This window comes from Styela clava, chromosome 8 (genome assembly GCF_964204865.1).
Source record: "Styela clava chromosome 8, kaStyClav1.hap1.2, whole genome shotgun sequence".
Classification (NCBI taxonomy): Eukaryota; Metazoa; Chordata; class Ascidiacea; order Stolidobranchia; family Styelidae; genus Styela; species Styela clava.
In genome coordinates, this window is record NC_135257.1 from 3,703,938 (window position 1) to 3,776,026 (window position 72,089).

Consider the following 72,089-nt stretch of genomic DNA (forward strand, 5'->3'; position numbering starts at 1 on the left):
ACGGCGATAAAAGCAGATAAAATCAGAAAGTGGTGGTTGGAGTCGAGCAACAGTCTTCGGGCGAATTAAGACCCAGACTCCACACGCCAATGCATATGCAATAACTCGACAAGAAATATAAAGAAAATATGAAACAAAAAAATAGAACAACTCCTGTCTCGCCACAATAGTTATTCCTTTGCTAGAGTGGAATATATAACAAATGTCGGTATGACCTCCGCGGTATTGTACCGGCGGTAGACAGGCATGCATCCGTGTATAGACTGTCGGTGTCTTCCAGGCATTGGTAATTTACTATTTGTTTACAAAATCAGTACCGGTATACGATCTTATTGGACACGTCAGAGTACATAACGATCATTTTAATATTATGTTGTTGTTCTTGTTGACATTCTTCTTTTTCGTTACCATAAAATCGCTTTTCTATTCGAATACTGGACCTATTGCTTTGAAATTTTCAGAGGTCAAAGATTGATTTTTTTCGCCAGAAGGCTAATAGGCTATGGACCTTTCCCCGACCTTTGACCCCCGAAAAATTCATCCTATACTTTACCATTGCAAAATTTTCAGGGCTATTCTAAGAGTTCTTTTGCGAGTTGGCGCTTGTAAAATGGGGTATGTGTTTCAAACCATCATTATGATTCATCGCATACAACAATCTGTTTTTTAAAAATACCGTTGAAGAGTTTTAGCCTAGTCTATCACAGCTATTTCTACACTAATTTTTATTACTGCAATTAAATTAAAACTCCTAGGAAGACAGGGTGACCATTGACATATCTGATTTACATTTAAGTTTCCAAAACACAACTGAAAACTAACGAATAGAGTTCAAAAATGCGAAAACGAGGTAATGTTTACGACCACACTTGAAAATCTGTCTGAGTGAGAAAAGTGTCTGAGCGGATGCGAAAAGGGAGCATTGTTACGTCACTTTTTGCAATTTGCTGATTGGCCAGTGTCACGAAGTAAACAAGGAAGTCGATGCGCGGGGAAAGGTCCATTACTTTCACTTGTTTCAAAAATTCTTGTGGACTTCAAGAGATTCGTTTTTTAGATGTCAGAATAAAAAAAAGCGACACCTTGTGACGTGTTCATATATTTGAGCATAGCTCTCTTGTTTTATTGGGGTTTTTAATCATTTCAGCAGTTAATTTGCCAACATTAGTAAAACATATTTTTCTGCATTTTTTATTTTATGGACGTTTCCCCGACCCTTGACCCCTGGAAGCTTCTTCCTATACTTTATCATTTCAAGAAAATGAATGCTGATTTAGAGACTGTTTCGGGGAGTTCGTTCTTACAAACTGGCTCACATGTTCAAAACTATCATTTTTATGCAAAACAATGAACCTCGTGCCGCTTAAAGCTATGCTAGCTAATTTAGTTGCTAGTGTATCGTAGAATATCACGGTATCAACTTTTGATTATTGTAACTAAACCGAAGGTCCTCTGAAAACACAATGACAACTAAATTATTTGAATTACAACTATTCTTGGAAACACAACTAGAAACTGTTGAATAACACGCAAAACTACCAAAAAGGGCAATATTTACAACCACGCTTGAATATTTGTCTGAGCGAAAGAAGTGTCTGACCGGCAGCATAAATTCTAATTGTTACGTCTTTGTTAACTTATTGCTGATTTGTACTTGTTACGGAAATAAATAAGGAAATGGATTCTCGGGGAAACATCCATTGTCGCGCCTCGCTGCTGTTTCCCTACGCTTGACTGTCGAAGCTCGGTCGCGGCCTCTGCTTCTGTCGTTACTCGATATTCCAGTACACTGTACAGTATTCTGAAGCGTGTAGCGTAACGTGTTCACTAATCCTGTAATCATAGACCATAAGGCGTTTTTTATTTGTGCTTTCTGAACTGTGCATCAGTGCGATCTGCGATGGAGACCAAACTTACTTTCAAAGAGCTTGGACTGAGTGAATGGATTTTAAATCATTTGAAAAGTTTGGGATTTAACAAGCCAACACCAGTGCAGAGAAATTGCATAACACCAATATTGTCAGGTGATTTAAATTTATTAACACACACTTTCACATACAGACATGTCATCATGCAGTCATTTGTATTTATCTGACTAGAAAGACAATTCATAAGGTGATTTATCCACTTTGTGATCAGGACAAATGGGCAATTATTTACTTCAACAACCCAATTCATACAGGACATACATACAGGCATAAGGAGATGTGTAAATTTGATCACACACTTTGGCAACACTTGCCACCTACTGCTTTAGGAACTTGCTTGTATTGCATTTTTCTCTTTGCCTATGTGGCATATTTATGTATGAAGATGTCATGATATGGATAAGATTGGAATAGCATTATAATCAAGCTTTCTTGGTAGTTTATCATGTATTAATGGAAGAATTTCTTTGCAAAAATAAATAAACATCATATTTGCTTATTTATGATATCCTATACAGCATACATGTTTATTTTAGTTTCCTCAACTTTTCTCCTTGCAGGTGAAGGATGTATGGGTTGTTCAAAAACGGGGACAGGAAAAACTGCAGCATTTGCCCTTCCAATTCTACAAAAGTTATCTGAAGATCCATATGGAATATATTGTCTTGTGCTTACGCCAACCAGAGAACTGGCTTACCAAATATCAGAACAGTTTGCATTATTAGGAAAACCAATTAATGTCAGAACAACAGTCGTTGTTGGAGGAATGGGTGAGATTATCTCAAGTTTTTAAATGAGCACACCAAAACAAACAAAGAGATTAATGCAAACTTTATAAAAAAATGAATCAAACCAGTAGACTGATCATATAGTGAACAGTGATTTTTTGATAAGATGGATGAGTTACAATCTTAAATCACCCAGTTTGCTGACGGAAAGGTGATTTATTTGCTTTAAAAGCAACCTCATCTAACAAGTTCAGTCTATGATATAATGTCTCTAACTGAACTAAATTAACTTCTCAGCAGCAAGTGTAACTTAGTTCTTCTGACAAAAAGGATACCAGCAAGTTGTAAATCATTTGTTATACATCACAATTGGGCCAGGTTACTAACTAGTTCACCCACTTTAAATCACTGCTCTAGACAAGACAGGTCATTGCCTTTCAATTCGAGGGACTTTTTTTGTCATTGGCCGAATGGCCAAATTGTTGATGCAATTGTCAGTTATGGAATGGAAGAGGGGAGACCTCAAGTTAACAGCTTAGATTTATTTACATGATTACTTCCATAATGACAACAAGAATATAAAATTCGCCTGGATAAGCCAGTATTATTGTATAAAAATCGATCGAAACCATTGCGCATATTCATTCCAATCTTGTTGTACATGGTTTATTGGAAAATTTCTCAAACTCGACAGTAATTTTTGCATCTCTGTAAGATCCAGGCAAAACAAAAATTTTAGTTCATAGGTCCAAAATCCTCATTGTGCCTGGTAGATTTGATTTGAAATAAACAATCTTCTGAAACCTGATCGTCATTCAGCATTTTCCTTTGTCTTGGTGTGAATTTATATTCATTCTCGAAATAATTTAATGTCCCTTTTTCAGATTCTCTTGAACAAGCCGCAGAGTTGAAAAGGAAACCTCATATTGTGATTGCAACACCGGGAAGGCTTGCTGACCATATTAGAAATTCTGAAAATGGAGTAAATTTTAGGAAAATAAAGTAAATATTGTTTTTATATCGTTTAATCAACATGGACAATATTCATTCAACTCAATTATCTACGGTAAGACAATTAAGAGATGGGTCTGAGATATGAAATATTGTTAAAACATCCTTATCGTATTTCAAACTCCAGTATGCATTCAAGTCTGATTTAACATCTATTGTCTCAGTGGGCAGTGGCTCAGTTTGATTGAAAAATCTCCAGGGTTATTGAGCCATAATAGATGTCAAACACGATTTAGGGTGTGGCTTATGATTCCCATAATCAAAAAATATTTTGCTAGATCATACAATGAAACTATAACATCTAAGACAAAATTTATCAATAATGTAAAAACATAAATAAAAAATTCTTGAAATTTTTTTTTATTGTTTTAGATTTTTAGTTCTTGATGAAGCTGATCGGTTATTGGATAGACTAGATGGAGATTTTGGAGATGATTTGGATGTCATTTTCAATATTCTTCCAAAGAAAAGGTTTGTGATGTCAAAGCTTTGAAATATTCAATGTTTCTATTTTCAAATTTTATAACTATTTATCCACACTGAAATCGAAGATATACTTTTTGTTTTGCCATTAAAGTTTAGATTTGAACATTCACAAAATGTGTTTTTTCTTGCATGCAGGCAGACATTACTATTCAGTGCTACATTAACAGATACCCTAAAAGAAGTTCAAGATCTCAACGCAAAGAAACCATTTGTTTGGAGTGAACCGAAAACGTAAGGTTTTTGCCTTGGAAGCAGGGATGGCCAATTCGAATAAAGTATTCGAATGTATTCGAATATCTCGTCATTCGAATATCGGAATTAGCGTTCATAAGAATATCGGATATTTGTGTGACGTCACACATTTTCGACGGCGCCCTCAAAACGTTTCCGTTGAATGAAAACATTCTCGATAGAAACTTGCGCGTGATTGTTTTCATCACTCATCAGCGTAACGTGTTATTTTGAGGCCGTAAACGCCTTTACGTTTGTGTTATTTTCTTTAAAACGAAAATTTTCCACAAATTTGTTCCACGTAACGAAGACAATTATTTTATTTTGTACGCGCACGGAATTGTGAATCTGGTAAATACGTTCATCGGCGGCGAGTTTCTAAAGACAACGCAACTTTTTGATTGAAAAGCGGCAATTTAAAATACTAATAATAAAACCGTAAACAATATAAGTTTTATTGAGGCCCGCGAAAATTTGAAAAACGCTTTTCTAGGCAGTGAAAATCGCAGAATTTCGTGTGCCTCTGGCACACATCATGTTTGGTCGGCGTTTAGAAACATATCGTCACGAATTGAGGGCGGGATTTGCCTGATTATCCATTACTTTAAATTGCCGTCGAATATTTTCAAAGTATGTTTAATCAATTTTATTTTGATGAAATAAATTTCACTCCGAGATGTTACAGAAGATTTACGGATTTTTCGAACGGTTTTATCTAAAAATAATCAGAGTGGCAGCATTTCGATTGAGCGGAGACACTGTTAACAAGTACATCTAAATATTTGCCGAATTCGCAAAACATTACACGGATCAAAACATTATTTAATCGGGCAGTTTACCACACGTTTTTATTTTTATGACCGCGGATTGCAATGGTTTATAAGAGTGGTGAGGATTTTATTTTGTCGACGCAACCGCAGGTTAAATTGAAGACAATTAAATTAATAATGAAGCAAGACATTTTAAATATGCCCGTATCGGTCACGAATTCATCACTTTGCACAACAGAAAAATATATTGTTATATTATTTGTTGTAAAAGTCGACTCTCTTAACAGGTGGCATAATCGAGACGATGAATACCTATTTTCAATTTACTGCTAAACTTTATATTTATATTCATTGTATGAAATGAATTATACTCTACTACACTCAACAGGATTTTATATCATTATTTGAGATTTTTCTAACGGCGATAACGAGTTGGCAAGATTGCAAAAATACGTATTAAAATTAAATACATCAGGCAGTTTATCTCGTACTTTTAGGTCACAGATCGCCGTGGACCGAATAGTAATGTTTTTTTTTTGACGTAAGAAGAAGCAACCGCGAGTTACGTTGGACACATTAAATTAATATATAAAGATATTTTAGAAACTCGTAGTTGTCATGGATTGAATATTTTACGTAATAGGATGATCATTATACGCCGAAAAGACGGCTCTTTTAACGATCGCGGAATCGCGGTGGGTGTTACCAAAGTCACTTTGGGTGTTACAGGCGGCAATGGGAGTTTCCGATTTCGAAAATCCTGGCTGCGCGGCTGGCAGTGGTGGTCATTTATCCTCTACTAATTTATTTCTAATTTCAAACACAACAATATGTTACACATAATAACAATATGGTTCACATAAATTAATATACAAATATACTGGTAGGTAGTAGAATACTCTATGCTTAAATATTAGAATTTTTAAAGGCATAATGGATTTTCGATTATTGTTGCTTGTTTCAGTTGCCTGTATTGCCAATAAATTTTATTACTCTCAGAAAATATACACAATTATCTGAATACAAGTAGTATTTTTGTCAACAGACTTGACTATTATCATAATATCATGGTACCAATGATAGAAAGCGTCAGACAAAGTTCCTTGGCTATCTTTTCATATGGTCATTTGTACAAAGTGAATAATTTTAATAAACTGACTGTGTCACAAGTTGCTATTATTTTTTATTGATAGCTATAAACTATCAATTATCTTGTGTACATATATTGTTGGTTTGTGGCTTTATTCTGATATTTTTATTGAAGCTTATTTCCTAATTTACTGGGTTTTAATAAACTAAACAAAAATGTGTTATTTTTGATTTTAGAATGTATTCGGAATTCCAGATTCGAAAACATTATTTTAGAATGTATTCGGAATAGTTTAGTATTCGGAAATGGCCATCCCTGCGTTGGAAGTATCTTATCCATGATACTCTTTAAACTTTCTTATTTATTCTGCACTTTAACAGCATTGCGGGCTTGGGGCTAAGTATAAAAATTGACGTCCTTTTGTCCCCTAAGAAATATGGCACAATATTAAATTAATCGGTCTTTTGTTTTATTCTATCTCAAAGATCTTAAATTGTCTTAATAAACATGATTTCACTAAATGTCAGTTTTGCCAATACAAAATTGATTTAAATTTTCAACGAACAGTTCAACTAACTTTCTTGGATAACTTCATTTACATGTGTTGTTTGATTAATTGCAATTTGAAGCTATGAGATTCAGATTCAGATTCAGATTTTATTTTCGTCATGCAAAACCAATATACGATATGAAAAAATAAAAAAAGACATATAACAAATTACGAAGACAGATATCGGCTTGCTGCAATAGACGAGGGATCGCGAAAGACTCAAAGAGTCATCCAGTCAGCGACACCTTGTAGCTGCATTGAAGCAGCAAATATAGCAACCGAACAACTCAATATTAAATAGTCACTAAATTCGACACAATCATATATATAAAAGGGACAACAAAAAGAATGCCACAATGACCACGAAAAGTTACCTAAATATTCACTTAATTAGCCTCAATCACAAAAAGGAACAACAAAGTTTGAAAAATAAAATACAGGATGTCATAATAACTATGGAGTATTAGATATTTACCTAATTAAACTCGATCATACAGAGTAAGAACAAAATAAAATCGAAATAAACACCGAGATACTACAATGATCACATCGTATTATATGACTTAACAGCGACATCTGTAAGAAGGATATGCCTCAATGACAACAAAGAATTGCGAAATAATGCTGACTAAGCATACATAGTAAACCAATATGGCGTGCCCAGCAACGGGCTTCTGGCTGCGAGAATCAATACCGTATTTAACGGATTTTTATGTTGAAAGCGATTGTTAGTGGCTATTAGAGTAGTGCAGAATAATTATGGGTTCTGCAGTATTCGTGGCATATAGGTTGGGCGGAAAATATTAAAACAAGAACAGTACACAGCGAGCACACAACTTGACGAACATGGATGGGAAAAGCAGCACCACAGGGATAGGTACGGTACATACCGGTATACAAATATAATATTTCTAGACTAATTGCAACTGGGCTTATAAGCATCTAGGTATAGGCTCTTCAGTGCATGTTTATACAAGTTATAGGTACTGGTCCTAATGCTATTGGGGAGATTATTCCACAATTTAACACCAACAAACTTGATTGAGTTTTGGGTGAGTTTGGTGCTAAAACGATTTACATAATAAGAACTGCTAATAGAGGACCGTGTTCCATATGAGTGAACATTGCTTTGTTTTGAAAAATAGTTTGTGAACGCAGGAGGGAGTTTTTTGCAGTGGTGTTGGTGCATCAATTTCAAAACTTCTATTTTGTAAATGTCTGCCAATTTAATAATTTGAAGGTTATAATAAATAGGACTGAGTCGTGAAAAATAACTAGCGGCAGATATTGCACGGATTGCTCGGTTCTGCATAATTTCAATGCGATGTAATAATGTTTTAACAGCTGAACCCCAAGCAATTATGCCGTATTGGATATGGCTCTGGAATAAGGAGTAGTACACCATCCTTAGTGTTGTTGGTGATGTAAATCGTCTAAGCTTGTAAAGTATTCCAACCGATTTAGATAATTTAACGGATAATTTGGATAAGTGAACATCCCAATTCATTTTACTATCTAAATATATGCCAAGATATTTATAAGAATGGACATTTTCAAGTTCTTTGTCATCAATTTGTATTACTGTTTCATTTTTAGATTTGCACTGGTGTGGAGATATTAACATAGTTTTTGATTTGCCAGTGATTTGCCAGTTGATTTGAGTGATTACAGAAATACTTTTTAGAATAAATGATTGAAATTTTCGTAATCTGAGTTTGCTGTAGTTTTTGTATATGCTGTTCTTATTCTTATATGCTACAGTTTTGTTGATTTTATTCAACACTATTTTTCAATAATCAGTAAGTAAAAGTGACTTGCTATTTGCTAATATGCTATATTCAATATTGTTAAGTTGAATCCAACAAGTCAAATTGATCTTCGTTTCGATTAGAAGCAAACAAACATACTTCTACTTTTAAACAAAGATGTTTCTCTTTAAAATATTTTTGCTATTCTAGAATCTCCAAGTTGTCTATCGTGATTCGTGAACATGATTCAAATGGCTAAAAAAAATTTTTTTCAATATAATTTATATTTAATTCAGTGTTTCAACTGTTGATGAACTTGACCAGAGATACGTACTTATACCAGAGCATGTCAAGGATGGATACCTTGTGTTTATATGTAACAGTATTCTTGAAAGCTCTCCGAATCATTCTATAATGATCTTCACAAAAACATGCAAGTAAGCATTGAGTAACGATGCAGAATGTTCAAATTATAATCGGTATATAATTTTTCGGGACTTTTTTGTAATTGTCTATTAACTTTGAGTGGCCAATAAAACAACTACTAAACTTTGTATTCTGCTTAGTGACTTTAGATTTATGACCTTGCACCTTTTTTATGAGTAAACATTTTTGTAAAGAATGTACCACTTATTGCATCCCATGACAAAAGTTAGGTTTTGTTGGAATGTTTTCTTTCCTGCCTACCCATAATCAGCTTATGGCCTGACATAAGTGTCTAGTAATACTTGAGTGACTTTGTGTGTTGTGTTTTCTTTTAGATTAAATCAAGAATTTATCAACATTTCATACTTTATAGGAACTGCCAAATAATTGCAATGTTATTACGAAGTGCTGGGTTTGATTGTACATCTTTACATTCTTTAATGAGTCAAAGAAGTCGCCTCGATTCTTTATCAAAGTTTAAATCCAGTGGGACACGTTTATTAATTGCTACTGATGTTGCTGCGAGAGGTTTAGACATTCCTTTAGTCCAGGTAATATTATGATGTTATTGTGCCTTGGTGCTGTTGCTTGTCTAAATATTAATATATTCTTTGCTGTTGTCAAGATAAGGGAAATCTGTTTTTCAGACTGTTATAAATCATAACATACCAGGAGCACCAAAAACTTACATTCATAGGGTAGGTAGAACGGCTAGAGCAGGAAGAAGCGGAATGTCAATATCTCTTGTCACCCAATTTGATATTCATAGAGTACAAGCTATCGAAGAAGTTATCAGTAAGTTTAAAGTATTCATTGCAAGAGCCATTCTAATTGTACTAGTTGTTTAAATTTTCATTTGTTGAAATGTTGTCTATTCTAATTGGTTTGTGCATATTGCTAAACAAATTTTAACCCTTTGAACTACTGTTTAAATATTGCCAGTATACTATCAAGTATTTAACTTGATTACGATTAGTTGATCTTGAGTTGGCATAATGTTTTTATGGAATGTTGGAACACATTTCACCTTTTTTTTGCCAGACACAAAATTAAAAGATTATGAAGTTGAGGAAAATGCTGTGCTGAAAATTTTGACAAAAGTTAATGTAATGAGGCGCGAAATTGAAATTGTAAGTTTGTTATTATGACTTTTCAGCAGAAATTTTTTCTACCATATGTTATCCATTTTGGGTTTTGTTTAGAAATTAGAAGAAAATGATTTTGGAGAAAGAAGAAAGTTGAATAAACGAAAAGCAATAATGAGAGAAGGAAGGGTAGGTTACTTATATTGCCAAGTGAAGTTTGGAAATCTCAGCCTTATGCTCTGAATAAAATGCTATATTTTGAATCAAAAATTTGAGTCCGACTATGACCCCGGGTTTACGAAAGCTTTGATTCCGGCTCTCAACTTCGGTTATTTTGACTCCTGCTCTAGCATTAAACTACGATTCATGCTTTGAACTACAATTTGAAAGCAAAAACTTTTTCTATGTAGGTCTTTTTCATTGGTGTGTTGACAATACTTAATCAACTAAACAGGATGCTTATTGAATATCTATCGGCGGTTTTGACTTCAATTATCGCAATTCAGTCTGAAATTCCAACTGAGACAAACAAGAAGTTTATAAATATGACCACTCTGTTCAGACTCCAATATCAGCAAAAACCTGTCAAACTCAACATTCCAACGTCACAGATTCCTCCAGATTTGTGTTTCGGTGCTATTATCATGTCTAATCAGTAAGGGGGGCAAAATTGGCGATAACCGTTATTGTTTTGTTTGAACCAGGACCCAGACGAAGAGAAGAAACAAGAAAAACGTTTGAAGTTTGAAAGAAGAAAACGTGAAAGGAAGTTACGAATGAAGCAAGGACCCAATAAAATGTCTTCTACATAGGATATATATTGACTTTCAGAAATAAAACTTGCGTTTGTTGAATTCTCTGAGAAGATCGCATATTTTTAGAGTATTGAACAGGGGCATGAACATTTCTTGGGACATTGTGTTATTTTAGGGCTCTGTATAAAGTACTCACTTGGTCGGTGAAAAATTGTTGACCAGATAAGTGGAGCGTGTAGGGATTGATTCATTGGAGTACATGGTAACATCAAATAAGCTTGACTGCACGAAGGTTTTTGAGTGATAAACGAGGCTATTTGTTCACGATGGAACCTGGTTGTAATTCATTTAGTATTATGAACTAATTCAAATAAACTACGTCTCTGGTAGTAAAATATCCAACATCATCGACTCCCCCTGGCGCCGGAGTGACACTGCTGCTTTTTCATCCAATTAAATGGATATCCGATTGTACAGGAGTTGACAAGACCCATAATTTGGTACGTAACTTATTCAATGTTTCATGCCGTGCGTGTTGTCAAACGTCATGCTGCAGAATATTTTTCGTAGCCAATGAAATACAGACCAGAATTATATACAGTGTATACAATCCCTCCAAAGTTGCAGAAATGCCTGTTGAGTTGACAGCAATATTGTACGACAGTCTAACGGTCATAAAAACAAGAGCTATCCTTTTGAATTCCAAGTTTAATTAGGGTCCTATTTCAGTAGAAATTCGAACGAAAAACAACCGAACGAAATACCGTCTGCATCGACGTACTGGTGGAACCATGTAAATCAGAAGCGGAAACCAAGTACCGAAAGGGACTTGAGTTACTATATATAGTCTTAATGAAAAACACATTGCTCTCATTAGGGCGTGAAGCTCGTCGATTTGTTTATTTTAAATTATTTGTGCTTAATTTTGATATTTAAATTTCCGATAACGAACATTCATTTTTATGTAAAAGTTTCGAAGTCCTATTTCAACTTTAAAAAACTCCCATGGTTCCGAGGATAAACAAGTTTGGGACAATTCATTCCTGTGAAAAATGATTATAATTGGTTTAAAAGCTGCTTATCAGGAAGGAAACAAGTAGTAATATATAATGACGTAGCATCTAGCACATATTGTAATTTGACTGTAGGCACTTTACAAGGTTCAGTTTTGGCTCCATTATGTTAAGCATTATTAACGACTTTCCAAATTCTCCTCATCACTCTGATATCATACTTTTTGCTGATGACTCAACGCCATATCTTCGAGGCAAAGACTTGCCTGAACTTTTGACCAAAGCAAATACTGACTTGGAAAATATTCAAGCTTTGTTGTCTGCTAACAAACTCACTATTAATTTAGAAAAAACTAAATATATGGTATTTAGCGCGCCAAAGCAAAAGTGTCCAACACCGCAACAAAATCTGGAATTGAATGGATTAAATATATATAGTAAGGATTAACCAGACGCGCGTTTTGGGTGTAATAATTGATGATAAATTGTGTTGGGAACAGCACACAAACCTGATTCTATCTAAAATAAGGTCATCTCTAGGTGCTATTACGAAAATAGCCAACAATTTAAATACATCTTGTTTAATATCCCTATACCACTCACTAATAGAAAGCGCTTAAACTTATGTTCATCGCCAAACGTCCATTATCAAAAAAATTCAGAGTGTATGCGACCGTTTTATTAGAAATGTTATTAATAGAGGAAATCGAGAAAAAGTTGATGACTTATTTAAAGAGTATATATAAGCTGCTACGTGTTGAAAGTTTGGCTAAATTTTAGAGCTCGACCGATATCACTTTTTGGCACCGATACCGATAACGATATATCGGCCAACTAGTGACCGATAACCGATATCGACATACCGATATCTACAACCTGAACCCGCAGTAAATACAAATAGAAAGAAAAATTCAGTTTCAGTCAATCAAAAGTTTATGTTGAAAAATAAAGCAGTCCTATACACATCCTACACAGTGCTTGCACCATTGATAAAAGTTTCACAGCAAATAATAAGAACACACATTAATGCACAAAACAGAAGGCAATGTTTGAAAAAACCAAGCACAAAAGAAAAAAGGCATTCAGTAAAAAGCTTATAGAAGTCCATTTTTATCCATACAGTAGTAGGTGGGAGTAGGCTTGCACGTAATTTACGGAATTACGCAATTATTTCGAGTTACGGAAGGGAAGTTATAAATTACGTAAAGTCGTAATTATTGGTCAAGCGCTTTCGCGTTTGAAACGTGCTCCTTCAAAGCAGTCAATTCCGTCGATTGTAAAAAATGAAAGTTTTTTAACAAGTAGAAGAAGTTAGAGTACCGGTATTCGCAGCCGTTTTTCTCTCTCTTGTTACGCAGGTGGGGAAGGCATGACGCGTTGCCACCCCGTTTGAGCGTTTGGTTTCACGGTCAAAACGATATTATTATGAGCGTTATCACCGTAACGCAATTAGCACCGACAGACTTTTTTGTCTGCACGATTTGGTATCTTTTTTATTCGGCGCTGATAATGACAAATAAGAATGTGTGATAGTTGATTGTAATTCCGGAAGGCCTGTTTTTCTTTCTCTCGGTGAAACAGACATGAAACGAATTTTACCGCCGCTATGGACGCTCAAAAGGAGAGAAGGCTACTTTAGAATTTATTAGCATTAATTTACAACGAGTTACGGGTAAGAATTTACCGCCGGCTAACTTATTAATATTTGATATAAAATGAAGCTTGGTAATCGGAATATCGTCAATAATTCAGCATCAATAATTATTATAAAATGCTAACTAGGTAGCAAAGTCGGATAATGTAAAAAACGGAGCAATAACAAGTCTTCGTCGCGAGGCAAGCGCAGGTATAATCAAATGAGAGAATACGCTTGTCGTTGATTAATAACTTGGAAACCCGAAATTTTTATTCAATACGAAAGTCGATTTAAAAAAAGGCAACTATCGTTTCATATATATCCGTATACCAGTGTCGGTAAATACGGTAATGATAAAATTGATCGCATAAAATTGGGACGGTTAATTTGCGAAGGTGATAAAGGAAAATCAAAGCCAACACAATAAAACAAGATAAAAATCAGAATAAATTTAATTTGAATTCACTCCGTGGTATTTGTCTTTACCATCTGTCGCCGGCGTATGGTACTGTCGGTAATATGAAAACCAAACTTCGATGTCCCATTCGGAAAAGAAGTGGATTCAAATGGTTTTTATGATAGGTTTAAATGTGTGAAAAAATATCGCAATTACGGGGTCATTACGTAATCAATTTTGCCGTAATTACGGAATTGATTTTTGTCGATTACGTGCAAGCCTAGTGGGGAAGCAAGGTATTCGAAGGCGAGGATTTTGCGCCGCACGAAGAGATAAAAGAGAGAGAGAGAAATATAGAAGAGAACTCTCTGTTCTTTAAAAGGCAAAATGCTAGAAGCGAAAAGAAGGAAACGCTCGGCCGCAGATATTTCCCGGGGAAAAATACTCATTTTTTAGAACGTGGAAAAGCGACTAACGTTGATATATATCGGCCAGATATATCGGCCGGTTGGGCCGATATGATATATCGGCAAACACGCAATATCGGCCCGATATATCGGTTGGCCGATATATCGGTCGAGCTCTACTAAATTTGAACTATGCAGCATGATGTTCTCTAGCTACAACGGGCAACTTCCAGCCAGCCTGAACAGATTGTTCCGAACAAACCCAAATTCAAATAGCAGAAATAAACAAAAAAATTTCATTCCATTTGTTGCTAAAAGTATCTCACAAAAATCCATTGCAGTATGTGGACCAAAAGCTTGATATTCCCTACCTAATGGCTTAAAAATATCAAAATCAAACTCAGAATTTCGTTCCAAACTTATGCAACATTTCGTCACGCTAATAACCGAACTGCGTAAGTCATTTTTGGCGATTTTGAGTTTTTTTTTATAAAATAGGTATTTATGTAATGCTGCGCACCTGTCTGTTAACTCAGATTTTATTTTAGGAATTCCGAAACCCATAAAAATGGAGATTTAGTATGACATGCACATTTGTGCAATTGTTTCGTCATAAGGAATTATCCTTGTTACCGCAGTATTATTGTGACGTCACAAAGGCAAAATAACCTCGGCGAAGTATTTTCGAGTTTTTGCATCTCGGATTCTAGCTTAGCGCGTATTAATTTGAATTTTTACTACAGTATAGGAAGACGTACACTTGTGATATTCACTGTCCGAGTCAAATTTACCTTGGTTGGCTTTTATATTGGGTGCATTGCTGTTTTATTCTTTATATTTAATCTTAGTCCTATTTCGGTGGGTGTGCAGAACGTGTTATATTGAGGAAATATATATTTTTAAACATAAAAAATGATGTAATTGAAACTGATTAGCTATTTTGGGTATTAGACATTGTAGATACTGAGAATTACATTCGTTTTTGGAATGTTTAGTTTTCAGGACTGGTGCATATAGTGAAGTTGCAAAATTGCGTATATCACCAAGTCATAGACACATTTCTGCCTAAGTCACAGTGCGCCATTATGACGTCACTTAACTGCGTCATACAAATTAACTCAAATCTGGCTACGATCAAAAAATTGAACCATGGCAAATTATTGACTCTCAATTGCATAACAAAATCATTAGGGAGTTTTTTACGTTTTTCTCAAAACTGCTAAAAATGACTTACGCAATTCGGTTATTAGCGTGACGATTTGTTATCATCATATTAACCAAAATCTTTGTTTTGAACATATTACTGTTTCGGAGTTCATTTTTTCCAGGGAATTCGGTTACTAAGATGGGCTATTAGAGACTATTTGGATTGAAAGCACCAACAGGAAACTCCGGAGGATGTCAAATCACCACTCAGTAGATGGTGACTTCAAACTCCGCAGGCTACCTCAGCAGGATGCAATATGAAACAATGGACTGAATTAATATTTTAACTCACCCTTCTAATCTATTATCGTGCTTAATTAGACAAAGACAATAAAAACAGCAAATTAGATTAAAGATAGTAAATTACAATTGCATCAATCAATTTGAATCCAGCCACCAATAGAAACAGTTCTCTTTGTCAAAGTACCATGCTGGGCCCTTTCTTTCTCATATAGGTCATAGCACAGAATCAAATATATACTTCCCTTCCCTCCCCCCATGAAACTATATTACTCTATTGTGATCCTAATACATTTAGGGCAATTCATGACATGGAAACAATGCTTCTTTTTATAAAATATTGGCCTTAATTAAATAGTACTTTTATACATTTATTTTCTTCTGGCAAAAATGCAATCATGACAGGTTTTGTTGGAATGCTTTTCATTAAGTTTATTTTTCCTTTAATTCTTACCACATTTGGCTTCAATTTTATAAATAAAACAAGAATACCTAAGAATTTGACACACGAACTGAAGTATTTCACCAAAATCTGTATGGTTCACATTTTTGCTGAAATAGATATATTCTATCAGAGACTCTACTAGCACCCTTGAGTGACGCATACCATATTTAAACTGGGTTCGATCGAACCCCTGGGGTTCGGTGGAGCTGTTCCAGGGGTTCGACGAAGGTGCTCTGAAACAGTTGCATATTATGAGACTTTTTTATCACCCTGCATACTAATTATGCAAAAATAACTATAGTTCATGATGACTAATTACTTGACTTGAACAATTGAATGGAACAATTAATTGGTGTTACCCTTATTCATATTCTACCGTACTAATAAAATTTAACTCAATTTTACGGATAAATCGAAGATAGGCAGTAATTGTACATGAATGAATGCAAAATCATAGCGTGTTTGAATTTCAATAGTTTATCGCAGAGCTTTACCCGAAATTATTATGATCCATTCAGGACAACCTCGATATGGCGCCGAATTAATCCTATCTCTATTTCTGTAAAATAAAACAATTGGCAAACGATTTTATTCGCATTTCAGCGCAGTTTAAAGTTTGAGAAAAAATTGCTTGAACTACCAACGTTTATGGGGTATATTATCATCTTTCGGATTTTCAAAGTTATTTTTTATCAGTTTTCGCCTGTTCACCCGCACAACTTATACAACAAAAAACATCTGCTCATTCTGCCGCCAACGCCATTGTGACAAAACAATGGTTATTCCCACAAGGTTATTGATATCTAAGGTTTCATCACAATGTTCATATTCTATAACCTTGCAAGAATTAGCTTCCGCTTTATGACGTTACGGTTTGGCTTCTAATTTCAACCGTTCAGTACAATGGGGTTCGGCGGGAGCTTGCAGAATAGCGCAGGGGTTCGGCAGGCTCACAAAGATTAAGAACCACTGCCATATAGGCACAAGAACCGCAAATTTATCTCTCATACTTCGCCCATTCATACTATATGGTCTCACCACTCAAAGGCGCTGTATTTGCGCCTAAATTTCGATTTCATTGTTATGTATATGTTTATTTGGTGTTGTGTTGTCTCTATTTATATATATTGTCTTGTCTTATGACCTCCCCTGTATAAACATACTCCACCCTTACCCTTACCACATACCTTTGTATACTCCACCCTTACCACTTTCAACACACCAAACGACCCATTGCCCCACCTTGCACAACTGGGTATATAAGGGACCATATTATACATATATATTTAATCTAATGTTTTTTGTTTTATATTTGTCAAAAAGGGTGCATGCCGCATATTTGTGTTTTAGGCCAGTACGGTCTTGTGCATGCATCCCGTCTTAAATAATAATAATTGTTCATTTATTTATTCATCACTATTACGAGACGAATAAACATACATACATGATTTTTTGCTGCCGCCGCCACTATCTAGGCTACATAACTTGCGTGTCGTGATGTCCTATCTCGGGAGTGTTAAACTCGCGGCCCCAGGGAACTTCCAATGCGGCCCTCAAACGCTTAACAATAATTGTAATATTTTGTTAAGGTTTTTATCTAAATGCAATACATTTTTCAAACGCTTCGAAGTGAAATTGAATATTCACACAGAAAACGACAATTTACAGAAAGTAGTTTTGAGAAATTACAAATATTTTAGTTCTCATTTTGACCCAATCATGAATACACCCCAAGCTAGCAAAAGAATACTTGAAAAACACTTCAAAGATTAATAAGAAACGCGAATTACATGAAAAAGGTCGCATTTTTAGGAAAAATAGGACTTGCAATATTTCTGTATTTCTCAAAATCCTAAAAGCACACTGTTTGTTTTGTTACATTTTCATCAGTACAATGAAAATATACAATATAAGTAGACATTATCAGAATAAGCACAGCTGTCAATATGACAGATTTGAAGATCAACTTCGAACCATGAAACTGTCGCCGATAAAAACTGCTTCTGCTGACTTTGAATAATTTTCTTTAGCAATTGATGAAACGAGTGATATATCAGGCACTACACAGTTTCTTACACGCGGTCTTTATCCGAGCTTGTGATGTTAAGTTACAAATAAGGGAGAAATTCTCGAAATTAATCAAACATTCTTAACGATCCAAATAATAATAACAAACATTAAGTTTATTCTGTATTGTTTTCAAATTTTAGGTCTATATATTAAGATTAAGTCATTTTAGTGTATGTATTATTCTTTTCTTATCAAACGTTTGTTCAAAAATGTTTTGATAGCTGTATATAATAATTTGATGAATTATAATGATTTTTTGTAATAAATGCAGTGAATTGCAATAATAGTGAAATGCAAGAAATTAATATGTAAATGGTGTTTGAACTTTGAGAAAATAACAAAACTTTATTCGGCTGTTCAATTGCATCACAATATATGTCACAAACTAAACCTATTTAAAAAATATGCTTTAGTGGTAGTCCCGAAGTAGGTGAACCAAGACGGCGGACACCGGAACGTAGTATGTGTACTAGGTTAGGGTTAGACCAGGGGTCGGGAACCCATGGCTCGCGAGCCATATATGGCTCTTTTGGTGACGGCATATGGCTCCCAGAAAAATCTATTATTCTAAGATTAAGCTTACTATTGTTACTAGACTTCAAACTATTTTATGGCCAAATTTGGCAAAAAATTCCCAATAAGTTTGACAACGCGGGCCCAGCGCATGTCTATGTTATGTAAGATAATTACCAGACAGGCATTGTGACAAAACATGGGGATTCTGGAACATATATTGTGACATCACAAAGCGATAGAGTTTTAAAATACTACGGAGATGCCTAAACGAAAAAGGGTTATGAGTATCGTAGATTTCAACTTGGGCTGCATGTGAGCAACCGTTCAAGGCCCGCAGCGACAACATGCAGCATCAGAAGTCACATTAAATGTATATTGACATGGAATGTGTTGACTTTTGAGTAAACGTTTTAGGCCTGATTAGGTGAAGAAATGTTTATGGCTCGCACGGAAATGCAATTGAAAATATGTATATTTTAGGGCTCTCTTGACCAAAAAGGTTCCCGACCCCTGGGTTAGACGTTAGGTTAGAGTCCAGGGGCAATTACATTCACGAGTGGGACTGTTTTCAGACAATAGACTTGCTTACTGAGCCGGAGGCCCAATAAGAAACCATGAATAAAAACAATTTATTCCTAAAAAACGCATGCGTCCAAAAGCTTGTTCAAATCAGACCCGAAGCTGCTTGTGCTGTTCCTTGCTTAAACCGTTCGTAGGTTCGCATACGCTAGAGATCTGTTTTTTACTCATACTTCGGAACATTAATTCGGATAGGTGTATTTGGAGTATATCTGGTTCGTTTTGCACATTATATTGCAAATAATGCGTGATGATTTAGGTCAGCGGTCCCCAAACTTTTTGAACGTGCGGCGCCAAATTATCAGTAAAAATCTCACGCGCAATCACACGAAAAAAATGCTGCTTTCAAATAAAACTCAATTTTATGATCGATAATGTGTACTTTGCCTTTGAATGAATGAAGACAGAAGTCAATTTTTCTTTCTCGTTTCTGCCTGGCCACCCCTGGACCATTAGACCATACTTTTATTCCAATTTTCCTTTTTTTAGTTCTATTACGAGTTCGGGGCCTAGCCAAGTGACTCCCGTGGTATGTGTACCTGAACTTATAGCCTAACCTTAACCTGGTACACATACTACGTTCCAGTGTCCGCGATCTTGGTTCACATACTTCGGTTGTACCGCTTTAGGTGTACATTATCAATATACGTATATCAAAAACTGTTTACGGCCCTTGACAAAATTCCCAAAAAGCAATGTGGCCCTCGAAAGCTCATGAGTTTGACACCCTGTCCTATCTATCCTAGTGACGGTATTATAGGCTACCCAATATATCAATTGATGACAGATGAATGTATTTACGACAGGTGAAATGTTCCGGTTATTTTAGGTGGTCACTGCCTGCGATCAATTTCCTATTCCAAACATTTTGTGGATTTCCCGGCAGTGTTCAATTCTGAAATTAAATGTGCGTAAATATATATTTGTATTGGGAGAATGGTTGCTTGCTTTTAATTAACTCTCGGGCAAATAAAATGCCTTTCATTTTTTGAAATAGATTTATTTGATAATTCATGTAAAAAGACTAATTAACGCGGCTTTTTCGTATCATGAAATTGGAGATTAAAATCCGTGATCCAAATTGCCGATTAAAATTTTCCTAATGTTTTTTGAATGTTTTTACCATTGTGTTACAATTTCGCTATAGCCTATCGTCTAAATAATCATACCAATGAAACACATGACGCAAAGAGTCATACAGTCGGTTATAGTTTTTAATAAAGTACTCTCAAGTATTTATTTTACATATCCGAAAGATAAAAACAACAATTCTCAAATATATGGGTACGAAAGTCGCTCATCCCTACCGGTATGGAAAGCACTGAGTGCAAGCACCGAATTTGCTTGAAATATTGCCGTATAAACATTACAGAGGCGGTCGAGAAATAAAATATGTCACAGCTAAATTTTTGGTGGAATATCGAACCCCAATGGCCTCAGAGGAAAATAAAAACCCTCTATCGCCTCTTTCCATCTTTTTTCCTTAAAATTGAAATTGGTGAGTTCACACAAGTTGAAACTCAACAACAAGAAGTTAAAATTTAAACAACAACAACATAAATCTAATAAAACGACAGTTCCTGTCGGAAAACTTTTTCTAAAACAGACTTTCAACGACATGCTTGGATAATCTATAGAAACTTGCTGTAGCGCACAACGGCGCATTGCCATAGAAACGTCGCCTATCTTTCAATTTTTGTCCGTTCACTTTCCAGATTTGCATAACAAGCACAAAGTATAAAATTTGTTAGTATAGTTTTGCGTAATTCCTAAGATACGAGGTATATAATAAAGTAGTACCGTTGCCTCAAATAGACCAAGTGTGCCGGTAACTCAGTAATTTAAATTTGAAATTCGTTTTTAATTTGTTTTGCGGTTTTAGACAGTTTTTTAAATGACAAGGTTTTTAAATTTGTTTCAAGATGCCGAAACCTCCAAAGTCTGTCAGGGTAAGATTAAATTATTGGTTACTGACTTTGATGTAGTGATTAAGTTATTGTATACTGTAGTATTCTATTCTGTACCGGTAAAGGTATTCACATGCTATTCGATTTCTGGTACCCAAGTAGTGGATCTATTTATTACACAATTTTTCCATAAAGGGACCTGGATCAACACTTGGAACAAAAGCCAGTAAAGGAGGAAAAGGAACAAGAACTCAAAGACTAAGGGTGGAATTTGTGTTATTTTTTTTGATTTAGATAATTCTGTTGTAGATAATTCTACACTATCTAATAAAATGACTACATTTTAGATCAATTTGCTAGATGGCAATTATCTGCTATTCATCCTGTGCTTTTTGAAGATTTGTTGTGATAAAAATTGACATTTTTTAAAACTTTTTTTATAAAACAGGAAGATGATGATCTGACTGAATTGGGCGATTTAGGTGATGAATATGTTCAAGGTCGAACACTCGTTAAACCAGATGACCAATTGGAATTGTCAGAAGCAGAATTAAAAGAAGAATTCACAAGAATTTTGACTGCAAATAATCCTCATGCTCCCCAAAATATTGTTCGATTTAATTTCAAGGTATGAATGTCATTCAACATGGAATTCAGAAAGTATAAACACAAAAATGTTATTGATTGTTAAACTTGATGTTGTTGGTGTCACAGATTACACATCTCGGGTTCAAATCCCATGCACTCCACTCCTCACTCAGGGTGCAATAAATTGGGTAGGCAATGTGGAACAAAAAAGTAGGTCCTTCAAAATCAGTGGCTGCTTGTATAGGGCCTTGTTCAGAGCGAAAGGCATGAATAAGCGTTGTTTAAAAAATTTATAAAATTTCGGTTTTAATGAAGTTATGCTACGTCACTCAAACAGTGATACAGTTTGATCAAACTAGTTGATGTTTGGTAAAGTTGAACATTTTTGTGTAGTCAACATAATTAATTTTGAAGCTTTTTCAATTATTCTTTCAGCTTCAATGGATTTCTCAGCTATACAAATTTTCAACTTTGAAACAATGGAGTGCCTGTGTTTTTAATTTATCTAAATATTATATATTTTTTTCTACAGGAACGAACGTTTAAACAAACATCCAGTGTAGAACAGATTGCAATTCATTTTGCATTAGATGGGAACATGCTTCATAAAGACAGTGACGAAGCAAGAAGACAAAGAGCAAAGGCAGGGGTTGGAGAAAGTACAAGGTGAATATTTTTTTGGAATTTTTTTATACAATGCTTATTCACTGTGGGTGAACGTGCAAAATGCCAAGAATACCGCTGAAACCCCAACTATATGGTTGGATGAAGCTTCGTTGTTCATTTATTTTATTGTTATAGAAGCTTTTGTCGATTTCCAGACTCTCTTAAATCGGGGGCAAACAAAGTTTGCTTCAAGTTTGTTAATTACCAATCTTGCACATTTTAGTTTCTACACCCAGTTCGCACACACTTGTTGTTTATTTTTCTTTCAAATACTTGCATCCTGAAAATTATGCCTTTCCTTGAAATAGCTATTGCTTTGAAAACTCAAATAACTATTTTCTTCTGATTTCGATATTTTTACAATATTTCATTCTTTTATTTATTCATAAAAATATATTCCTCCTTCGTGTTGAAATTTTTAAACTGATTGAAATATAGGCAATGCTTTGTCTGTATTTGTGAATTTCAGCAGTTAATCCACAATTTAATTCTGCAGCGAGGCTGCGTTGAGTGAGGTAGGAGAAGAAGCAGAAGTTGCAGCTGAAGGAGAAGAAGGAGAGAAAGAAGAAGCAGCAGAACAACAACCTCCTGCTAAGAAAGAAAGTTTAAGAAACCAATTCAACTTCAGTGAAAGAGCTTCACAGACATTTAATAATCCTTATAGAGTGAGTATAAATATCATTTGTGCTATCGATTGAGTTTCTACAAGACCAACTACTTTTCCGTTTTCTATGCTTTTGCGTCGGTGGATCCGTATGCATATAATGCAAGGATGCTGTTTGAATTTTCAATTGGTAAGTGATGAAACTTTCTTCGAACTTTCAGTTTATTTATCATAATTATTTAAAAAATTATATTAATTATTATAAGTACCGGTATATACCATCTAATTCTCATCAATTAGACTTGATATTTTCAATACAAAATACAAAACTTTATTTTGTTTTACAGAATTTTGAATTGAAATTCAGTAAATTGTATGCAAAATAATCCTATATTATCTACAGAAGAACATATCTAACATTATCTCAATATTTATCATTGCATTCTACTTGTTAAATGATCTCTGACCAAACGTTCTATATATTTAGGTTTGAGTTCAAATACAATCTACATGCTCAAACATGGTGCAAATATTGGCAATTATTTCCCATAATTATGATTCAAATATTTTAGGAACGAGCAACTGCTACTGAACCACCACCAAGAGCAAACTTTTCAGCAACAGCAAATCAATGGGAAATTTATGATGCTTATCTGGAAGATATACAGAAACAGGTGCTACATTGGAGACATTAGGAGAGAATTATATTCCGTCAACTTAGAAATTATGTTGAAAATTTCAATGGCCGTATCATATGTTAGCAAGTGACGTGCATAAATAACGACATATTTATTGGATATTACATTTATTGTTTAATCAATCTTTATGAGTGTTCTTAGAAAACCTACAGTTAAATTATGTCTTTATTTGATAAATTATCATTTGGGAATAAGTTATTTCTTTATGAATCTCAAAGGAAAAGAGCAAAGAAAAAGCCAAACAACTTCCTACATACAAGAAAGATGATGAGAAAACGAAGAAGAAACTGACTGTCATTGAAACATCCAGTGATGATATTTCAAGAGTATCGAGAGCATCAAAGATAATCGGTAATCATTTGGGATTCATTGGGTTTGCATAGATTCGCACAAACCCAAAAAACCCGGGTCTCGGAAAATGGGATGACGTGTTAATCAGTGAACCTGTTGTTGTTTTATTGGATGATCGCATGGGTATAGCATCCACTGCAGCTGACGACCAGCATTATATTTGGCATTTCAAAAGTTATGTATTAGATTTATTTGAAACCTGTCATGTTAATGTGGCCCACGTATCGAAACACATTTTTAAATGTGAGATACAGTTATAGTTCAGCATGGTTTACTGACATGAGGTAATCTGTTGGTACTGAGTTGATATAAAAGAGAATGCGCTCTTAAAATTTTGAATACCATCTGATAGGATTTTATATAAATATAACTGAAGAGTATTAGAGTATGAAAACTCTTCTTTCAAATTAATATAACAGTAGGAATGCTAATGTTTTGTAATATCTTATGTTTTTGTTCATTCAGAGAGAATGGTGAATCAGAATACATTTGATGACATTGCACAAGATTACAGTTATTTTGAAGATGCATCAGATGAATACAGAGATCAAGAGGGGACATTGCTTCCTCTTTGGAAGTTTTCATTTGACAAAGCAAAACGACTGGCAGTAACTTCATTATGTTGGTTAGAAAGCAGTAATATATATTTGTCTATCCAGGATATTCTGTAACTAGGAAATAGTTGATTACAAAAACGCAAGATAACAAAATTGATATTTGTGAATAATCAATCTGAAAGTCCATATTAATATCAATAGATGTCTATTTTTATTTATTAAAGCACTTTTTTTTTTAAACAGGGACCCAAAATACAACGACTTGTTTGCTGTTGGACACGGATCATATGATTTCACCAAACAAGGAAGAGGAATGTTGCTATTTTATTCATTGAAAAACCCATCATATCCAGAATATGTTTACTCTACAGAAAGTGGTGTAATGTGTCTTGACATTCATCCTGATTATCCGTAAGTATGCGATAGAAAATTTCTTATTTAATAAATACTTCAAATAATAAGCTTTTTCAATTTTTCCATGATGGTCTACTTGTAAAGCCAATCCAGAATAATACTTTTTATAGTAAAACATAACGTGAAACATGAATTCTCTGTTCTATTAAATATTCCGAATTTTGTTTTTTTGAAAAATATATCAAATCACATACAATAACTCTCAGTTTGCAATAAAGTTTGATGCAATCATTGCCTCATTTTATGAATATTTGTTATATACTTTCTTAGGTACTTAGTTTCAGTAGGATTCTATGATGGCAGCGTTGGTGTGTACAATGTGCAAGAGAAAGCACGTGGTGCTATATACAAAAGTACCGCAAAAACAGGAAAGCACACAGACCCGGTTTGGCAGGTGAGCACTCTAAAAATTGTTTTTTGCATTTGTCTGTATCCATAAAAAATACATTTTGCATATTTTGAAATAATTTGGCCGGTCGCTAATAAGCTTGGATCAAAAGGTAATTCCATGCAGGCCTGAGATTAATCAACTCAAATGAAATATTGAAAAGTCGTTTAATTTGTTTTGTAGGTCAAATGGCAGAAAGATGACTTGGACAACAATCTCAACTTCTTTTCAGTATCATCTGATGGAAGAGTTGTATCATGGACTCTAGTTAAAGTAAATTAAGTTAAATTTTATGCTTTGAAGCTATATGACAGAACTCGAAATATCTTCTTTTTGGATTGACCACACCCTTGACTGGCCCTGTGACATGGGTCATCAACAGTCATGCTCAAATTATATTACAATTCAATGACTGTTACATTAAATTTTGTGGCATGTTAAATGTGCAATTGACATGCAGTGCGTAATATTAATAACAGAAAAGATTCAAGGAAAAAATCTGTATTACGGTAATTTTCCAATTGCATATGAATAAATATTTAAATTTGAGGGTACGAAATTGCATTGCACTCTGGTATAAAAATGCATTGATAAGGTAGAAAACGCTGTGCCATGTAAATCATGATGTCATTAAGTCCCATTGTATTAAAAATTATTTTGAATTCAGAATGAATTGATATTCACTGATGTCATAACATTGACTGTCAGCGATATTCCTGCTGAGGGACCAGATGGAACACAACTTCAGTTATTAGGTATGACATTAATTTTGTTCTTGTGATGGTATTTACCTTCAAATAAATTTTAATTCATTACAATCTCCTCGTCAGGATGTGGTACTTCATTCGACTTCCACAAGAAAGTTGACTACCTGTTTTTGGTTGGCACTGAAGAAGGAAAGATTCATAAATGTTCGAAAGCATATTCGAGTCAATTCCTTGATACAATTAATGCTCATCATATGGCAGTTGATGCTGTGAGGTGGAATCCCTTTCATCCAGATATTTTTATCTCATGCTCAGCAGACTGGACTGTGAAAATCTGGGATCATAATTACAGGTTCGTCTTACGTTACCATAGAAAAATTGCTATTGTTGCCTATGTTATTGTATACTTGAATATGCATGTTGCTTGATTGAGACTTAAACCTAAAAGAATGTATTCCAAATAAAACATTTCTTTAGAAAACGTTTATGAGACTCCACCCTTGCTCCAGCCAGAGAACTGTTCTAATAAGTTAACATGTAGTACATATAAATATAATATGTGTTTTTAATCGAAACTAATCTCATTTTAGTACTACTATAATGTTCGCCTAAGAAAAGATATTTTCAGCCTGTTGCACAACAGCTGTCCAAATAAGGACACCTAAATGAAACACTGGTTGCCCCAGAACCTATGAATTTCTTGATTACTTCTATGAAAAAACGCATTTTACAATTGGAACTTTGTGTATAATTGTAAGCAAAATTTCAAATTATGTTCCTCGAAAATATTTCGCAAATGACTTGGATTCTACTTCATTTCATCCCCCTGTATATGCTGTCTTGGTTTCTGCTTTCTATAGTGAAAAAATGTTTGATGAAGTTCTATCATATCATTTTTTAGTTTGTTTCGAATGTCACTTTAGGGCATCAGCATATAACCTTCAACTAAAACTGAAGAGTCAAATGTCTGTGATATTAGTTATATATTCAAGCATTAGCTAATGCTATTCTTATATTTAGTGATCAACCAATGTTCACCTTCGATTTGAATAGTGCTGTGGGTGATGTTGCTTGGGCTCCTTATTCTTCAACCATATTTGGTGCCGTCACAGCTGACGGAAAGGTAAATAAATTATATATTATTAGGCTTCCCGCTGCTTGTCAGCAGGGAACCTATTGTATTCCTGTGTTTTATTATTATTATTTATTATTATTATTATTTTTTTTTCAAATTGGTCCTACAAACTTGAAATTCACCTCAAATGTGCAGAAGTTCTCAGCTAGCAATAAAATGCAAATTTTATGCATGACTGACCACGCTTTCACGCTCCAGTGAGCAAAACGCGGATTCAGTTTTTTTGCGATTTCTCAAAATTGATACATGGTATTGGGTTGAAATTCATAACAATGATTAATGGACATGTTCCGGATACAATATGTCAAGGATACGCATGAGTGACCTCGGCGATACGCTCCAGTGAGCAATATAGGATTTTACATACTACTTAGAGACTTGAAATTTACATCACATGCAGACAATAAGTCCCCCATCATAATTTGCAAATTTTATGCATGACTGACCACGCTTTCACGCTCCAGTGAGCAAAACGCGTCTTCAGTTTTTTTGCAATTTCTCAAAATTGATACATGCTATTGGGTTGAAATTCATAACAATGATTAATGGACATGTTCCGGATACGATATGTCAAGGATACGCATGAGTGACCTCGGCGATACGCTCCAGTGAGCAATATAGGATTTTACACTTTCATCTTCTTCTCGAGAACGACACTACTTAGAGACTTGAAATTTACATCACATGCAGATAATACGTCCCCCATCATAATTTGCAAATTTTATGCATGACTGACCACGCTTTCACGCTCCAGTGAGCAAAACGCGTCTTCAGTTTTTTTTACGCGGGAAGCCTGTTAAAGCTGCACGCAGCTCTAGTTATCTATCTAGTTTGCATTGATATTGTTGATAACCTTGAAGAATCTGCTTGTTCTAGATCAGTTCAATGATAAGCTCATTAATGAGTCATTATACTGTGTATGTTTAGGTTCATGTGTATGATCTCAACACAAATAAATATGAGGCATTGTGTGAACAATCTGTAGTACAGAAGAAAAAGACTAAACTTACTCATATTGAATTCAACCCCAAACAAATGATTGTTATTGTTGGAGATGAACGTGGATATGTCACAAGTGCAAAACTATCACCAAATCTACGAAAAGTACCAAAGGTTTGATTTTTATGAACATTTACATCTAATTTAATATTTCAGAGATGCTATTTGACACAAAATCTGTATTACGTATAAAGTTTAGGTCATGCTGCCTTTCATATTTTCAATGATTTTCATATTTAATGAACTGTGCTGTTATGTAAATGGTTTTTACAGAAAAAGAAAGGTGAAGAAAACACACCAATCGATCCAGAAATTGAAGTTGCTAAATTGGATAAAATTCTTAGCCTTGTGAGAGAACCTGACAACAGAGATAACAAGTGAAAACAGTAACAAATAAAACAATTATTTTTCTTGATTTAACAACTTGTTGACCAATGGACAAGGGCTTCGGTATTTGTTGATATGTAGATAAGGCACTTTTTATTAGCAATTTGTTACACTGTTTTAATAAAATATATATTTGTTCTGAATTCAGTTTGCTATATACAGGCTAAGGGGGAATTGCCTGATTAAAAATATAGGTCATGTGACAGTCCGCAGCTTCAGATTCCTCAAATATAATCAGAAAAATCACTCAAAGAAGATTAGTTGAAAGCGATCACTAAGTCATAAAAATTTACATATAGATGATGTGTGTTGCTTATATCAGTTCATGGAATGAACAAATTGTTTGCCTCCATTTAATGAAAGAACAATAATGCTTTTGGACAGGGTGAAAATTTGAGACAAAGCATTTGCTGTAAATTTTAAGAGATATACTGAGTGAAGCCATATTTTCTCAATGAGGAATAATTTATTATACTGAAGACTTGTTATTGAATAATATGGAAAAAATCTGTAGGTAAACATTCGCAAATAGTAATTTGTGAGAGTACAAGAAATATTGGTTTTGTTCTCAGTTGACCTTTTCGCTTCAGCAGAATTGAAAGTTAACAATGAGATTTAATGAGCCAATGGAATCCTTTAGTGTGTTTTGTTGCCTGACATTATTAATGCTCGATGTCAGATATAGCTTAAGTTGGGAGACTTTAGAGTCGTATTGTAGAAATTCCCATCGAATGTAAACACCAAACTCCAAAATGACTAGGTATATGAAAATACATGACCCTATGCAATACTTTTAGCCTGCCACTGACTGAATATCATAAATCACATGTTAACCGGTCGGAAGAAAAGAATTTATTTTAAAAAAATGGTAAAAAAGAATGTATACAGGCACAGCAAAGTCACAACACAATAGCACCATAACCGTTGCTGTTTGAAAGATAAATGCTATGACAGCAGTTTGCTGACTGCCTCAAAATATTTGGGTTTCATAAGCTTCGAAAGTTCTTCTTTTGTTACCCACGCATAGTCTAAAATTTCACAATCTTCTTCTTTTGAACCTACCATAACATGCTCCAATTGCTTAGAATTGAAGATATTTGTGTCCTTAAGTAATGCTGAATATATGAAGACTTTTGCCCCAATACCACAATTCTTCAATCGAACTTCCTTAGGAAATTTATATTTGAAATATCCAGAAGGAGCATTTGATAGAATAGTTCCTTTGTAATGGCCGAGTGAATGTAGCGACAATGATCCTTCAGCACACTGAAAATAATAATTAAAGGTAGATTGAAAGAAAAAACTCATTTTAAACTAGGCTAAGCCAAAAAGGATTTTTAAAAACCAAGGTAGTACTAGATTCCAAATTACTCTGTATCTTCAGCATGCACTATAAATAGTGGTAAAACCAGACGCAAAATGTAGAGTAGCAGTTCTGTCTTCCTTTTTCTCATTAGACAACTTCAATTAAATCTCAATTTGTCTTAACTGCTAAGATCGAACTCATACCTGTCTCATTGTTTCCTTATCGTCAACTGGAGCTGACGGAAGTACCCATAATTCATGGTTTCCGAGCTTCTTCTTCACAACATAGGTGATCGAATCCCGAATTTTTCTGTTAGGATTTGTTCTATCATCATCATCGATATCTAAGAGAAAAAATTGAAACGTCAAATTGGGAACTTGACCTCTTGTCTGGTTACCAGTCTATGTCAGGTATGAGAACAGTAACCAGTTATTTGTTTCATATGCATGGACCACTCTACAACAGTGAAGACTGAGTCCGAGCAATTCACCCCTACTAGATTAAGACATCTGGAACCGCGCAGGGTAATCAGAGGTACCAAGCATATTCCTAATGCTCAGCATGATGTGCAACGGCTAAGTCAGGCCATACATGAAAATATTCACAAACCTGGCATGGTTTCATTTTTCAGGAATTCTTTGAACTTTGCCTCATATTCATCTTCCATGTCCACATGTGTTACTTGAAAATCAACAGCATCATTCTCTGCATCTCCTGACTAAATAATATACAAGAATGAATAGTTTGCAATATGATTGCTGCGACAATTTCAGTTTCTAATGTGGTTGTGTATTGTTTTAGTATAGGATTTATATATGGTATCAACAGCCAGCTCCAACTAGCTAAACTACTGCAATTTTGAAACAGAAGAGTTTATCAGAAAATCCTTTATCTGCACCAAAGATTATTAAAAGTATCTGTAAATGATACAAAATTGGCAAGTACATGAAATTTCATGCCGACTAGGACATCTCATAATATCAGCTAGATAGGATAGCAAATTGCAAAATAAAACTTTTTGAGGTTTTTAATACCTCAACAGCTCTTATAATTTCATTCTGCCGCAACTTTTCAACTTCCCAGTCACAATATACACTCCTCTCAAATTCTTGATTCTCAAGAAGCTTCATGTAATTTTGTTCGAGCTGACTCAAATATGGAGACACCAACGGTAGCCTTGTCTGAAATAAGTATAGTATAAGTGTATATTCCGACCCTATAATCAGCATAACAGATGATGATTAATAAAAAGGACTAAATAAAAACTGATGACAAAATCAGAAAAGAAAACAAAACCAAATTCCATTATTCTTAACATCATTTGCTCTAACTGGTAGGTATCTCAATAGCCAACCACACCGCCCTATGTTATGTTATTTCTGCTGGAAATGGTTGAAGGGTGTCAAATGTCAGAATGCGATGCATGTCAATGTCCCGATTCACACAGCCCTAAGTTACATTCCCAAATCCAGTTCATACAGTCTTACTCAATTCAATTTAAAATATAAGAAAACTTTTTCTGCTGTGCCATGGACATTGATCAGAAATTCTGAGTTGAAACTCAGAAAACCAGGCAATGCATGCCCGTTTACAGGTGTAAAAATTGAAAATATTTCAAACAAGGCTTATTGACTCCATGTAGTACGCTTTCTAAATCATGACATAACAATTGAGCATAGGCAAATTGAATACCGAATACACATGCAGACATAGCAACTCACCAAGCAAACCGCTGAAGTCAACTCCCATTTAAGAAGATTTTTATTCTCAAGCGTGGCTACTTTCTTCAATGGAGTAGTTTGTTTGAAACGTTGAAAATACGAAGCATTATCAGAAGATAGTAAGTTTTGTCGATTCCTGACAGCGGAAAATATCACCCTCTGGAAGGATCGTAGCGCGGCCATTTGTTTGCATAAAACAACACGCGACTACTAATTTTACTGTTTACGTACGACCTCGACGGCGTGTGCAACTGCGAATACGCAATATAGACGATATGGGCCTTTCCCTTGAGCGCGACGAGTTAACGTCTTGCTAATCGGTTTATACACGATATGATCAATTTTCATTTTATGGAAAAGTGAATTACCAAGGTAACCTAGAAAATTGTTACGCAATAATGGCGCACACAACTTTTAGTGATGTCATAATGTAAGGAAAATTTCTGTTTTACTTCCGTATCAATGTCTAATCAGCAATAACATAAATGTGACTCACGGTTAAAGTTTAGTAACCTTTGAGACACCTTCTTCACTAGAACAGATCTCGAGCTGGAGTTGTGAACTTCCGTATTTCGCGCAATTCAGAAAAATAATTCCTGACGCCATAATACATTTACATAGAATAAAATGCCTGATATGAGCTCGTGATGGATTTCTTTTTTGACGTTGTTGTTGAAGATGGGCCTCATACGTACCCTTAATAGTCTTGGTAGGGCATTACTGTATAAGTATAAGTTTATTTCGACTCCTTAACCAGCATAACAGCCAATAAAATGATTGATAAAAATTATAACTGATTAGGAAATCAGGACAGCAAACAAAACCTTAGATAATGTTTAAAACGTACATAATATAAGATGGGAGGTTTTGCCAAAGAGAAGTGGTACGTGTTCACTCACCATTATTTTTGAGTTTTTTATTTATTTGTAACCGGTAAGCGACTGCGTTACAATGATCTGACAAGGATTCAATAAGGTAATATTTTTATTGGCGCCGCATTGTAAATAAATAAATTAAATTTCTATCAGTAAGAAGCAAGGTGTATGGACCTTTCCCCGAGCATCGACTTCCTTGTTTACATCGTGACATTGGCCAATCAGCAAGATGCAAAAAGTGACGTAACAATGCTCCCTTTTCGCATTCGCTCAGACACTTTTCTCACTCAGACAGATTTTCAAGCGTGGTTGTAAACATTACCTCGTTTTTGCGATTTTGAACTCTATTCGTTAGTTTTCAGTTGTGTTTAGGAAACTTAAATATAAATCAGATAATTCAATGATCACACTGTCTTCCTAGGAGCTTTAATTTAATTGCAGTAATAAAAATTAGTGTAAAAATAGCTGTGATAGACTAGTCTGAAATTCTTTACCGGTACTTTTAAAAAACAGATTGTTGTATGCGATGAATCATAATGATGGTTTGAAACACATACCCCATTTTACAGGCGCCAACTCGCAAAAGCACTCTTGAAATAGCCCTGAAAATTTTGCAATGGTAGAGTATAGGGAGAATTTTCCGGGGGTCAAAGGTCGGGGAAAGATCCATTAGGAATGGAAAGTTCGGCATTCACTGGTGTCTGACATATATCCTCCACTGTTCAAAAAAAATGTGGTTTGTCTGAGCAAGAGGCATTACTGTACAAGACACCTTGCTAGCATTGTGGGTCAATTACGGGTTGAAAATATTCACCGAAACGTATCTCCAGAAAAAAATATTCAGTTCCTAGTTTAAACAGAATCGAATGGGTGATCTCTCAGTAAATATCGAATAGAGTATAATTATTTAAATATTATGGGCATTATACGAATCTGTGAATTGTACATAACATGATCCCTCCTTTGGCATCACGTACTGCTGAAAGCAGTTTATCAAAAAAACGATGCTGCGAAGACAAATTCAACAATCATTTTGATTCAAGATATTTCGTCCCCTGCCATTCGAAAGTATTGTAGCTGATTTTAGCCTGTTCTAACCGTAAATATATACTACTACGCAACTAACGCAGGTTTTCCGGAATTCATTTTTTATCAAATTTAACTGAACAAAAACATAATTTCATTTCGGAGACACAATTAAAAACTGACAAGATGCATGCAGAACCTCGAACAACGTGCAAAAATGTGCGTGAGGTAGCAGAAGTCTGAATACTGGAAGTGTACAAGTAAGTCGATAATCGGAGAAACATATATATATATATATATATTGCTATGATGTCACAATTCGTGCGCTCCTGTTAGTACCGTATCAAAGTCCTTCAAAGCTATGGAATATTAAAAAAATGATGCTAATGCTGCCATAATTAAGAAGCAAATGCGTTTAGCCAATGTAATGGACTGTAAAATATCCCGCTACTACATATTTGGCAAATGAGACAGGACAAAAGCAGAATAAAATTGACAAGCCACAACTAAAAGTAGCTTTTGCAGGTAATGATTAGTTGCACTGAAGGGTTGTGCCCGAAAAATTTTAATTGAAAGTCTGGCGATATGAATTATAGAATACCAACACTCCATTAACTCCTGACCGAAATGCAGTTTTGAAAATAGAAGAATTAAACGAAACACATTTAAAATATCTGAATAAATTTTTTTTTAATAAAATCGTTTATTGCTTGTTCTGCGTCCTAATGCAAGGTGATACCATTTTTAGTTGATGGACGTTTTGGTTATCACATTAAGTGCGAAAAGAAAATGTGATTCAAATGATGCGCAGCCAGTATGTTCCCCAGCTTTCCATTTTAGAAGGGTGTTTCCAAATATATGGGGTTGTGAAGATTTTACCAATAGTAATGTGATCTTTTTGTTATCGAGAGGTATTTGTTTGAAAAATGATAGTTGAATTTATGAAAATATTTGAACAAGCAAATGACGTAATTTAGAACAGTAGAATACTAGTCCCATGACGATACAACAGCCTACGTGGAACCGCCACAAGACGCGCAATTTTTGATTACGTCATCGCATACAAAAAAACGAATCCCCCAATTGGTAATGGTTCGCAACATTCTTATTCTGTCACCCACTTTCATTGCACAAATATTCTGTGGCCCATTAACTTTCTTTACATTAATGAATAAAATGACAATCGCCACTCAGCATAAAAACAACTAATTTATCAATAACTCCAGGAATTTTTTATAGGTTTGTGAGGTTGTGGCCCACTTGAAATGTTTATGTGGCCCAGCAGTGAATCACAGCCCACCGGTTGAGAACCGGTGTACTTTGAAACTTGTTTTTAAAAGACAATAAAATAACAGTTGCTACTCGATGGAAAAAAGCACGAAATTGGCCCACCTGAAAATTAATTTTTGGCCCCGCAGTGGGCCAATGCCTACTGGTTGAGAACCGGTGGTCTAGTAATTAAATAAAAAAAATTTTTTTATAACAGCAACTTGGAGTTGTCCTCTCGGACTTCCCGGCATCAGCAATCGAAACAAGTCAACGCCAGCACTACGCTGGTTTGTCTTAGTGTACCGTACTTTCAGAGGGCTCAGTTAATCGTAGTTCTTATGTGACTGCGTTTGCAAATCCGGAGATCTGATAAATCGACAGTGAGATCTCAATGACTTACCCGGCAACAATATCATGAAAAGATTGGCGATAGGATTTGTTGATAAATACCGCCCTTGTGACTCCTAAAATTAAAACTTGCACAATGAATATAGTCATAAGAGTAAGTTGCCAATGTTGTACTTGTAGTCATATATTTATATATTGTATTATTATTGTTCATATAAAGAATGGAAGAGGGCAACTTCATACTTTATTCCTTACATGATTTGTGACCTCATTGTAAGTATGCAAAGCTTTCTTGGGATCTTCAGTGTTTATGTGTTTTTACACTGTATCTGCCCAGCACATGATTCATTCAAAGTGACACTCTGTGGGTCATAAATGCTGGAATGAATATTGCAACTGTGCAAACCCAGTGGGGCCAATACTCTGCAACCCAACTATTACTTGCAGTCTTCATCAATGCCAGTTCACAGTTATCAAGCACACCAAAATGAGAAAAACAGAATATGTAGGGTAGTGATTGTTTAATAAATCGCAAAGCATCGCCACAAAATATCCAAAAAAAACTCAATTTGACACCAAAAAAATGTAAAGGAAAATGGATGTAAATATACAGAAAGGTACAGAGATGGGACGGGATATTAACGAGATAAATCCAAGCATTTCAATAAAGATATTTTCACAAGAAAAAAAGGAGAAATTAATTTCACTCTAGCACTATATACAACAGAACAACTAAGATGGCAACAAAATAGTATATTAGCTTGTATGGAACTTCATTAATTCCTGACTAAAAATCATTCTTGCCGACAAAGGTTGTGGATGGACCATACGTTGGCAGTTTGCTCCATTGACCAATGCTTAGCTTACGCATAAAAAAAATTTCAAATTCAACGGTGTTAATGAAAATCACTAACTCTTTAATCAGGTTATATATTGAAATAATGTAAATTCCGTAGTATTTTAAGAAGCAAAAAAATTTTTTTAATACCAGAATACATGATATTATTAGTGACTGGAGACAAACTTCCAAAGGGCTTCTGGAACGTGATCTTCATACTGCAAATGGTGTTCCATAATAGCTCTGGCAGCCAGGCATTGCAACGTTTCATGCTTGACTATATTTACCTTTTGTCGCAAATTAGTTGGTAACATTTCCATTGGAATTTTACCTGTATTATTACGGTTATCAATATGAGCACCATGATATAGTAAGAGATGAATAACGTCGATGCTCTTTGTCACAGAATCAGATATCTCTTCAACATCCGATTTATCAGACTCTTCGCATGCTGTGATTGCAGCTACATGTATGGGTCGATTGTCCTCAGAATCAACTGCATCCCAATTGAAACTACAATCAAGAAGGGTTTGTACAACGGTGGCAGATGGAAAAGCAATGACTGGATATCGACCAAGGGGACATGTATCGGATCCTGAAGCGAGATGAAGTAATGTTCTCTTTTTGTGATCAACGACATTTCTCATGCTGTACAATAACAATTGTTTTTCTTTCTTTTCCATTTTTCGTTGCTCTTCTCCATTGGTCATACCTTCATCTTGAACAAGATCGGCAAGTGCTAAAAGATGCAATGCTATTCCCATAGCTCTGTATGTACGCTGTCCACTTGCTTCACATGCTCCACAGCATGGAGATGGTGAACGTTGGCCAGAATCTGTTCGTTGATTGTCACCTCCTGGTTGATGTGGTGATGAACTTTCTCCAGAATTTCTTAAAAAATAAAAAATTGACATTTTACAAAAGCATTGTGTTCTCAATAAGTTTTTCGCACAAGAACAATAATTATTTAAATGTGTACGTGATAAAAATAAAATTATGGAAAATTTTGTATCAATTACTGTACGTTTAAGCAAATTTTTGCTCTATGGGATTCCGTTTTCATGTGTGATGACGTCATCAAAAATTGCGCACCCATAGGTGGTTCCGCTTTCGCGGTAATCATAAAAGTTGTCGTATCGATAGTCTACTGTGACATATTGCATACCTGTACTACTTTGTTTTGGCCTTCGTGTACATATCTATCTAGCACAGCTCTCTTGCTGTATGGTCAATAGGCAGCTGAGATGAGCAGTTTGGGTGACGTCATCTCCTTCGGTGGCGCGCTCGGGTGTGCGAGCACGAATTTCCATTCAAGTACCACAGCATTTTTTTGGTGGTCGACTACTGAATTGTTCGAGCATAAAGTCGCTCGACAGAATTTATCTTGAGAACAGCTACATGGAATTAATGAAAAAATAATAAAAATAAATATTATTACCTTGATCTTGCATTATCTTCATTGTTTTGAAACCGATCATGTGATGGCTGCATGTTGTTAGACTTATCTTGATCTTTTCCTGAAATACTGCTACGTATCGTGCCATCTGCGAAAAAAAATCATACCATGCATCCAAATAAGCCCAATCTCTGTAAGGCCCATTTACAGAAACAATAAAGTTAGGACCCCACTCGTTTTTACCCTACAAGAGGATGACTTTAAAAATGAATATTTTTAACCAAGGAGATAATTATATATACGAGACTTTTGGAGGGCACAAAGGACATAATTATCCTGGTTTTCCAGTCTAAGGAATACGATTGAAATCAAAGATACTAAAATGTTACTAGGTTAACCTTTTGACTTTGCAATATTCTTCACGGTGGTTGACGATCCCCGCTTAATTTCATGAATGGCTCTTCTTAATACAGCAAGTATTTGTGTGTGCGTGGCTTTAGGAACTTGAATTCGCATGTTCACTTGATCCTAAATTGGAGTGAAAAATTAAACAATGTAGTTCAAAAATTAAACCATTCGTATGGTATTATGACATGAATAGAATCTAATAGATCAACAATGACTATCAAGATTTGCAACATAGACGAGATAGGAATACAAAAATCGCTGTTTGTGACAATCAAACTTTAACATAGTGGCGTAAAACATAAGTGGCGTATGGTTTAAAATCTTAAATTACAATCCATGTTAAAAACTACATATCCTACCTTTTGCATGAAGCTGAAAAGTTCAGCAAAAGACAGTAAACTACTAAGTGTCATCGGAGATAATGGTTCAAGATTAGATTGTTGCATATCAAGCGCATACATCCACAGTGCAATACATCTGTCAAAATCGCCTGCATCTGCAAACACTGCCCCGCGATACCTGATAAAATAAATTGAAAATAAAAATAAGGAAATTTTCAAAGGAATCTGCATATCACATAAAACTGTTATGTTTATCATGGGGTCATGTTATGTCTCAAAACTCTGGTATATTTATTTTACGAGATGACATAATTGTGGACCTGTCAAATAGAGTAGCTGTGTCAGTAAATGGATCTAAAAGTAGATATCATATATATGATATAGGGCTGGGAATTTCAGAAAAAACACTTTAACCGTTAACCGGGTAAAATTAACCGGTTAACCGCAGCGTGACGTTTGACACAATGAGTTCTAATTTTAGCTTGTTACGCCACAATGGTTTCAAAACAATTTCACATGATCTTATCCCGGTGTCGTTCGAAATTATTCACAAATCGAGATCGCTCTGCTGCAAGAGATATGTAGCATGCTTCGGAAATATAGGAGCATATTGGGAAAACCCGATTCCTTCATCAATTGCGCACTTGTTGGGTGACATTGAATAGACGCTTTTGCAATAAAATCGTTAACAATATACTTTGACCGAAAACTGATTCGAAATTCATCATTGTCAAATTTTCATAATCAGCAATATTGGTACTTTACTAATTTTTGACATTTATTCGGTCCTTACCAATACAGTCAGTGATATTCTTTTAAAAGTGATTGAAACTGTATAGGCCTATTCACTAATTTTCACCCATCTTACAGAACTTTATCTTTTGGTAATGGTAATCGTTTTTGTTGAGAACTTTTTACCCATCAACTATTCATTTACTACAGTTAATATCCGTCCTTCAAAAAGAGCTGTTAGAATTATTTGAATCCTACTGATAATTACATAAAAGCTGGGATTTTTTTTTACTAAAATTTTTTAAAAAATTTCAATGAAAATTCTAAATATCCGAATCATTATACGGTGTCTTTTATATACATAGTGTTTAGTCGAAAATTTGTTTAAAAGAGAAATTATAGATTTCACCTTATATAATATGAGGTGTCAGGATGTCTCGGTCCAAGGATTCTTTCTCGAACAAGTAAAGCTTGCATTCTCATGCTATCTGGATCACTACGCAATTCATCCAACGCTTCCTGTAATATAAACATAACATAAATAAAACAAATTACAATCTTGAATGTAATATGTATTCCTTTCTAAATTCAGATAAATAAATCACTACTTTTCTAAAAAGTATCCCTTTAGAAAAATTGTTTTCAATATTTCGAATTTGAAGAAAACTATGCTGTAGGGCTTAATGGCTGAGGCACAAGCAGTAAAGATTGGTGTTATTTTAATTTATTGGGCCTAGTCATAAAAAAACACCAATATTTAGTTAGTTTCATATTAAATCTAGTGATCATCATAATTAACGTAAAGATATGTACAGTCAGTAATCTAAGGCAGGAATCCCAGAGCCCCTCAATAAATTTATAAAAAATTGAGAAAACGAAAAAATCGTGGAGCTCCTATGTTTCTCTGAGGTAGTTCCTGGGGCTCTGTACGGAGCACTTTAAGAACTTATGATCTAAGGCTATTTTGAAAATGATACTCATACAGTTAGAAACAAATAAACAAATATTTTACATTTTTGTTTACAGTCAGGCAAATAATACTTTAAAGTAAACATATGCAATGAGTTTGCCAATTTGCTAATTGTTCATGTACATAATAATATTACAGTACGACCTAATCTCATACATGCATATCTTATGCATATAATTGATGTCATCGGATGACAACTGTGTTGCACATTGACAATATCATATATTATTGTGGAATGAACAATCAATATTCGATATATAATAATATTATTATGGTATCAATTACATTAGTTACTCTATGCAAAATTATCTTAAAGGAAAATTCTTGTAATATTAACAAAAGCAAAGTCTCACCACTGTTTGAGCTTCAACAGCAGAACAATAAGCCTCCACAGGTGGTCGAACTGCTTTCAGTTTGGGTGGATTTGAAGTAGATCTATGAAAGAATAACTTATTACAACCTTATTGAATTATTATAACACAATATAAAATTCATACTGACATTAGTCTGACCAGACTCTTCAGAAGGAATGTCTTTTGGAGGGAGTAGGAAATATTAACTGCATTCTGCATAGTTAGTTAGTAGGTAAAAAGTAATCTAAAAGTAATGATACTGGAAAACTAAATGACAAATGAGTTTATAAATTTGGTGGGAATGTTGCGACACTACAAAATTACTCAAAAATAATCTGGTCATCTCAATTAGAAAAAAAGATGATGCATTATAACATAATTACACAGTGCATTAGACATTATTAAAATAACCAAAGAATCAGTACGACCATTTGCCTGATTCTATTAATACATTATTAATTAATCATGTTGCTGTGTTAAACCTAACGTGTTTTAATCCTATTAGCCATAATGCAATCAGGTGAGTATGTCACACAACGCTGTCTTATCGAAATTGTGAAAAGACCTAAATACCAAACGAAAAACTTCCATAATAAGATATAATTACACAATGGGAATGGAATGGAAAATTAACCTGTTCATAGGTGACCTAGTTTTCTTACTAAAAAACACTTCAAAACCCATGTTGTTGAGTGTGAACTTCTGTCCAAAACTTTCCTTATTTTATTAACATTTTGCTCATATATTGTCAGACTGAGGTGCCCACTTCAGAAATAGACAATGGATATATCACTTCCGAAAGTGGGGAATATTTTCATTGGTATATCAACGCGAAAATATATAGCTCAGAGAAAGATTTTTACAATAACCTAATAACTACAATTTAATAAACACCAAATACAACTCTTCCATTCTGAATGAACAAGAATTAGAGATTTCAGTACATGAAAAGCTTATAGCCTACTTATAAGATTCCCCATTTAAACTGATTTTATTATATGGTATCCTAAATTCATTTTTTGAGTAGCAAAATACAATGAATGACCGAAAGTTTACTTATTTTAAATAGTACTACAGCACTACTGACCTTAAATCAATAGCTCTTGTCCATAAATTATATGCAGCAGGCCTGTCCTGCCTTTTATCAATAAAAGTTGCTCCAAGTAATTCCAGTGCATGAATATGTTCCTCTAAAGATGTTTCTGGCCGAAGTACAAGGTATTCAACAACTTGCCGATGACCTGATGGAGAAAAATAATTTTTTGTGTAATTTTCAATATTATCTTCTGCCAGGAATATTATACTAATCAACTTTTGTTAGATAATTCTATTATACACAGAGGTGAAAAACCATTTTTATTAATTTGGTGAGACTAGTTTTGCTGTCAAATCTACAAATCAATGTCCAAATCAAAATATTGGCTGATTTGTTGACGGCATCACATCTATTATTAGACAAGAGTACTTTTCTAATCAATGAAATAAATTTGGATAGAATATGACAAAACCAAATGTCTGATGTTTAGTTTTAAAGTAAGAATATATAAAATATTTCTTGGGAATAGTGACAGATAAATATTCATAGAAAATAAGCAGCGAACGGAACTAGAAACATTGTAATTGGAAATACATAATGTTGTATATTTCAAAAATGAAAGTACAAATCATAAGGTTAATTAAGAACAGTATGTTAATTAAAGGTTGGTATATCACGATGATTTCCAACATAAATTTTTAGAATATGTATTTAGAATAAATCAGCTATGGAAATCAACAAAATATTGATTTATGCATAACATTTATGAATATTCATAACACCAAGTAATCAAAATAATTAGACTCTGATCATATTGATTACACAACAAAATATATCAGAATCGTGATTTTCGGAACATTACGATGACACGTTGGCCAGACGCTGAGTAATTAAATGGTTGTCAATTAAATAACATTTTTATGCCAAAATTGATGCATGTTATATCAAATGCTGAGCAATTTAGAATGGGGAGAATACAGCTGAAACATCAGGCCAAGTTAACAAAATAAATGTGATTTATTCAATTTGAATACCACCTAAAAACCTTGCAAATTCTTCTTTGGGTGTATTTTTTTTGTTTATCAAATCATTATTAACATACCACAGCTCATTAAAATTTGAAATCTAACACCATATTAGTATTGCCAGAAATATTCCGGTTATATTATTTTGTCACATGGTTAGAGCAAGCTGACTCAACTTTATTTGCTAATGAAGCGAAACTTAAATATCATCAATGACACTTTATACAGTACAATGGATTATTTGACCTATAAAATATACAACCTTATACTCAACTATATGCCAATATAGTTTGTTTTTACATTTCAATTTTGTTTGTATCACATACAGGCTATAGGCTATAACATATTAACATTCCATTTGCAACTGAGAGTTTCATATAAGTATGTGAATGCTATAGGTGCAATATAAACAACTGAACAATACTGTATCCAATTCATGTTGACAACAATATGGTTGACATGACAAATACTTGATTATATGACATATCACATCTGACACGTAACGGTGCGACTAACTTAAATACATATATAGCATTTTGTCTTTTTCATGATGAAACGACATAAGAAATCAATGAATCATGAGTAATGTCAGAATTCTGGTTTGAAAGTGACTCGAATAATCCAAATGCTCATTCAGACAGAATATCGCCTATGTTTGCTTAGTACATCATAGAAATATAAATTTAAAGAGTAACCATTATCAATTCAATCATTTTTAACACCTGAAGGTTCAAAAATAAACGTGACACATTGGTTGATAAAGGTTGCAGTGACAATTGTTTCAATCTGTTATTCAAGCATGAAGTCTTTGTTACACAATACAAAGGAAACTTTCCTTTCATTTGATTTCAATAGTTGGTAACTAGCCATATCCCATACAACATAATTTCTTACATTATATGAGACAATCAATTAAGAATAAACTTGGTTTACATGGCATGTGTGACTTTACTGCATATACATTCAAGATTAGTTACCGTACATTGACTACTGGTATAAAGCATTTCAACATCTTTAGATATTAATTTAGAACAATTTTCTTGATATCTAAAAAAAAATTAAAACTAGTTTTGGCTTGAATGCAGCTGAAACAATGCCATTCAAGTATATCTCAACAATCACATGCCAAGTGATATTATAGAAGTTGAAATGGCCACACTCTTTTGGGTCCTAATAGTAAAAGATAAAATGGATAGGGTATGAAGAATCCATTTGAATATTCACTTTTATACAAGAACTTGTTTATTGCACGAACAAGATAAATAAAAACATAACATTGTTATAGATTAAAATAAAAGGACTTGCCTGTAATGGCTGCAGCAAGGAGTGGCGTCATTCCATACCCATCCATTTGCATTCTAAATATAACAAAAACAAAATAATAGAAATATGATGTAAACATTAAAAAAAAGAAAATGTCTTATATTGGAAGAAAACTTTATCTGATTCAAGGTTAATAAATAATCCAAGTTAAGGCTAAATAGGAACCTAAGACAAGAATGTAAATCTGAAATGCCCAGGGCAAAACAATATACTGTAAAAAAAGCTTTATTGGTATTGATTGTCAGCAGAGTTCATACTTTATGGCACTTATTGACCAACTGCAATGTTTCATATATCATAAAATGTTGTAATTGCTCATTGAAAGATCAATCAAACACAAGCAAAGTCTAATTGCTCAACGGATCAATTCTGCTAAGCTTTCAGTTTCATTTTCCTTAGCTGAATTACTTGTTTGAAATGCGGTACATGAATTCCCAGCACCTAACGATCAAATAATTTTATTCAATACATTTTTACATAATCATGAAAAACAATATGGTCAATTTACTGACACCTAGTATTAGAATAATTCCAACTCCTTCAACAACTTGCATCATTAGGTAGCAAAATAATAACATCAACTAAATGTACTCCCATATCATTTTTAGACTCCTATAAGCTTCAAGTTACAATACCATGAGCAACTGTGGTAAACTGTGAGCAAAAATATTAGTTGGGATTCAACCCTATATTGCGATAACTATATTCTATATATTGCATTATATTTCCATACCTTGCTCCATGTTTCAAAAGTAACTTTATAATATCCAGACTTCCACTTTCTGCACAATCATGTAATGCAGTGTTGCCCTTCGCACTTCTTCGGTTTACGTCAGATCCGATCTCCAACAATGTTTTGACAATTTCTTTGTGACCTTTGTAGCATGCAATCATGAGACATGTGTGTCCATGCCTATAACAAATGAAATATCATTTATAATTTCATTTGACAAATTGTTTGAAAGATGAATGATTTGCACAAAGTGTTTCAAATGGCAGAACAAAAAGGTTCTACTTCAAAAAACTGAACATTATCATTTATGGACACTAACAGAGTTGGAAAAATTTTATTTTGTATCACAGAAAATATTCAATAATAGTCAATTCACCAAGCCAGGGAGGAATCTTGTCATTGTTGGGGATAGAATTTTGCTTTGTATTTATTTGCTGCATGCAGCCTGCAATATTACCAATATTCGTTAGTACTTTATTATTACTATATTCCTTATTTATGCAAAGATCATAAACTACAAACTGTACAAAAGGGGTAGTACGACTCTAGATAAAGATTTATTAATGAAGATTGAATAAACAAAGCATTTATTGATAGTGAGGGATGAATACAGAGTTTCAAAATCGGCGAAAAGAGGAAAAAGGAACCAATTTAACAGCAATAATAAATTGAAAAAATAAAATTTTGTCTCTCTGCAACTGTCAATTTGAGACTTCACAAGGTTATAACACAAAGCTGATGGGAATAATGTCATAATAATATGTATTATTGATACAAGATATGGAAATGTTGTTTAATTTGTCATTATTGACATAGGAATTCCACCTTAATTTGGATGAGTCTGGGTTAGATGTGAACTTTGGACAGCAACCAAACTAACTCAAACAAATTTAGCTTAGATAATTGAAATATCAAAGCATAAAACGTTAAAGTGATAATATTGCGTCAACCACAGATCTGACGTATATGAGAAGTACAGCAAAGATACTATTATTATACAGAGCCCTTTATTTTACCAAAAGTGATTTCATATCATGATTTCATGGGACAGTGCATCGTCACATGGCAACAGGATGGCTAGCTCTGAGTAAAGACAAGGAAATGACGAATTGATTTCGCAGAAGTCCGTTTTACATCACGACTCGCTTTATTTGACCTGTTCATGTAAGCGAGTCTCAGAAAAAAATGACATTGATGACTATGTTAATTAATCTTTCACAATACATTACAAAAAGCTTTATTGTAAAAAGTTCCAATATTCTGGCTAACGTGTGCAAGTATTACGCAGGTTGGTTAATTTCAGACAAACATTGCTGAACTTCCTCGAATAGGTGATGAAATTATGAACATGCATATACTCATATTGCCTACTAGTTATGTCTTTCTGCATTTTCTTCTGATAAATTTTGATTCAAATTCTCGTACAGCGTTTGGTTGGGATAGAAAGCAACGATAATTATTTGAAACAGACTTCAGATAAGTTACACCATGAGGCAAAGTCTCTGGATAAAACTTATTTTATGATAAACACAAAATAGTTCACTCAGTTGCTGCATGGATACTTGCAACATTTTGAGAATGATAGGAATTAAATAAAGCAATTAAAGATATTATATAAAAATGATCTTTTCCAAATGTGCATAATATCTCTTGTTCTAGTCATGTTAAAAGCCATGATTTTTTAATAGTATTATTGAAAATAACATTTTAAATGCCTAGTATCATTTCTTACACAGTGATCTCACTTTGAGATGTAACTAAGACTTACCGTAAGTATAAATGTATGATATGGATAATATAATGCCTATTACATTCCACACAGATCTTTTTCTATGTATGAATGAAGGGAACCTGGTTTGATGACCCCATAAATTATGAACCATTATTATCACAAAATTACACTTAGATCATGCTTTGTACATATTTGACATAAACAAAAATCAAAGCGAAACAATTCAACTGATAATAATGGCATTGTGTAAAGAATAATGTATATGAGAGGGATTGCAAACAACGTAACAACACAATGATCAATAACTTCATTAAGGCTACATAGCTGGTATTAATCCATATAAATGATTGCTTTGAGGTTCAGCAATCCATATCGTACCAAATACGTTATTAAGCCCATAGCACTTATGAGCCGAATTACATTCCCTAAAAATGGTTTTATCAAACAGTGGAACTATATTTTGTGAACATTACAATATCTTCGTAATATAAAATATATTTGAAATAATTTAAATAATATGATTTCCTATAGTTTTTTTCAATGTGGTCAGATGATTATTAGTATTTAAAACCTATGAATCAGTTACAATAATATAACCAATAAGCTTTGTAAAATATACAGATTGATATGAACAAGTTGCATATCCTACCTGTTTGCAATTTCAACATCTGCTTTATGATCAAGTAAATATTTCACAATGCCAAGATGGCCGTCGAAACAAGCTGCTCTGAGTGGTGTTGAATTTGTCATTGTAGTACTGTTGGAGTTGGCTTTATTTTGAACTAAGCATTTTACAACAGGTAAATGACCAGCTGCAGAAGCACACCAAAGTGGAGGAGCACCTGTTATTATAAAATTATTTATTGTAGTAGAACTATTGGAAATCTTTATTAATTCAAATATATGTATATCATTCGTATACCTCTCGTTCACTTCTCTATAATTATTTCACTATCATTTCTGTGACAATTATGAATAACCTTAATTTTCAGTCAAGGGTAAGTTGGGCTACTTCAAACAGTTCAAAATATCTTCGAACTATGGAGCCTTTGACGAGGTTGAATATTATTTACGGAGCCCCACAGCAAATAAAATCACATTGTTGTCCATTGGAACTCATAGATAATGTCATATTTGAATTACTGCCTTGTTGCCACATTTTGACTACCATTGTCAAATTTTGTTAATGCCCTATTGCTTCTTTGGACAGTTACAAATCTAGCCAAGTCAGTATTTTAATAAGTAAACGAATAGCTCGCGGAGCCCATAGGTTTCTCTCACTTTTTTTGAACTTCAAAAACCTAGGATTTATGTTGTGTATGTGAATCTTACTCATAATCGAACACTTGTACAACAGGGGATATAGATAAATTCAATAGGCCGCATTATATATTGTGATTAAAAATTCCTTTGTGCAGTTTTATACATTTTAAAATTTGACGAATTGTCACCATTGATGCATCATTATTATATGTGCTTCATACAAATGAATGAATGGGCATATAAACAACCTAGGCTATTTGAATTATCTGAATACAATATTTGAAGTGTGAATTTGAAAACTTCATACCCAGGGATGGCCATTTCCGAATACTAAACTATTCCGAATACATTCTAAAATAATGTTTTCGAATCTGGAATTCCGAATACATTCTAAAATCGAAAATAACACATTTTTGTTTAGTTTATTAAAACCCAGTAACTTAGGAAATAAGCTTCAATAAAAACATCAGAATAAAGCCACAAACCAACAATATATGTACACAAGATAATTGATAGTTTATAGCTATCAATAAAAAATAATAGCAACTTGTGACACAGTCAGTTTATTAAAATTATTCACTTTGTACAAATGACCATATGAAAAGATAGCCAAGGAGTTGTCGGACGCTTTCTATCATTGGTACCATGATATTATGATAATAGTCAAGTCTGTTGACAAAAATACTACTTGTATTCAGATAATTGTGTATATTTTCTGAGAGTAATAAAATTTATTGGCAATACAGGCAACTGAAACAAGCAACAATAATCGAAAATCCATTATGCCTTTAAAAATTCTAATATTTAAGCATAGAGTATTCTACTACCTACCAGTATATTTGTATATTAATTTATGTGAACCATATTGTTATTATGTGTAACATATTGTTGTGTTTGAAATTAGAAATAAATTAGTAGAGGATAAATGAACACCACTGCCAGCCGCGCAGCCAGGATTTTCGAAATCGGAAACTCCCATTGCCGCCTGTAACACCCAAAGTGACTTTGGTAACACCCACCGCGATTCCGCGATCGTTAAAAGAGCCGTCTTTTCGGCGTATAATGATCATCCTATTACGTAAAATATTCAACCCATGACAACTACGAGTTTCTAAAATATCTTTATATATTAATTTAATGTGTCCAACGTAACTCGCGGTGCTTCTTCTTACGTCAAAAAAAAACATTACTATTCGGTCCACGGCGATCTGTGACCTAAAAGTACGAGATAAACTGCCTGATGTATTTAATTTTAATACGTATTTTTGCAATCTTGCCAACTCGTTATCGCCGTTAGAAAAATCTCAAATAATGATATAAAATCCTGTTGAGTGTAGTAGAGTATAATTCATTTCATACAATGAATATAAATATAAAGTTTAGCAGTAAATTGAAAATAGGTATTCATCGTCTCGATTATGCCACCTGTTAAGAGAGTCGACTTTTACAACGAATAATATAACAATATATTTTTCTGTTGTGCAAAGTGATGAATTCGTGACCGATACGGGCATATTTAAAATGTCTTGCTTCATTATTAATTTAATTGTCTTCAATTTAACCTGCGGTTGCGTCGACAAAATAAAATCCTCACCACTCTTATATACCATTGCAATCCGCGGTCATAAAAATAAAAACGTGTGGTAAACTGCCCGATTAAATAATGTTTTGATCTGTGTAATGTTTTGCGAATTCGGCAAATATTTAGATGTACTTGTTAACAGTGTCTCCGCTCAATCGAAATGCTGCCACTCTGATTATTTTTAGATAAAACCGTTCGAAAAATCCGTAAATCTTCTGTAACATCTCGGAGTGAAATTTATTTCATCAAAATAAAATTGATTAAATATACTTTGAAAATATTCGACAGCAATACGCCTTTTTATATTGAAAATTTGAAACCCTCAAAATGGTTATACAACATTAAAACACCAGACATTGATATAAATAATCAGCCATTGAACTGTCAGAATGAATGATCCTTAACATGATTGCTTAATTAATGAATAATTGATTAAATCAAAGGTCACCTGACGTCATATCATGCATGAAGAAATGAGAAACAGATTGATAATGTACAAAAGCATGAAACATGATTTAATCACAAAAGAGCACAACTTCAAAGTTTAATGGTGACGAAGTAATACATAAAATGTCATCATATATTTTATCATGAAATGAAAATATAACTAAGAGGATATTGATAAATATTACAAATCTCAAAAGCGTTCACTTTATGTAAATGAAAATAGATGTTCATGTCAATAACCTTCAATAGTTTCTCCATCGAAAGTGACTGATCCACACTGTTCCATATCCGCTTTACACTTTGTGATGAGATATTGCACAATTTCCGTTCGACCGTGCCTAGCAGCAGCAATAAGTGGGGTAGAACCATTCGTTTTTGTTGAAACTATTTCTTCCACTTCAGTCGTACCTTTTCCTGATAAATAACCCTGAAAAATAAGTAAAATATCAACATTAGAAAAAGTTGTCTAAGGATAATGATATCTTCACTTTCACTTATTGACCTAAGGAAATTCACATTATTCATGTTTACACAGTCATCAAAGGTGAAATATATTTAGCTTTATCAAATGCAGTATCATAAGGTCACACCATGTATGCTAAGTTGAACTATTGCCTCAGGGTTATATAACTCATGTTAATGCGTCATAGTTCACTTGAAGACAAACAAATGATGCTGTCTGTGTCAATAATACTTTAACACAAGTTATATCTTCATCCCTGTTTTGACTGGAAATTCAGGTACTAATTCTGAATAAATCCCATTCTTTTACTTAATTATTTCATCATATTTGGTGATTAATTTTAATGATGATAACAGTCAATACACTCAATAAACAGGCCATAGACTGCATTTCTATTCTTTGTTGGCCTTAAAACCCTTTCCTCAAAGCCAACATATGTTCAAAGGTAAAATGGTTTGAACAGTTTGGTTGTCTGGTACAGTGATTTCATTTCAAATAAATGCACTGGACTTGAGTTAATGAAGATTAAGTGTTTGCAGTGCTGTAGGACATGTCTTCACCTATTTAACGATTTATTACCAGAATTTTAGGAGATGATGAAGGCCAATGTTCCGAAGTGGAAAAATGTCCCGAATTGTCATGTCCTGTAGTGTCACATACAATATGCATATTATTTGCATGGATCTACAGTGTTACATTAATAAGTAACTTGAGCAACACATAGAGCTACTGATGTACCATCACGACAATTTACAACACAACACAATGAAACCTTAACGCATGGAGGACTTGCTGCACCGTAGTGTCACGCTATATTTTACTTTACTACATATTTTATATCCACTAAGTAAGTCTTGTGCAATTTTGTTCAAACCCCATAAAGCAACTGATTGAACAAGAACACAAAACATATAGCAGAAAATGTAAAAATATATTGCATCTAATAACTAGCAAACTTTCTAGAATTATCCCGTAGAGTTACTAGGAATAGCCCTTATACAAAAAAATGCATGTTTAAATGCCAAATAGTTTAGTGCGCAAACTCACAATATTATGTGAAGAAACCATTCTAAAACTATTCAAGTTGTTAAATTTAGTAAATAGTGTTTTCTCTTGAATTTTACCTTTCAGTCCAAGATATATGATGTTAAGGTATTTATCCAAGAGTCAAAGCATGAGTTTATATATTTGTATTCCCAAACATGACAAAACACATAATATGAAAGTTGTGATAGAATTTCGGTATATACTCTTGTTATACTCGTGTCAAGAACATTGCAGGATATACCGCAACATTCATAACGCAATGCAACAGGGCAAAAAACAATGCCATACCTTTAACTTCTTCAATTTTCCATCTTTTGCTGCGTTATAGACAAGAAGTTTTAAATCCATATTTAAATTTGCTTTATCAATATTGATCCTATTTTGCAATGAACTAAAAGGATAAAAATATACGGTATTAGTTAGACTTGGCATTAGTATATATACTAACTGATTGAGGTAGTTCAAAATGACAATACAGTTGATGGCATCCAAGCTCACAATGCCAGCTCACCAAACCTCTTGATAAATCCAGTCTCTTGGCGTTTTGTCAAAGCTTTTTCCACAATAGAAAATATCACATGCTACCTAATGGTTTCTAGATACCAAGTTCCAATACTTTACTAATGCTCTCTGCATTGAACTACATATGATAACATCTCTTTACATAAGCTATTGATGTTTCTGGGCACAGTACTTTACCAAAGCTTTTAACGCACATGCATTATCTTATTTTCTTAGTATTCAACATTTCCTCGCAAATATCAACCGATGCATCTATGGGTAATCAGCCAAAACTCCTGGGCAGTTGTTCAGTTCGGTTCTTGTGTTTGAAGAAAACAGAGCTAGTGTCATTGCTGAACTCTATTAGGTTTCCACAAAAAGCTGGGGTCTGGCATAGTTTAGTACCACAAGTACTTCCAGTGGGCGTGGAATAATAATTTTTGCATATGTTATTACTAATCCCCACCTGACTATGCCATCAAAAAATTACGTCACTACGATGTCACAATTACGTCATAGAGTTTGCCCGAGTATAGTTACGATCGCCCGAAAGGGCATCTACGCCGATGATAACGAGTTCACTAAGGCCAATGATCTCTCTCATACCAGGATCGTTGCAAATAGAAAACAAGAGAATTAGCTTGCTCGATTTCGGATGATCGGGAGCAGTACACTGATATAAATAACAATACCAGCTGAGTATGGCGGCAATATGAACCATCAAACCAACTGACTGACAAAATCGAATCATATTCCCTACAAATCTAAGGTGATTTGCAGACCAAATTTTCATGTGGCTAATTTTTGCTACGGATGTTGCGTTTTTTTTTTGGTCGCAGTGAGTAGTAAGTAACCAAATTTCTCGCTGGAAAAAAAACCATGCCATGCAACCATTCAAGTTGATGCATCTGAAACAAATAACTGGCAACTAATCCCATACCCTAAATGGACTGGTAACCGGACGAGGGGCCTTGGTTTGCCCTATGATTAAGCCGCCTTATCGGCTTTCCTCCTCTCCCAGGATAAATGTGTGAATCCTATCCTATCCAGTCTTAATACATCTTTTTTGCTCATCGATCTTAAGATCGGTAAGTATGTTGATAGGTATTTGTCTGTATGTATGTTAGATGAACGCGATATCTAACAAAGGGGAGGTTGAATCTGCTCCAAATTTTGCATGTGCATTCATCATATCTCGGACCAGAAGCCTATTGATTTTGGATGAATTATGTCGTATAATTAGCGAGTTAATAATTAATTAGTGATGGGACACGCGATGTCACTATAGAGTCATGGATCAAAACCGCAGTTTCGATCAATAAGTCTTCGGTCTCCGACCGATATTCTCGTTTAGTTATTGGCAGTTGAAAATTTAGGCTATGCATTCACTGCTTAAATTGTTTCTAGCTTCTTGTTGGAGATGATTAATCACATACTACAGTAATAATACTCTGAATACGATAACTATTGCGTTGTGGCATGCCAAATACTACTCACTGCGACAAAAAAACGCAACATCCGTAACAAAAATTAGCCACATAAAAATTTGGTCTGCAAATCACCTTAAAATTGTAGGGACTGGAAGTACTTGTGGTACTAAACTATACCAGACCCCAGCTTTTTATCTCAGATGAGTTCAGCAATACCCCTGCTGTTTGTCATCAGCAATTTTTTGAAATCCGGGTGTGGCTTTATTTAAACAAATTAGGAATCTGGTATAGTTTAGTATCACATGCACTCCTCGTTGGCCAGGCTCAACAATTTTTGCATATGTCATTCCTTACCCCCACCTGACTACGTCATCCGAAAACTACATCACTGCGAGTCGGAGTAAGGTAATAAGACCCTCCAAAGTATAAGAATGGTCTTCCAAAATGCGCAGACAATCATACCACAGATTAACATATTCAATTACTCTGTTACTTAATACAATACGGTACAATTTTATTTCGATCTCTCATCTACAACAGGATTCAGGAGTGTGCAAACTGCGGCCCACAAATAAAAATTTGCAGCCCGCGGGGAAGTGCCAGTTTCGAATGATCTGCAGCCTGCAAGAAGTATTTTCAATTTAGTTTAATTCAACACATGCGAGTAATTCCAATCAATTCCTTTACGATGCAAGGCCTATTATACCTGAGCTTGTGCGAAGCGAACAATACATTTGATAACATCAACAAGTTAACCAATTTTTTGTAGGGTGGCTTACCCACTTTGCGGCCACGACCTATTTGCAGCCATCAACTTCATCGATTAATTTAACACCGAAAAAATTAACAAACCGCGACGTTATTCCTCACGCATTTTCGTCCACTTATCCTCCTTGGCTCTGCGAAATTACACTAAAATGCGGCCACAAACAAAATAGTCACGACCGAAAACCGGCCCGAAGAAAAAATAACGGACCATGTCACCAACTACCCATTGTCCCTTCAAAAAAGCTTGAAAATCTATACAAATATAAGAGATAAAGAAAAAAGATGAAACTTGGCAGGTGGGTAGAGTTGTGTTTCTTTCAACCATCTTTAAAGTTTCCCGTTTTAACATTTAAAGGGAGGGGGAATAGGAGGGTGCACATTTCCAATACATCGATAATATCTTTGTCGACCAATTTGCGATCATCGTGTTTTTGTCTGTTTGATTGCGGTGATGCGGTGCTTTGTTCATAATTTGACGAGTTGTGTTCAAAATAACCGTGTTCTTAAAATATATGACGGTCAGAAATGCAATTAGAGCCCAATTTTTTCACGCATGGCTGCGTATGTGCTAGTCTCAACTCAGCATAAGCGACGTTCAAGGCTTGAAATCCGCGGTCGCACACTGGTCGTTCTGTCGCAAATACATCTTCCGAGTTTCGTACTTTGGTGGTTTGTATAGCTTTAACCCCTGGTCGTAGAAAGTTAATTTGAGGTTTACCGTGTAGAATAAATGCCAATGCATCTACTGTGAAAAAATTAACGGGTTAGAAATATTAGTTTTTATTTTATAGCGGTTTGAATGAAATCGTCCGCAGACCGGCTGCACCACCCTACATGCAACTAGTCGGGTCTCGTGTAGTTTCGTACCTAATGTACTTCTAGTGGGCGTAGCCTAACAATTTTTTAATATGTCAATCCTAACCCCATCTGACCACGCCATCCAAAAATTACGTCACTACGACATCACAATCACGTCATAGAGCTTGCCAAATATACGTATGATCGCCCGAAATGGCATTGGTGCCGACGATAAAGAACTGACTGACGTTATCGATCTCTCTCGTATTGGAATCGTTGCGACGAGAAAACGAGAGAAATACCCATTCGATTTCGGGTGCTCGTTTGCGCGTCTTGGATGGCAGTTCATATAGTTTGAAGGGCTCTATTACGTCACTGTGACGTCGTAATCATGTAATTTTTGGATGGTGTAGTCAGGTGGGGGTTAGGACTGATACGTGGAAAAATTGTCATGCTACGCCCACTAGAAGTATGTTAGGTACGAAACTACATGAGACCAAACTACCTAGTCTACTAGAAAGCCTATGTTGAATAAAAGCGTGGTCCAATCAGTTATTTGTATCTGGCCCTTCTGCTTTAAACAGTTAAAGGTTGTACACCCCTGGTCTACAACACAGAAAACAAATAAAAAAACACAGACAAGGCCAAGGGTAACGGAAAGATCGGGAAATGGGCAAAACCTAAATAAAGGTTTATAGCGAACACTGTCTGACTGCTGGACTGTAACCAGCGTTTGTGCCTATTCACAGATGCACCCACACTCAAACAAGAGAATCACGACAATCATAATAGATAGATAGGCCTAGAATGAATTAATAACCAGCGTAGCCTACACGAATTGACAAATCGTGTTATTACAGTATTATAAGTTCTTCTAATCTGCCTTGATTTAAATTTTTAATGTGAAATCTGTCGGCTGTGATCAATCTTAGCTCTGCTCTCAAAACTGCAAAATAACCCCACCAACATAAATCGAGCAATTTTAGTTTGACTTTTGGCTATCAACAACTAAAATCGGGGATAGGAAAACCAAAAAACACATTCCTGCATTCGGGAAAATACGGTATCGATTAAATTCTGGAATAACTGAATAACTAAAGATAGCGCTGGAATAACTAAAGATGCGGTACCACTGACGAGACTTACCGAAGTTGAATTACAGAAATAGGTGGTATTCTGTACCGTAAAACCATTGACAGATTGAGGTTATACCGGTATACACCTCATTGGGTAAAACGATAAAACAACCCGTCCTACGATTCGCACCGAAAGACTTAAGTCACCCTTTCTCCCTATCAAAAGTGAATATAAACGTTTTCTTCCTATCAATTCTTCCTGACTCTCACCACTAGCGACATATTGAGGAATTGTCTCGATAGTGGAGCATCGGACTCGGTGGATCAGTTGATATTTCAATTCGGTGACCGTACATTTGAACCCATGCATATATCCAAGGGTTCAATCTATATGCGGGTGCTAAAACCCATGGGTTAGGGTTAGTATGGGTTTAACTATCCGTGAAACAAATAAAATTCCATAGGTGCAATAGCATACAGGTGCAATTGTCATGGGTTCAAATGTACGTGGGTTCAAATGTAATGGAACCTTCAATTCATGTTGAAACTGAATCAGGAAGAATGTATCATCGTCACAGGACTTGGAAAGCCATACAGGTACCGAACTGGTAAGTTACCGCATATGATTTTCGGGTAATTAATGATAAAATATTTCGTTTTGCCTTCTGTGTACATATATTTGTGTGTCCATTACTACTTAGTCATATTCGATATTGTTGCTCAGTCTGGCTCCATGGGAATACAACACTTGTCGCAAAATTGCAGAGTATTTGCATGCGCATGTTCTCTTTTTGTTTAATGTTGGATTTTTTACATTACACATGCAAACCTTATCTAAGGTTCTGTTTGCTCTCCTGATTTCATTATCAGTTTTTATTTATTTATTTTTACCAATCATTTTATTGTTATGCCTAAATATGGAGTCGAAATAAACTTATACTATACTTATTTGAGCATAGCTCTCTTGTTGTCAGTATTTTTCGTCTTATCGTTATGAAAAATTGCCTTTCTTTTTAACCCTTACGTTATACATTTGTTGTGATTGGTTGGCCCACATACCCACTAACCTATCAAACTGCGCGTTTTCTGACTACAACATGTAACACGCAGGTTTTGTGACCCTCAATAGTTTAAGATTGTCTTGGCAAGTTTACAAACAAGTAGGTTGAGAAGTTTTAATAAAGAAGATAAGAAATTTTTTTTTTTTTATTCCGTTAAGAGGTCGTACAATTTACAGTAGATTGCCTACAGTAGTCTATTTGAACAACTAAATTGCAGGAACACCAGGCCTACATGCATTTAGGCACATCCTGCTTGGAATTTAAAAAAATATTTTTTCAACTATTTTTCAACTTTGTAGAAAATTTGCGTCATTTATTGAAAATCAGGAAATGGGTCTTGTATCTTGCATTCACCGAGACAGGTATTGGAAGCATTATATTAAAATACGGGCTGGTATTCGAATGCGCCAGAGAGAAGAACCTGCGTTACATACAGGGCCGTGACAAACTTTTTTGCTACCCGGGTCGAGTTTCTCATCGTAATGAGCCTCATACCTAACTTCAAAAATAATAAGAGAGATAAACAAATTATAGATGTTGTTATACATGAGTATGAATCAATCAATGATCAATTAAGATTGAACTATTTGTATTATTATTATTTCAATCATCTAAATAAGCAACAAACTCACACATAAATATTGCAATATTCCCACCATTATCTAGAAAAGAACTAGTACGGCAATCGTTATCAATGTTCCCATCTTATCCAGACTGTCCATTAGATCTCAATCTAGCGATATAAATATATTTCGACATTTTCTATCAATAAAAAAATCAGTAAAGGCGGATTTTGCTCGCTGTTTGGTATAGCAAACATTAATGATCGGAAAAGAGAGAAAATTGGTTTGAAATGTTTTTAAAGAAACTGGAAAAGGGAGCTTTTTCGGGAATCAGAGAACATATAGTCCATTTCGTTGTAAAGTTGATCAATGTTAGTTTTCAATATTAGTAGTTTCATTGCAGTAATGGGGGTTTCAAGAAATTCACTCATCACCTTTCTTTCATGATGTTGTTCCCGAACAACGTTACAGAACTCGATGATGGCGTCATCGATATGTCATCATTTTCAGTATATATGCTATTGACATCGTAAATACTTCGTTTCGATACAAAAATATTTTTTTAGTTGTAAGAGAAAATGTCATGAATGAAAGGGTTAATCACTGAACCAATTGCTTTGAACTTTTCAGTGGTTGAAAATTGTATTTACTCTAGAAGGCTATTACTTTTATTTATTTCAAAAATTACTTTGGACTCTATGGAATTCGTTTATTGTGAGCGATGGCGTCTTCAAAATTGCACCCCCTTTTGCGGTTAAGTTTGTGTTAGTCGTGAAGTTTTACATAATATATATATATATCTCACTTACAGTATGCACTTAAGTATCACAGTATCTTGACATGCCTACAGTGGGTTTTTGATCTAAGGCTAAGCATTACTAGTTTTCTCATAATCTGTAAATGTTTGAAAATTAGATGAACTAGAATACTTCATATATATATATACAAAATAAAATATATTTCATTCAAACTAGTTCATTCAAATGTTACTGAATCAGGATATTTTATGTGGAACTGCCACAGATTTGTATCGTCACAACATGAATTGATTTTTTGCGTGTATCCTGTGCGTCCTCTGACTCAGAGAATCTTCACCCAAATTATAAACAGTTCATTTTGACGTAAAGTAAACATAGAAGGATAGAACAAAACAAGGAGTAAGATTCTACTCAAGAACTATGAAATGAAAAAGGGCCTTGGGAGGCATAAAAGCAGCACAATGTTTGATACATATAATACAGATGAACTTTTATACAAAGCAAACCCATATACGAACAACACGTTTTCCTATTTGTTACAGGTAAATTAGAAAAATCACGAAGCGTTTATGGTCATAATGAGCATGATTTTAATTGTTGAATTACTCTTACTATTGTCATCAATTGCACTGATAACAAATGCAAGTCAGTTACAGAAAAGCTGTATTTCAGAGGGCATGGAAATCGATGCTGGAAAGGTACGGTGGAGATGAAGATAACAACTCAAATTGAGACTAAATTATGGAAGTGTGTTGAACCCACTTGTTTTTGCTGATTTTAATGAAAAACATGACTCTTTAAGTTAATATTAAAGTAATTATTTTCAATCCGTTATTAGTCAAAACCATTTTTGTGTAACTAGTATTAAATTCTAATCAACCAATGCTAACATACACCGTGTTTCCCAAATATAAGACAGGGTCTTATGTTAATTTTCTTTCGAAAAATAACACTAGGGCTTATATGGGAGGATGCCATTTATCAAAAACAAAATTACGAAGTAGAAAATTACGAGATTTTCAAATATACAAAATATGAAACCCGATATCCATTTACTTAAAAATAACACGTTTTTATTAAACAAAAAACTGCCATTACTCAAAATTGACCATATCATCATCCTCTGGAATGTCATGCCAGTCACTAGATTCATAAATTCCAATGAAGATTTTACTCATTGAACCTTTTCCTTTCTCACGCGTTTTAGTTTAACCATTTGAAACGTGTAAGAGAGATTTCTTGCCTTCGATTAGGTCAAAACAAATTTCACGCTATCGGCTAGATCTTATTTTAAGGGTAGGGCTTGGATTAAAATCATTTTTAAATTTGGGCTAGGTCCTATTTTCAGGCTATAGGACTTATTTTTGGGGAAACACCGTTATTTAGGTTTTTCCCATTTTGTAGTTATCAAAAACTACGTGGTATTCTGGACTGATGAAACAACGTCTAAGGTCTCTTGTGCCTGATTCACTAATATCACGTCTACAGAAACTGGATTCCAAGCTGTTTCAAAGGAAAATGGGTCCAGGTAAATATATGAAAACAAAAAGCAAAATCTACAGAGTATAAATGTGTTACAATAAGTAAAATATTGTTGAAAATAGCTAAAATTAAAAATAAATTATTTACCTATAGTGATTCTTCTACATTTTCATATGTTGTTTAAATTACCAAATCTACCTAAGAACTCGTCAAAGAGTTACGAGTCTATTTCCTCGGATCTGATAGCATACTAATTAATAATGCTTTCCAATAAATTCTCGAAAACACAATTTTAAAATTAGATAACAGGTTGCATAGAAGGACAATTTTTTTAACACCGTTTTATTTGCCAGATATTTGAATTTCATGTTGACTATGAAGGAGATGGAACTTATCATATTAGGAAATCAGACGATGGTATGTTGTGTACACAAAATGTATCTCAATTGAATGCTTTCAAAACGTCGTGGAAAGTTATTGATTAGCATAACAATGAAAAGTACTAGTAAACTCTTTTATTATTTTCCTTCTAATTTAAGACATTTGTTAATTTTTTGACACAAATTGAACGTTTGCAGAATTTATTCACCTCGAGCACGGAGAGGAAATGAACGGACTTGCGAATGAAGCGGTGTCAAATATGGGTAAAATTACTAATACATGTACATATATAATATTCGATATATTGATAAATTATTATTCTTTTGTTGGTCTGCAGTTAAACTCATTTAATTCTATTTGTTTTAATCAGACAACCTTTTAGACAATGCAGCTATAGTTTTTCTTTCTGACTATGAAAATTATTTTGCGGCTTTGTTATGTCCACTCGACAAAGGTATGAAAACTTATATCAAACTTTTTAAGTACTGGAAGATATTGTAAATTAAATTACCAAGTCGAAGTATTTGTTGTTGCATCATGAACTAGTATAAATACCGGAATATAAATACTCCTTCCATTGAGTTCAAACCTTTGTTCTCTACCCATTGTGGACATGAACAGCAGTCTCGTTTTGCCTTAGCTATATATATATGCAAGGTCTGGTGATATCAGAATCTTATCGAAAAAACTTGTGTGCTTTACTTTGTTCAGATCATCAGGTGATTCGTGGATTTTTTCCAAGTCCAAATCCAACTTTGTGACAGGTTGCAGCCTTCATTAACGTCTTGCATGATGTCGCAATATCTGCAAAATTTTCTCCTTCAACATGTCCAGAAACTGACTGAAGTCATTATTTGAGCTAACCAACTATTATTTATCAATGTTAGTTACATATCTATATATATATATATATACTAATTTCATCAACAGTCCTCGATGTTTGCTATTATTCAGAATATTGTATTTTAAAAAATAACGCTGATTACGTTGTTTTATAATTATCTAAATATATTTTATCACACCCGTATATGAATGAAAATAATGACTAACTCGTAACCTGTAAGATAATATCACTATTTGACAATTTACCATTGATTAAAAAAATGCTAAAAAATACGTTAAATATAATTACTATGACCAAATTTATTGTTAATTAGGTTTTGATTTCGGTATTTTGAGAATTTCGAAAAGTATTGATATTACATAAAGCGAACTCGCCACGAATTAGCTTGGCTTGGGACAAGATTGTGTTGTCAGTTTAGTTCATGCGATGTGACTGCTATACGTTTCTTAATATAGACGCCGTCGGTAAAAAGTAATGGTCAGAAGGATTGGCAAGATTTACACACAAGCCATTCACAGATTCTCACTTCTCTTTTTATTCACGTTTCTATTGCAATATATACTAATAGTTTTAAAAATTCGAAATCTTCTTTACGGTCGATAGAGTATAGTCAATGATTCGAGAAAATTCATTCCAGTATATATACATGCTCTTATCCTCTACGTTCATAATGGTCTCCCGGCAGCTTATGCATATACGTACGGTTTCACAAAACATTTTCATGCTTCCGAGTCTTATTCCTCTGTTTTAAATCATTCCTATTTTTACATGTCAATTTGTCGTACTATTTTCAACTTGACAAGCTGGATATTCATCAAGTACATCCGCTTGCTGTTGCCAACCTCCGTTTTTTTTTCAGAGCTTCAGAAGTATATGCACCAAGATAGCGCACATCCTGAACATAGTATTTGTACCAGGTTATTGTTCAGGTTGTGCGCCATCTTGGTGCACATACTTCGGGAGCGGCGTTTTTTTGATCCTGCTTAAATATAATTTTATCAAAATATTAAACCACATTACAAAATATCATTTTGTTTTAAATTTTAGCATGAATATCAATCGAAAACAAATTTAGCACTTTGCCTTAGCCATAATCCATCACAATTATATATACCAGCTTGTCAACAGAATTTCGCAAGTAAAACCAGAGCCAACCTATTTTTAGAATGAGAGCTAAAAAATGACAAAGTTATTAGTAGATTATCAGTAGCATTGTGCATTTCTTTATGTTTATATATTTATTGGTATTCGTTATTCACCATATACTTTCTTTTCATATAGTGGGTAAATTATTATTTACTGATAGCCTAATAAACAAATAGTGATATATAATTATCTATGATTTACCCTATGTGGGATACCTTGTGACATCAAGATGCCAAAGATCAGATGCCCAATCAACGAATGTGAATTTGAAACAGAGGATGAGGCCTCTATTGTTGCCGCATTGCTGAATTTACACGCTACCACACACAGCGCACAAAAAACTCAACAACCCACAACCCAAGTTGAGAAAGTAAAACGTCCCAACCATCACATCTGCTAGCTCAACTGAAGAATGGACATATTTTGAATCAAGATGGACAGACTACAAAGCTGCCACAAAAATATTTGGCCAAGACATAATTTTCCAACTATTGGAATGCTGTGACGATCCACTGCGCAAAGATCTAACTCGCACCTCACCTAATCTTACAGGAAAATCAGAACAAGACATACTGAACGCTATCAAAGGAAATGCCATGATCGCCAGAGTCAAGCTCGCCAACATGAAACAAGACAGAGACGAACCAGTAAGAAACTTTGGCGCCCGCATTCGTGGTCAAGCGACAGTCTGCCAAGCGACAGATTCCCAGTCCACAGACGCCATCAGCTCATATCGAAAGGGGCGCATTCAAGTCAAGCCCACATCCGATAAGATGCAAGCCACATGTACTTACTGCGGAGAAACAGGACACGGCAAAAGTTCTCCACTGAGAATCAAATAACGTTCCTGTCCTGCTTTCAATCAGACTTGCTACCACTGCTTGAAACTACACCATTTTGAATCAGTTTGTAGAGGCAAAACATCGTCAAAAAGGGTCAAACCATCACAGGAACCTGATGACATGGAGAACTCTATGTCCAATTCATTACGCTCAGTTTACAAGAATTCATCCGACGGAATGGCTCTGGACCACCACCAATATGTGCCAAAGATGGGAAAAACGCAAGTCAGATCCACAGCTATTTTTTGATATTATGATCGACATACTGCCATCTGACTTTGCTAAATTGGGGTTTAAAAAGAATTTCAAACCCCAACAACAATGACTGCGACCAATAACAAATGGATACATATCCTTGGCGCCCTAGTTGCAAGATTTTCAGGAACAACTGATAACGGGAAAATAGTTCGTTCCCGTCAGATCATTTACATTACCGACAGCTCAGACAAGCTGTTCTTGAGCAGGAAAGCATGCATTGAACTTGTTTAATTTTTCAAAGATTGGCGGAGTCAACAGGGAAATGACATCAATTAACATGACGGACAAAACTTTGACAGGGACTAAAAATGGTGACATATAAATATGCACATGTCCCCGCCGCAAACTTCCCCCACCAATCCCGACGTCGTTACCATACTCGCCGAATGGGGAAAACCGACAGAAGCTACAGGAGTATCTAATCGAATAATACAAATCTAGCACTTTCAACACCTGCGAACACCAACCGCTCCCTATATGATGGAAGGGCCGCCAATAAAACTTATGATAGACCCTGAAGCAAAGCCTGTCGTTCATCACACACCAGTACCCCTCCACTGGAAAGAAGAGGTAAAAGCCGGCCTAGACAGGGACACTTATAGGACTATAGGATATTGGGTAAACTATCTGCTTTTGGTTAATAGATTACGTGTTTAAACTTAGTCACTCTAATCTTAAAATTAGAAGTAATATCTTAGTCATAAAATACGTAACAATTAGACGTACTGTAGGGCAGGGGTCCGCAACTACGGGGTCGCGACCCAAATTTGGGACGCAAAACCCCCCGCTCTGGATCGCGAAACAATTTAAATTTTCCATAAATATGAGCATTGCGTCTGTGTAGCGTATTTATGTATAACAACTTTATAAATCACTGATTATAATTATGAATGTTTCCCCGAGTATACATACACTTCCTTATTTACTGTCGTAACATTGGCCAATCAGCATAATTGCAAAAATGAAGTAACAATAAACGTTTCAGAAGCGCTCAGATACTTTTTCCATTCAGACAGTCTTTCGTGGTTGTGGATATTATCTCGTTTTGGCAATTTTCGCGTATTGTTTGTTAGTTTTTAGTTGTGTTTTGGTAAATATACGTCCTAATCAAATAACTAAGTCCTAATTCTTGAAATAAGAACTAATAATTTTGCAATGGTAGAGTGTAGATCCAAGAGGAAGAATTCAAGAGATCAAAAGTCGAGGAAACATTCGTTACTTAGTTGTTCGCATTGTTACATCCTACTACGTAGACTTTAGGTTTTCAAAATGCTCAAATGCTTAAAGACACTTAGACCTCCGCGAGCTATTCGTTCACTTGAAAACTGTCCTCGACCCACTGCCCTACATCAATCTACTTATCTATCCTCGACCCACTGCCCGACCTCCCTCAACTTTCCTATCCTCAACCCACTGCCCTATCTCCCTCAACCTTCCTATCCACGACCCACTGCCCCATCCCCCCACTTTCGCATCCCCGAACCACCACTCTGTCTCCCTGAACCTTTCCCCTCTGGACCTACTTCCCTATCTCCCTCAACCTACCTATCCTCGACCCACTGCCCTATCTGATACAACCTACCTATCTTTGACCTACGGTGCTATACTATTCAGTACTATCGTTTACTACTCGATCGCCACACTGAACTTTACTATCTTGCGACCAACTTCCATGGGTTAAACTGGTCGTGTATGCCAATGAGATGATTCAATCGTACGTCGACAAAACAGGATTGACGGCATTTGTATAATATGTAGGCTGAAATCTCAAATGGTAAACAATAACCATAATTGACAGTTTAAAAATGTGTTACTAATTGGGCTACTGATGGTTTCTTGCTGGGAATGACAGTTTTCTAAATTTTAATAAGCCGTTTTATGCCCTTAATAATTGGCCATGTAGTGAGTCTTGTGACAATATGATGCCGATCCAAAATGAGCAATAGTGCTCCTGTTCGTATAAAGTATTTTTCTTTGAGATTTTATAGTAAAAGCTGCGTCCTTTGCAGCTTCATAAGTTTCAGATAAGATAAGCTCAATTTTGGGACTACACGCTGGATTGGAGGGCAGTTGGCAACGCTAGCTACGACAAAACATTTCATGTCTTAAAAATAGTTTGGAAGGAATTACACTCACTAAGCGACTTATATTTTTGACTGTTTTTGACGATTCAGCCTCCTCAGCCACGTGAAAAAAATTTGTATATACAACAAGGATATGGCCGAACATTCGTTGAAAAAGACTAAGCGTGCAAATATTTGATTACTTCCTCGTCGTTTTGCCCTGCACGGAAATACAGGCGACATTAAATGAGTTTCTGAAAAGGAACTCAGATATTTCGATATCGAAAGGCCTGTTAAAATTTTAAAAACAGTGCCCCCAACACATTTTTAATCCACTAATTATGGTTATTGATTACCAATTGAGATTCCAGCCTACATTTACGAATGCCGTCAATCATGTTTTGTCGACGTACGATTGAATCATCTCATTGGCATACTCGACCAGTATAACACATGGGAGTTGGTCGCAAGGTGGTAAAGTTCATTTTGACGGTCGAGTCGTAATTTTAGCGCCGTTAGGTTAGGTACTCAGTGGTATAGCGTCGTGGGTCAAAGATAAGTAAGTTGAGGGAGGTCGGACAGTGGGTCCATGGTGAGAAGTTTGAGGCAGATAGTGCAGGGAATTGAGGGTAGAAAAGTTGAGGGAGATAGGGCAATGAGTCGAGAATAAAAAAGTCGGAGGGGATAGGAAGGTTGGGGGAATAGGAAAGTGGGTCGAGGATAAGAAGGTTAAGGGAGATTGGGCGGTGCGTCGAGGATAGGAAGGTTGAGGGAGGTGGAGCAGTTGGCCGAGGCGAGGGAGACAGGGCAGCGGATCGAGAATAGGAAAGTGGAGGGAGATAAGGCAGTGGGTCGAGGATTTGAGTTGGAATGACTGTATAACTTCACTGGCTCTAAAGTCTAAATCAGAGGTCGGCAATCTTCTGTCGTTCGCGGGCCAAAATAAAGGTTGCAAGTCATTGGCGGGCCGCACGTATTTTAGAAAGTTAAAAACCAAAGGAATGACCAATGAATCACATTTTTTCACCCAGAAATTTCGAGCAGTGCGCGAAGACTGATTATTTGAATATTTTCAGCGTCATTAAACCATTTGCGCTCAGCATCAACTTTTTTACGTTCTGTTGCCATTTCTCTAATTATAATCAATTATAGGCTCAATAAACGAGTGAATGTGAATTATATACTTGTTAGGTTATAGTATAATTTAGTTTCTCAAAACAAATTTTGACACGTAAAGAATATATTCGTCAATAAAGCTGTTTTGTTAATATAATTCAGTGAAGCGTCGCGGGCCGAATCCGAATGTGGTTTGCCGACCCCATATTTAAACCCTCCAATGAAAGTTTGATCATTTTACTGTGTCGGTCGATATTTGTCTCATCACTGCATCTAGAAATCACTGATACATTTATGCATAGACCGAATTCGATATGAAAGTATCAAATATAATTGGCTTCATAACTGCAAACTCTGCCTTAACAACGAAACATTGCGATAATCCTAAGTGCTGAAAGAGCAACACAAAAATACGATTTCAATCCATTCCTTGCTAGTAGACGGTTAAAAAAGTATTCCATGGTTGCCGTAGTGTAGTATATTAGTCAACTCAAAGGCGAGCAACGATGAACACAATTGAATTGATATGACAAGACATTTTAAATTCACGGGTCGGCGGCCATGGATTGAGCGATGAGTGTTGCTCGGGAATTTTCTATTCTGAACCCCCTCCCTTATAGACAGGGTTGCCATAGCGTGCTTATTTCTAAGATTTTTGCTTATTTTCTAGCCCGCGTCTTATAAAGTAACGATGTGCTTATTTCTAAGTAAAGTGCTTATTTTTGAGTCGCGTGCTTATTTGCTCTTAGAAACGTGGATGACCAATACTTGTTTTGCGTACAAAGCTTGCGTGGAAACGATGGACGAACTTTTTCTGTCAACAATGGGGTTTGCGGTATTTCCAGGCAAACTGTGACACACACAATAGCGTAACCATGAGTTCTGTTTCGAACATGAAAAGAATTTTTTTTTATCAACTACTGCTATTGCGACATCGAGAAAGGTGGAAAACAGTAATCGGTGCCCACAATACTACCATAAAAACACAAGAAGCATTGTGGGAAACCAAAGTATGAGGACTTTAGGTTAGAGGTCGGCCGCCTGCGGGCCATATCCGCCGCACTTTCAATTACTTAACCAAAATAAAATTTTCCTTGCAAAGAACTAGGATTAGTGATAGACATTTAGAAAATTTTGATTTTATCTAGTGTGTCACCTAGTGTGGCATTAAATATTATTTGTGAATATTTTGTATAATAAGACGACTTGAGTCAACGAGTTGTCGCAGTGTTCGCTCGCTATTAAAGTCCGAAATTTGAATTTCTAATCTGTATGAATAATGTGGTTCATCAGCCACCCGTTCAGTTTTTAACTTTCTTGAAAAAATATGTGCGGCCCGCCAAGATTCGTAACACTTGGCTTTGGCTCGGGAGCGACAAAAGTTGCCGACCCTTGTCTTAGAGATTGCGTGTGGCAGTGACTTCGTCTCTTTCCATAGCGTTTTGCAATTTTAGAGCTGCGTACAACGTAGTAGTATATATTTACGGTACAACCATGTTCGAAGCGACTTCTAATGATAAAAAGTGGGAGACTCGTGTATGATTTCATGCCTATTTTTGGCTCTGGGTAGATGGCAACCCTGCTTATAGAAAACCATGGCTGCTGCGCCCTTAGTTATAGATAATGTTATATTTGAATCACTACCACATTTTGAAACCACCGTCGTCAAATTTTATTAGTGATGGTAATGCTTCTTCACAGATACAAAATTAACCAAGTCAGTTTTCCAAGTGAAAGAATAACTCGCGGAGCCCTGAGGCTCCGTAGGGAGCACTTATAGCAGTGGGGATCAACGCCCGACAAATAACTCATCTTCTCACCCTCATCGGATAGAAATACATCACTCAAACCCTAAATATAAGCGGAATAACAGCGAATATTGTATAAAGATTGGTTCCACGTGTATCTTACAGCAAAGCATCCAAAATTCATTAAAAAACCAATACATTTTCCCGCCTATCAGCGTTTTCATACATAAAATACAATTACAGATCAAGGCTAGAGGTAGAAAAATATCTTCGAGTTGCAGTCTCCCAAATTAAACCTCGATTTGATATGTTGTGTATTATACACAAAGCTTATAATTTGCATTAGTTATAATAAACGCTATTATTCACAATTTTATGTGATAAGTTTCATATAATTTTGTGCAAGAAAAATGCTAGTGTCGACAATAGTCTTAAAATCGATAACTAATTACATGTTTACAATGCTTGGGTCGCGAGAAGTTGAAATTTTTTTTGGTCGCGCCAAAATGTAGTTGCGGACCCTTGCTGTAGGGTACGATGACGATAATGCGTCATGCCCTAAGGATACCAAAACAGCATAAAAGCGACCATTCGTTAGGAGAGAAAAAGGGGATAACGATAGACAAGTAATTAACGAACTCGGGCTTGCAGTGAAACTTAGATTTAACAGTCATGACTTGAACTGATCTTTGTATTTGTAAATATACAATTGCAATACATGTATTCGGAACCAGGAGTATGTCTTCATAAGATCAGATCAGAGAGCAACAGAAATAGCCAGAAACAACCGCAAATACAAAAACAATAGCAAATACTCATTTGTTCCCTAAACACTCAACTAGGAGTAATCGAACCTGTCCCTATCGATCACATGGTGCCACGAAATGGTTATATGCGCAAAGAAAAATGGTAAGCCTCGACGAACTGTTGATCTACAGCCCCTGAACAAGTTTGCTACTCGCGAAACACATCACACTTTATCACCTTTCTACCAAGCTCACCAGGTACCTCGTATCACAAAGAAGACAGTTTTCGATGCTTGGAGCGGCTACCATAGCCTACCCCTACACAAAGATGACCGCCATCTAACAAGTTTCATCACACCTTGGGGCAGATACCGTTACAAAACAGCCCCTCAGGGATATATTGCATCTGACGATGGCTACAGCAGACGTTTTGACGAAATCGCCTCTGATATTTCTGAAAAAACGAAGTGTATCGATGACACATTATTATGGTCGGACAGCATTGAAAAAGCATTATTCCAAGCTGTTCAGTGGCTCGAGCTTATCCGATGCCCGGTCCTGGTTTGGCATGGTGAACCAGGTATCATACGCTTTTGCATCAGATGAAAAGATGTTATCATTCCGCCAATAGCTCCAGCCGTCGGCCAAATTTGTCTGGACGGAAGAACTCAACCAGCTCTTTGAGGAATCCAAAAAAACAATCATCAGAGAAATTGAATTGAAATCTATGACAAAGATAGACCCACATGCCTAACCACTGATTGGAGCAAAACCGGGATAGGATTCCGGCTTCTTCAAAAACACTGTTCATGTCCCACACAAAACCCATTCTGCTACAAATCAGGATGGAAAATAACACTTGTCGGTATCACGCTATGCGTCAATAGAAGGCGAGGCCCTAGCTGTTGTTGACGCCCTTGAGAGAGAGCGCTATTTTGTTCTTGGGTGCGAGAACCTTACAGTTGCTGTTGATCACAAACCATTCTTGAAAATATTTGGAGACAGATCACTGGAGAACATTTCGAACCCTCACCTAATGAACTTAAAAGAAAAGTTGCTACGCTACCATTTCAAAATGATACACGTTCCAGACCTAAAAATCCTAGCGGCTGACAGCATGTCAAGACATCCAGTTGGTAAAGCAACAAAGATGACATTGATTGATGACATATCTGCATTAGATAACGCAATCGAGCATTCTAATGATCATAATTCGATACCCTTTCTACCTGGCTCTTTCATTGCTAACATCTGCATATCTAATGAATCAGAGAAGTTTCTCACATCCTGCGAAAATGCCACCACAATCCATGCTCTCAACAGCCTACAATCAGTTACATGGGACGACGTAAAAGTAGCCACTAATAGCGACCCAGGCATGTCAAAACTCATGACTATGATCAAAGATGGCATCCCAGAATTCCGTATGAACTCCCCGTGGAACTACGCGAAAATCATAGATTTCGTAACGACCTCCACATTTACGACGGGATAATACTCTACAACAGGGGTGGGCAACCCCTGGCACGTGTGCCAAAATTGACTAGAAAGAATTATATTATGACGTAACAAAAGAGTGAGGTCCCGAGAAATTTTGTCGAGAAGACCGCAGCATTCATTTGGCTACATTCTTACGTAATATAGTTCGTCTGTGCTGCCCTTTTTCTTCATTTCTGCCTGATTTATGAAGTATAGCTCATGTGTGTTAGAGTTACTATTTGCTACCTTACTGTTATAAATTGATTTCGAAAGAACTATAAGCGATTAGGGAAGGGAATACAAGAGAGAAGTGCAGAAAACGAATTATTGCATGATTGGAATGCCATTGCCAAAAATATTTCGTGTCTTAAAAACTTTGCAACTGCATTACTCATGTATGTTTTCATTTACATATGCTTGTGAATCTCTGTTCTCAGTTATGAACTTTATTAAGTCTCGTAACAGGAGTATCCCAAAAGATGAAACGAGTAGTTTGTCTATTTTTTTTAAGTTACCAAATATAAAACCAATGTAAAATCTCCATCAGCGGTAATGCAGCAGCAGAAGGCTCACTGATATAGAATAAGAAAATTAATCAAATCTATTTGCCGGACTGATATTTTACCGAATAGTGGATCTGTCTGTACATGTTTAAAAAGTTTTTTGTTTTGACAGTAGCAAAGCATTGTTTCTATATTGGTAGGCACGCGGAAGAATTATGTCGTTAAATTTAGCCGATTTTGGTACCCGAGCCGAAAAAGGCCCACCCTGCTCTACAAGAACCGGATTGTGGTTCCACCGTACCTCAGGGAACGCATCCTAAAATCCACTCATTCTGCCCATCAAGGGTATCTTCTATGTCATGACATCACGAGCAGAGACATCCGTTTTCTGGCCAGGCATCCCAAATGGTATCACAGCTGCGAGGACAAGATGGCACCATCTCAGCCAAGCAACCCACCTACGCCCACAATCCAACCAGTATATCCATTCCAATTTATATGTGCAGACTATTTTCACTATAAAGTGTTTAACTACTCTGTCATAGTCGACAGATATTCACAAATTGAGAATTAAACACGGATGCATTCCAGCGAGCGATGCTACAATATCGCAACATCCCAGATCAGGATACTAAAATGTCTCCGGGGTAGGCCAATTCGGGACTTTATTTCTATTCCACCCGGAAAATACGTACCTCAACAGACATGGCGAGAAACAAGAACAGCCAGAGAGGAAGCCTTGAGGAATCGTCACATGAAGGCTGCGGAACGCTGGACTGAACACATGCGACAACTCCCTGCCTTGGAAATCATGTCCGAATCCAAAATCGAACTGGCACACATCCGAATAAATGGGATAAGACTGGAATTATCATAGAGGTGGAACAGTTTGACCAATACATGGTTAAAGTTGACGGATCTGGTCGAATTATCATGGGGAACAGAAAATTTCTTAGGCGATATGTACCAATGTATCCTAGGAGCCCAATTATCGACCTCTTTCAAAATATGGCATCCCCATACATGCCACAAATTCAACATGGCCGCACGTCCAAAAGCGTTGACCGGTCACGAACAATACCACCTGATGATGAAGCAAAAATCCGTACTCCAGAAGAATAAACACCATAGAGCAAACCCAACCACCCGCAGAAACCAACAACTGAGTCCCCGATGACACCAACATCTTTAAACTATAAGAAACTACCTAGAGCAGGGTGGTCCAAACCCAGCCCCGCCGCCGCTTCATTATCTGTGGCCCGCGTCACATTCGGAGAGTAATCAATAAATCGCATTTCGAGTTGTTTTGTAATCAAATTAATCAGAAAAACATATTGTTACATATTAATGATACATATATTTGACACTAATGTCACTGAATTGACTATAGTGTTATGGCTAGCTGAGGCAATTGGCGAAATTGAATGATGTGCTTGGCAGTCTAAATTATTATCTGGCTTTCTATCTTTTTGGTCGGGAATATATGCCAACAATATAGGCATCATAGAAAACTGAAAATCAAATGCGGATTTTATTAGCCTAGGATGGCTATGTCTGATAACTATGTGTTTGCA

At 35.2% G+C, this 72,089-nt stretch overlaps 5 protein-coding genes across 6 annotated transcripts; 3 read left to right on the top strand and 2 right to left on the bottom strand.

Moving 5' to 3' along the window:
* Positions 1-1,241: 1,241 nt before the first annotated feature.
* Positions 1,242-11,389, top strand: LOC120346795 (putative ATP-dependent RNA helicase DDX49). The gene is made up of 11 exons (XM_078115263.1): positions 1,242-2,024; positions 2,489-2,698; positions 3,541-3,658; positions 4,040-4,138; positions 4,289-4,384; positions 8,839-8,979; positions 9,342-9,519; positions 9,616-9,763; positions 10,010-10,098; positions 10,171-10,242; positions 10,758-11,389. The coding sequence occupies exons 1-11, from the start codon at positions 1,901-1,903 to the stop codon at positions 10,863-10,865; spliced, it is 1,383 nt and encodes a 460-aa protein (XP_077971389.1). The 5' UTR covers positions 1,242-1,900; the 3' UTR covers positions 10,866-11,389.
* Positions 11,390-21,025: 9,636 nt separating this feature from the next.
* Positions 21,026-28,861, top strand: LOC120346552 (dynein intermediate chain 2, ciliary-like). Its single transcript, XM_039416318.2, has 16 exons — positions 21,026-21,266; positions 21,420-21,488; positions 21,673-21,852; positions 22,345-22,478; positions 22,975-23,143; positions 23,655-23,756; positions 23,999-24,131; positions 24,597-24,756; positions 24,932-25,099; positions 25,373-25,496; positions 25,674-25,763; positions 26,158-26,245; positions 26,321-26,549; positions 27,218-27,320; positions 28,260-28,445; positions 28,605-28,861. The coding sequence occupies exons 1-16, from the start codon at positions 21,240-21,242 to the stop codon at positions 28,710-28,712; spliced, it is 2,070 nt and encodes a 689-aa protein (XP_039272252.2). The 5' UTR covers positions 21,026-21,239; the 3' UTR covers positions 28,713-28,861.
* Positions 28,862-29,547: 686 nt separating this feature from the next.
* On the bottom strand, positions 29,548-32,281 carry LOC120346802 (large ribosomal subunit protein mL46-like). The gene is made up of 5 exons (XM_039416633.2): positions 31,746-32,281; positions 31,059-31,205; positions 30,634-30,742; positions 30,228-30,367; positions 29,548-29,984 (listed from the first exon to the last, which is right to left on the bottom strand). The coding sequence occupies exons 1-5, from the start codon at positions 31,926-31,928 to the stop codon at positions 29,664-29,666; spliced, it is 900 nt and encodes a 299-aa protein (XP_039272567.2). The 5' UTR covers positions 31,929-32,281; the 3' UTR covers positions 29,548-29,663.
* A 3,488-nt stretch (positions 32,282-35,769) lies between these two features.
* LOC120346787 (protein fem-1 homolog C-like) lies at positions 35,770-55,657 on the bottom strand. The gene is made up of 13 exons (XM_078115079.1): positions 55,596-55,657; positions 51,241-51,343; positions 49,683-49,869; positions 46,800-46,992; positions 44,419-44,598; positions 43,668-43,720; positions 41,389-41,542; positions 40,302-40,383; positions 39,388-39,497; positions 38,265-38,424; positions 37,896-38,025; positions 37,540-37,645; positions 35,770-36,992 (listed from the first exon to the last, which is right to left on the bottom strand). Exons 1-13 carry the CDS (start codon positions 55,640-55,642, stop codon positions 36,269-36,271), a joined length of 2,229 nt encoding a protein of 742 aa, XP_077971205.1. The 5' UTR covers positions 55,643-55,657; the 3' UTR covers positions 35,770-36,268.
* Positions 55,658-58,463: 2,806 nt separating this feature from the next.
* On the top strand, positions 58,464-60,827 carry LOC120337745 (uncharacterized). 2 transcript variants are annotated; one of them, XM_078115729.1, is made up of 5 exons: positions 58,464-58,605; positions 59,312-59,435; positions 59,968-60,033; positions 60,141-60,224; positions 60,482-60,827. In XM_078115729.1, exons 1-5 carry the CDS (start codon positions 58,477-58,479, stop codon positions 60,529-60,531), a joined length of 453 nt encoding a protein of 150 aa, XP_077971855.1. In that variant the 5' UTR covers positions 58,464-58,476; the 3' UTR covers positions 60,532-60,827. The 2 variants fall into 2 exon arrangements, with proteins under 2 accessions (XP_077971855.1, XP_077971856.1); XM_078115730.1 differs by lacking the exon at positions 60,141-60,224.
* The last annotated feature ends 11,262 nt before the right edge of the window (positions 60,828-72,089 follow it).

Coding starts and splice junctions, on each gene's coding strand:
- LOC120346802 (XM_039416633.2), bottom strand. CDS start 31,928: ATGGCCGCGCTACGATCCTTCCAGAGGGTGATATTTTCCGCTGTCAGG. Junction 31,206..31,745: donor TGACTTCAGCGGTTTGCTTG/GTGAGTTGCTAT, acceptor TACTTATTTCAG/ACAAGGCTACCGTTGGTGTC. Junction 29,985..30,227: donor ATAAGGAAACAATGAGACAG/GTATGAGTTCGA, acceptor TATTATTTTCAG/TGTGCTGAAGGATCATTGTC.
- LOC120346795 (XM_078115263.1), top strand. CDS start 1,901: ATGGAGACCAAACTTACTTTCAAAGAGCTTGGACTGAGTGAATGGATT. Junction 4,139..4,288: donor AATATTCTTCCAAAGAAAAG/GTTTGTGATGTC, acceptor TCTTGCATGCAG/GCAGACATTACTATTCAGTG. Junction 10,243..10,757: donor CAATAATGAGAGAAGGAAGG/GTAGGTTACTTA, acceptor TGTTTGAACCAG/GACCCAGACGAAGAGAAGAA.
- LOC120346787 (XM_078115079.1), bottom strand. CDS start 55,642: ATGGTTTTACGGTACAGAATACCACCTATTTCTGTAATTCAACTTCG. Junction 43,721..44,418: donor CTTTTGAAACATGGAGCAAG/GTATGGAAATAT, acceptor TGTTATATTTAG/AATGCAAATGGATGGGTATG. Junction 37,646..37,895: donor GAATATTGCAAAGTCAAAAG/GTTAACCTAGTA, acceptor TTTTTTTCGCAG/ATGGCACGATACGTAGCAGT.
- LOC120346552 (XM_039416318.2), top strand. CDS start 21,240: ATGCCGAAACCTCCAAAGTCTGTCAGG. Junction 25,100..25,372: donor GACATTCATCCTGATTATCC/GTAAGTATGCGA, acceptor ATACTTTCTTAG/GTACTTAGTTTCAGTAGGAT. Junction 28,446..28,604: donor ATCTACGAAAAGTACCAAAG/GTTTGATTTTTA, acceptor TGGTTTTTACAG/AAAAAGAAAGGTGAAGAAAA.
- LOC120337745 (XM_078115729.1), top strand. CDS start 58,477: ATGGTCATAATGAGCATGATTTTAATTGTTGAATTACTCTTACTATTG. Junction 58,606..59,311: donor TGGAAATCGATGCTGGAAAG/GTACGGTGGAGA, acceptor CCCATTTTGTAG/TTATCAAAAACTACGTGGTA. Junction 60,225..60,481: donor GTTATGTCCACTCGACAAAG/GTATGAAAACTT, acceptor TACTTTGTTCAG/ATCATCAGGTGATTCGTGGA.